At 43.8% G+C, this 72,089-nt stretch overlaps 2 protein-coding genes across 2 annotated transcripts; both read right to left on the reverse strand.

The window, feature by feature from the left end:
* Positions 1–20,255: 20,255 nt before the first annotated feature.
* On the reverse strand, positions 20,256–42,812 carry skap2 (src kinase associated phosphoprotein 2). Its single transcript, XM_079504516.1, has 13 exons — positions 42,585–42,812; positions 41,997–42,102; positions 41,825–41,850; positions 40,871–40,972; positions 36,351–36,431; positions 36,043–36,126; positions 35,485–35,609; positions 33,585–33,648; positions 31,910–32,020; positions 31,532–31,633; positions 28,169–28,284; positions 20,877–20,993; positions 20,256–20,456 (listed from the first exon to the last, which is right to left on the reverse strand). The coding sequence occupies exons 1-12, from the start codon at positions 42,631–42,633 to the stop codon at positions 20,901–20,903; spliced, it is 1,059 nt and encodes a 352-aa protein (XP_079360642.1). The 5' UTR covers positions 42,634–42,812; the 3' UTR covers positions 20,256–20,456; positions 20,877–20,900.
* A 9,461-nt stretch (positions 42,813–52,273) lies between these two features.
* On the reverse strand, positions 52,274–54,316 carry hoxa2b (homeobox A2b; the record flags this gene model as incomplete). Its single annotated transcript, XM_079502989.1, has 2 exons — positions 52,274–53,303; positions 53,854–54,316. 2 exons carry the CDS (start codon positions 54,314–54,316, stop codon positions 52,480–52,482), a joined length of 1,287 nt encoding a protein of 428 aa, XP_079359115.1. The 3' UTR covers positions 52,274–52,479.
* Positions 54,317–72,089: the final 17,773 nt, after the last annotated feature.

Here is a 72,089-nt window from a genome sequence, read left to right on the forward strand (position 1 = left end):
AGAGGGGGACGACTGTAGGCTATAGCAGTGGTTCTCAACCTTTTCAGGCTGGGATCCCCCAAAATAATCACATTTGAACTGGGCACCCCGACCCTGAGAAGCACTTGGAATTGTAAGTTCAGTTGAGATATTACAATTAGTGTATTCAAATATTGTGAAAACAGCAGATCTACAAGCTCACAACTTTTTGTTCACTTTTTTCCCCCCTCTTTCTTATATTTTTTGACAATTTGACCAATGTTTCACCAGTTTTTATAGGCTAGTATATAGTTTGTTGATTACTTTTGATGCAGTAATGGTTTTTGTCTTTTCTTTCTTTCTTTGAGGTATTAAAAAGGTTTTGAAAGTCCTTAATAAATGGTCACTTCACTGTCGCCTGGGGGTCCCGGCCCACAGGTTGAGAACCCCTGGGCTATAGGGTGCTGCGTTGCTGCTTGCCTAGGGGGTTCCCAGAGGGGTTCCCAAAGTGGGGTCCGGGGACCCCCAGGGGTCCTTGAGAGCTAAATGATAGTTTGGAACCAAATGGACCCTATATGGGTCTGTAACTCTGAGAGTGTACAAATGGAACCAAATCCATTTGGTCAACATTAACATTTATTTTACAATATAAATTGGGGGTCTCAGAGATAGAAATGCCATTAAATGGGGGTCTGTAGACTAACATGCATGTCAAACCGGGGGTCCTTGAAATTAAACGAGTTGAGAATCACTGCTAGAGCCGTAAAAATCTTCTCTTAGGGGGGGTCCCTGGCATATCTTTTTAAAATGGGGGTCCGCGGGCTAATGAGTGTCAATTTGGGGGTCCTTGACATGAAAAAGTTTGGGGACCACTGCTTTAGCCGACTGGTAATGTATATGCGCCTTTTGGATACATATAGGTCACGGGTTCGCCTCCCGGCCGAGGCTACACAAATACCTCAAAATTGTATGTACAGTACTTAAAGGTTTCATGACATTAATTTTCATTTATTTTTATTTTAGGTTTTATGACCTCAATTACATCCAAAAAACCTGAACTTTGAACATTCAGTGGATTTTCTGTGGTCTGGAGCTTTCTCTGGGGTTTGGAAGTCTTTCTGAGCTGCAATGAAAACAGGCAAAACAGTGACATCTGCTGGCAAATCCCATTGACATATATGGGATTTTCTGTCTCTTACATCACAAACAGAAGGAAACTCAGAGCACTTGTTTGAGCCAGAAAACCCCACATCACAGAAAACCTACTGAATGTTAAAAGTTCAGTTTTTTGGGTGCAATTGAGCTCAGAAAACCTACAAATAATTAATGTCACATTTTAATGTCACAATCCCTTTAAGTATAGTTACTTTTGACTACTGAATAGCAGACCAACCAATACAAACTGGCATTGTCGCGGATGCATGCGATGCGTGAGTTTGCAGGTCTGCTGTTCTCAGCCGGCCGTTCTCTGCATGCACGACAACATTAAGGCATAAATCAGGCGTTGAGGTTCTTCTGAGATGAAATGTGAGAGCTTGGAGACGCCGCGTCATCCGTGACCGCTTCTGAATCAGTGGCGTTCCCAACGTGGCGATCTTGTTCTTCCTCATCTTGTCTTTAAATGGATTCGTGGCCTGCGGCGTGCAACATGGAGGGACGGGGCGGTCCCCGAGCGAGAGAGTGTCACCACAGCATGTGTGAATAATGACCGCACGCACACGCACACGCGCGCACACACACACACACACACACACACACACACACACACACACACACACACACACACACACACACACACACACACACACACACACACACACACACACACACACACACACACACACACACACACACACACCAGCCTAACGTCTTGTTAGAGATGAGGAACGGCCTCGAGCTGGCCGGGTAGATCCAGTTCAGAAAGAGAGAGAGAGAGAGAGAGAGAGGGGTACAGTGACAGTATGAGGTGAGAAGAGACGGATAGAGGGATGTCAGGAGAGAATGAGAGAGAGAGAGAGAAGGATGAGGGAATGTGAGGAAAGAGAGAGAGAGAGAGAGAGAGAGAGAGAGAGAGAGAGAGAGAGAGAGAGAGAGGAGCATGGCGATGGTATGGGGTGAGAAGAGAAGGATGGAGGGATGTCAGGAGAAAGAAAGATGAGAGAGAGAGAGAGAGAGAGAGAGAGAGGGATGTCAGGTGATAGAGAAGTACAGTGCAAGATGAAGGTAGAGGGCCGGAAACAGAAGGATAGAGAGAGAGGTGTCATGAAGAGAGAAAGAGAGATGGGAAGAGAGACAGAGAGACATACAGAGAGATATGGGCAGAGAGAGGGAAAGAGATGGGGAGAGAGACAGAGAGAGACGGAGAGAGAGAGAGACAGCGGGAGCGAAACAGAAGGGTAGAGGGCACCGTCTCCCGAGGCCTCCGCGCTCCGCTGCCAGTGTGTGTAAATCAGCAGGCAGCTCACGGCTGCAATGAGGTAGAAAATAAAAAAAGCATAAAAGTGTCGGAGTGAAATAAGAGGCAGGGAGGAATCTTTTATGACGAGCCTAAATTCTCCTTACTCCGCAGTAGATCCACTGGCCGGGCTCGGCTTGTCTCCCCGCCGCAGCCGTCCATCATCTCGCCATGCCCCCCGCCCCTCCCCCGAACACCCAGCCACAAATTACTCAAATTACCCCACCTGCTATTCATGTAATACATATGTAATGAGTATCCTAAATTCACATGATTATCATTCATGGTATGTTAATAGGCCGGCGGGCACGCCAAATTTATTAAGATGCCAGCCGAAGAAATGTTCAGTCGACGCATGGTCTGGCAAAGAGAAAGAGGAATATCAACAAAGTGCAGACAAGTTGAAATGCATACAAAGGCCTGGAGAAGTTTGTTTGGGATCTGTTCTGCGTTGCTAGGCAGCATCTTGTTGAAAACCCCACGTGTTAATGCTTTTACGGTTTTGCACCTGCTATAGAGCGTCGCAGTCCGGCCCCCTTTCATGACGACGCCAGGCCCAGGAAATAATTCCCAATGCATTTTCCCCATAGACATTTCAAAAAGTATTTATTTAAAGACCTTTTAAGCGTTGTACAAAGCCAACTGGAGTTGTGACAAATCATGACAATAAACACAATATTTTGGACCAAACAAATAATTACAAAGAAGAAAAACAAGAAAAAAAGTGTTACCTGTAACCTGCCGTTTTCTTCTTCTTTCTAATTATTTGTTCGGCCCGAAAAATTGTGTTTGTTGTCATGATTTCTCTCAACACTCAAAGTTGGCCATTCATTGTCAATGGCATTCACTGTTTGCGTTTACACAAACCCTCAAAGCTGGAGTGGAATGAATTACCACAGGTAGTTCTTCTGACCAAGCAATTGGCTGAAATAGGCTCTCCAGGCATGCTGAAATGAGCATGACAGCACACCTAGCCGTTAATAATAGAAGATTTGAGAACGGATTAATCACATTAAAAATACCATCAGTATTTTTTTGTAGGATTTATAGGATGTTTTGGCTAGGGTAAACTTTTAGCCGCTATACTATACTGTAACTACAAACAACCCTCGTATCCTTGACTTTCTTGTCTCAGTGGAACATTGTATTGCAGCAGTCTCCTACACACCACGAATTGCCAAACTTTTCATGTCAAGGATCCCTAAAAAGCAAGCCTTTGCACACCTACAGTACAAGCGACAGGTACGTAGGAGAAGGGCAACCAAGTGCCCGACGTCATGCAAAAGAAGAAACTCCCGCTCACTGTCTTCAAATGCAGTGAAAATGTTTAATAGGGAACCAGCTATCTTTATGTATCTATCATAAAGTTAGCCTGATGAAGGCCGTATAGGCCAAAACGTTGCTGGCCTGGTTCCCTATTAAAACATTTTCACTGCCTTTGAAGACAGTGTGTGGGTGTTTCTTATTGTGCATGCCAAGGACCCCCAAATAGTAGGGGTGCACGATTATGAAATTATGACCGATATCCGATCTCCGATTATTTGCAGGGTCATATCTGCTGATACCGATTCTGACCGATTCCGATATTATACAGAGGACCACAATGAAAACAATCCTAGGCCGTAGGGGCTTGGCCTGTTAATAAAGTATTCAATCAATAAATAGCCTATACTCTTTTCCAGCTGAATGAGATGAAATTAAATGTAGAAAAATGTAAAGTTTATTTTTGCTTAAGATTTTACATCATATTTGAATTGGCTTTTGTTCTAGTAGGCCTACTAGACACTTTTGATTTATATTAAACTCATTGATGATTTTTTTTACATTTTTCATTTAAAAAAACAATTTGCGGGCCTGGGCCATGGCTCAGTGGTCCAGGCACCTTGGCTGGTAATCCAGTCTGGCAGTGTGCCGCGGGTTCGACTCCCGATCCCGACAGCCTTTACTGCATGTATTCCCCCCCATCTCTCTCCCCATTTCCTGTCAGCCTACTGTCTGTCCCTCCATAAAAAATAAATAAATAAAGGCGAAAGCCACAAAAAAAACATTAAAAAAAAAAAAACAATTTGCTGGTGAAAACCGATTAAATAATCTGTATTATTTTGAGACCGATCCGATACCGATATGGCATTTTAATGGCCGATCTGGCCGATTCCGCTACCGATTAATCGTGCATGCCTACCAAATAGCCATAGCCTTTGGCTGCAGCCCCCCTATAGAGGGTATGCACATGAGTGGCAAAGAGAGTTTAATGTCATCGTTTAAAGCAATCAGACAGGACTTTTCTGTTTGGATGTATGGGCTGTCAAGGCCAGAAAGTAGTTTTTTTGCCACTCCGCAGGCGTTCCCACATAACTTCCCGGGTATGATGATGATCACTCACGTGCATATTCAAAATGACAAACAAAAGAAAAGGAAAATGGGAAAAATAGCCAATCAACAAGCTCACGATGAGTCGCATCGTGACAATTTTAGAGAAATTGGGAAATAATTGATACGCCCACAATAGGGGGCATAGACAGAAAAAAAAAGAATATTATAAATAATTTCCTTTCAAATGTGTCCCCTTGGCACCCCAATAGAGCGTCGCAGTTCTCCGTTCATTTTCCTCATAGACATTTCAAAAAGTATTTATTTAAAGACGTTTACGCCGCGGACAAAGCCAACTCGAGTCGTGACAAATCATGACAACAAACCGAACAAATAATTAGAAAGAAGAAAAAAACGGAAGGTTACAACACATTTTTTGTTGTTTTTCTTCTTTGTAATTATTTGTTTGGTCCAAAATATTGTGTTTGTTGTTATAAGTTGTCACGACTCGAGTTGGCTTTGTCCGCGGCGTAACCGTCTTTAAATACTTTTTGAAATGTCTATGGGAAAAATGCATTGGGAATCATTTCCTGGGCCTGGCGTCGTCATGAAAGAGGGCGGGACTGCGACGCTCTATAGCGGCCACCGGCCACCCATGGGGTCCACGGCCCCACACTTTGAACACCACTGTCTTTCACAAATAGACAGTAGTGGAAAAGGTACTCAAATGTTTTACTTAAGTAAAAGTATAAATACTGCAATGTACATGTACAAAAGTACAAAAGTATCGGCATCAAAATGTACTTAAAGTACTAAAAGTAAAAGTACTCATACTGCAGAATGTCCCATTTCACAAGTTCAAGATGTGTACAAAATATTTTGAAAATAGCCGATCTAGAAGCTCACAATGCGTCGCATTTTGTGAGCTTGTAGACCGGCTATTTTCAAATAGCCAACAATAGGTTTGAAGTGGTTAATGTATGTTTTCTAAAATCTCCAAAGTAACTATAGTAACTAAAGTTTACAAATCATTGTAGTGGAGTAAAAGTACAAATTTAGGCTCTGAGATGTAGTGGAGTAGGCCTATATAGTAAAAGTATTGGAAATTAGAAATACTCAAGTAAAGTACAAATACCTCAAGATTGTACTTATAAGTACAAGATAAGTATAATATTACAATCAAGTATACGGTAAGATTGTACTTATTAATTACAGTACTTGAGTAAATGTACTTAGTAATAGTTACTTTACACCACTGCAAATGGAGTGAGTATACTGTGGTGGTGTCAGTGTTCTCATTAGTGTGCTGTGCCACCCACACTGACCTCTGACCCCTACGCTAACCCCTCCCCCGTCTGTCTCCCCCAACCATGTTAATGTATAGCATCTCTGTTCGGGAAGAAACCTTGTATGTAAAAAAAAAAAAAAAGCATTATACTTTTCAGAAAATGGAGAAAAGAACCTGTGTTCCAAATGGATCCCCAACGTGGTTATTATTTTAGTGACAGCTCTAGATAGTTAATAATACTTTGGTTCAATAATTATAAACCTCTCGATCACAATTAATTCACTCACAACGCTGACAGCTACAAGCTCACAGCGCGTTGCATTGCGACATGTATATACGTTTAGCGAGCCTTGCATACTTAGGCGTATATGCAAAGGCTAAACTTATGAAATGTATCCAGTCGCTCTGGATTAAGAGCATATTAAATGCCTACATTTTTTATTGGAAATTGTGCCAAAACCAGTTTTACTTTCCCGATTCCGATACCCGAGTACTGATCCGATACCAGTGTGTCATTTAATCTAGGACGGTGGTTCTGGAAGTGGGGTCCAGGCAGGGACGTGCAGAGAGTGTCAGAGAGGCGGGGGCTGAAGTCCCTTAAGAGGGCACTTTTGGACTAAAATAGCGGAAATAGCAGATCTACAAGCTCACAACGCGTCGCAGCGCGACGCGTTGAGAGCTTGTAGATCAGCTATTTTCGGAGCACAACCCAGCACTCTTTAGCTAGTGGAGATGGGGTGTACGACATGGATTTCTTAAAAAAAGATTGTTCAACGCAAAATGCTGTGTTCAAGTTCAGGAGACTTCGGGGGGAAAAAAAGCAATTCTCCAGAATGCTGCCTTCCGGTATGGCATGGAATGGAGTGGCATTTCTTTCACCACAGTAAATGCTGCATTCGTGGTATGGAAAAGGCAGTTGTTTTACAGACGGGTAAAAGGGCAGGGGCTGAAGCCCCCTTTGATGTCTATGTGTGCACGTCCCTGGGTCCAGGGACCCTCCGTGTTCTTTGAGGGGGTTCCACGTGGACCTTTACAGGACCCTCCGTGTTCTTTGAGGGGGTTCCACGAGGACCTTTACAGGACCCTCCGTGTTCTTTGAGGGGGTTCCACGTGGACCTTTACAGGACCCTCCGTGTTCTTTGAGGGGGTTCCACGAGGACCTTTACAGGACCCTCCCATTGCTGACAATAGTTTCCAAATGGAGGGGGCTTTGCAATAGGCTAGGGGCCATGGCGTTAAGACAAACACATTTGGAATGGGAAATAGAGGGGGGGAATGGAATTGGAAGGGTTTTCTTGTAGGATATATAACTTTGTAATGCTATAGGCTACTGACATGCAACACTGAAGATAAAAGTATTTCTTTGTGGGTTTGAGCTGACAACCCTAACCCGTTTTGATGTCAATCAATTAAGTCAACTTACATAATTAAAGTGGCAGATGCCAAAAAAATATATATATATTTATTTTTATATTTTTAAATGATATATTATTAGGGGAATGTCATGTGGTCTACCTGCACAGCCTTTGTGATCACACCCCTGCTCATGGACGTGCAGAGAGGGGCTGAAGTCTCATAAGAGGGCACTTTTGAACAAAAATAGCGAAAATAGCTATCTTCAGGGCGCAACACAGCACTCTTTATCTACTGGAGATGCGGTGCACGACATGGATTTCTAAACAAATTTGCTCAACGCAAAATGGTGCTTTGCAAGTTCAGGAGACATCGGAGAAAAAAGCTATTCTCCTGAATGCTGCCTTCCGGCATGGCATGGAAGGGAGTGGCATTTGCATTTCTTCCAGCGTAGTAAATGCTGCATTCGTGGTGTGGTCTTTTTACAGACGGGTACATTTTATTCAGTATCGGCAGCTTTTGCGACACTGGTATCTCTAGTGACATGGGGTGAGCTTGTAGATCTGCTATTTCCGCAACGCGTACAACAAAGCAGCGCATTCGTTTACAAAAAACATAGCAGATACGAGGTTTCTGCCCCGACAAGCGGCAGCAACGATCAGGTCACTGCAGACAGTGGTGGAAAAAGTACTCAATTGTTTTACTTAAGTAAAAGTACCAATACTGCAATAAAGAACTACTTCGTTGCAAGTAAAAGTACGGAATTGAAAATGTACTTGAGTAAAAGTACAAAAGTATCGGCATCAAAATGTACTTAAAGTACTAAAAGTAAAAGTACTCATTGCGCAGAATGTCCAACTTCACAAGTTCAAAATGTGTACAAAGTCTATTGTGAGCTTGTAGATCGGCTATTTTCAAATGGCCAAAATGTATAGGGTTGAAGTGGTTAATGTACGTTTTCTAATCAAAATCGCCAAAGTAACTAGTAACTAAAGTTTTCAAATTAATGTAGTGAAGTACAAGTACAAATCTTGGCTCCGAGATGTAGTGGAGTATAAGTAAAAGTACAGGAAATTATAAATACTCCAGTAAAGTACAAATACCTCAAAATTGTACTTAAGTAAAAGTACTTTCCACCACTGGGTGCAGACTGACGAGCACGCGCCCACATGGACCCGCACGCGCCTTAGGCCTCACTCAGACCTTTACTGCATTGCTGTATGCTTGTTGGATGAATGTTGTGTAGTGTCATGGCCGCCCCAATGCATTTCCAATGGAAGTCACATGGTTTGTAGTCCACATTTTGGACTACAAGCTGTTGTATGGCTTTCGGCTGTGTTTCGACTGCGCCCCTCCCCCTCATACAACACAAATGTTGTGTCAAACCATGTGACTCCCATTGGAAATGCATTGGGGCAAGCTGTGTCAAACCCTTTGTATACAACAAGCATACAGCAAGCTGTTGCGACCAGGTGAGTGCACCCTAAGGCTGAGCTCACACCTTTCATGCAATTCTCTGTGCTCGTTGGGTGTTGTGTCATGGCCGCCCAGCGGCCCAATGCATTTCCAATGGAGGTCACATGGTTTGACCCAACATTGTGTTGTGTGAGGGGGAGGGGCGGACGACTGCGCCCCTCCCCCTCACACAACACAATGTTGGGTCAAACCATGTGACCTCCATTGGAAATACATTGGGCGGCCATGACACAGCACAACATGCATCCAACGAGCATCCAACGAGCACGAGAATTGCATGAAAGGTGTGAGCTCAGCCTAAGGCTGAGCTCACACGGTTAATGCAATGTTCTGTGCTCGTTGGATGAATGCTGTGTAGTATCATGGCCGCCCAATGCATTTCCAATGGAGGTCACATGGTTTGACACAACATTGTGTTGTATGAGGGGGAGGGGCACAGTCGAAACACAGCTGAAAGCCATACAACAGACCCCTCCCCCTATGTTGTGTCAAACCATGTGACCTCCATTGGAAATGCATTGGGCGGCCATGACACAACACAGCATTGATCCAACGAGCACGAGAATTGCATTAAAGGTGTGAGCTCAGCCTAAATCAGCGTATAGGCATCTCTGACAGACGGGGGGTGTACTTGGAGACGCGCCACACAGCCAACACACAGTGACTACAGGGCTGAACGGGAGCGATGCATGGATGGCCGCAGGCTGGCTGTCCAGCGGCTTAACAGCCTCCTCGTAACCCGAGCCCTCATTCCTCCACTTCCAGTAGTCATGAGACGACGGGCTCTGGATTACCTATACAGCTGGCGCTCAGTGGTGGAACGGAAACCAAGTACTGCTACTTAAATAATATTTTGAGGTGCTTTTTTACTTACTGGAGTATTTCCAATTTCCAACACTTTTTACTATCTACTTCCACTATACATCTCGGATCCAAATATTGTACTTTTACTACACTGCATTTATTTGAAAACTTTAGTTACTAGTTACTTTGTAGATTTTTTTTTCATTACAAAACCTCCATCCATTTGCAACCGCTTATCCGTAGTCGGGTCGCGGGGGCAACAGTTCGCTCTCCAGAGTAACATTCGTATAACTTAATTCATCCTGGGGGATCCCGAGGCATTCCCGGCAGATATTGGAGAAATAAACCCTCCAACTCATCCTTGGTCTGCCCCGCGGGGTCTCCCCCCAGCGGGACATGCATCGAGGAACTCCCGGAGAGACGCCCGAGAGACATCCAAACCAAAACATACATACATAACAAAACATAAATTAACCAGTTCATTTCGGCTATTTGAAAACTTTAAATGGGACATTCTGCACAATGAGTACTTTTACGGTTGGTACTTTAAATACATTATGATGCCTAAGGGGCGACTCACACCTTTAAAACATTGATGCACGCTTGTTGTATGAATGTTGTAAGTGTCATGGCCGCCCCAATGTATTTCCAATGGAAGTCACATGGTTTGATACAACATTTTGGACTACAAGCTAGTGTATGGCTTTCGGCTGTGTTTCGACTGCGCCCCTCCCTCTCATACAACACAAATGTTATGTCAAACCATGTGACTCCCATTGGAAATGCATTGGGGCAAGATGTATAACACCCTTTGTATACAACAAGCATACATCAGTCTGTTGCGAAGGTGTGAGTGAGGCCTTACAGTACAGCCTGCGAGCCTAAATTGTTACTTGTAACAGAGTATTTCCATATTATACAGTATCAATACTTTTGCTTAAGTAAAGAAATTGAGTGCTTTTTTCCCCTCACCACCACCACCACCACCACCGCTGACAGCTGCTATATGAGGACCTGACATTGAGCTGTACATCCTTCCTCTGTCATTCAGCCCGCCTGCAGGCCAGAACCACTCCATGGGGGGTGTGAAACATAGGGTGTGAAAGCAGGGAGAGAGAGAGGGAGAGAGAGAGGCCTGATCAGCTTGCCAAGAGGTGGGTGAAGCGGAGCACAGCAGCAGCTGTTGCGAGGTGTTCACAGTACAGTGCGCAGAAGGCTCCGGTTGCACACGGAGCATCTTATACATCCCTGACCTCCCGTTGAATAACACCCAACGACCAAACCTCACAGCTCCAGGCCATCACTCACCTCCCTAACCCACTGAGACCGGGGCAAAGCATATCCTTGAGCCGAAAAAGCAGTATTTTACACTTTTGGCTATTCCAAAAAAATATCAGATCTACAAGCTCATAGCGCGGCACGAATTTCGGGGGTCCTTGACATCTCAATGGTTTGAGCACCACTGACATAGAATCATACGATTTTCAGAAAAGTGTTAATAAAAATAAGAGAATATATAGAAGACATTTTCTACAAAATGGGCCTCTGCAGGTCTCTAATGGGCTAATCTAGTGGAGCGGAGCGGCGTGGAGACGGTTTGCCCTGACCTGATATTAGAGCCTATATACCGTCCCGGGCCGGGGGCGGTCGAGGGTAGAGTAAACGGGGGCCAGAGAAAGTAACCCGGGGCCTAGTAAATAATCACAGGACGGACTGACGACCCGGGAGCAAAGGCGTAGGAGATGTTTATAGCGAGTGGACAAACAGCTGTCACGCTGATGAGCCTGATTTATCCCGCGAGACGTGTCAGCACATAGTTCTCATCCTCCTCCTCCTCCTCCAGGCCTGACAGGCTGTGGGCAGTGGGCCCTGTGCCTCCCCCCCCCCCCCCCCCCCCGCACAGTAAGGCAGGAGACCTGCTTGTTGGAACGGGCAGTGGTGGAAGAAGCAGGCGTATTTACAATAAGGCGAGGGCAGGCATCCGCCTGTCCAAATCCATTTCTGGCCTGGCCAAAATCCATACAATGAGACAAAAACAAGACCTGAGAACTATTAGTGGACAGCTGATTGGCCGTTGCGGTAGAGCGCGACCCTCAATCACCCATTGGAATGTAAATGCATGCCTTTCAGCCTTTGTATCCTATACTGTCTGGCAGGTATATCTCTTTGAAAACCTTTAGTGCTACGATTGTGCGCAGGGAGACGACAATTAACACATGATCTTGCCTGCCCAAAATGTAATTCCTGGATACGCCACTGGGAAGAAGCACTTATTTGTCTTTCTTGACGAGACGCAGTGATACACTTTGACGCTTTTTGACTTTTTCCACCGGTTGGTTGGTTGGTTACCAATGGGAACCGGTTCAGTTCCTTTTGGTTCTTAATAGTCAATGAGCCAGCGCTCCAGAATGGGAACGTCAATTATGAATTGATTGTGCAAAACGTTACCTATATTAGATTGTTTAAAGGATCAAGTAAATTAATATACCGGTACGATAACCCTTCCACAGTAGTAGCTTTTTGCATATTTTCCTATATAATGCCTCATTTGCATATTTAAAACATTTAAATTTACAACACAATAAATCATTGTCTTTGTGTAAGTATTCAACTGGGGAAGTGTCATGGTGATAACAATCTAATATACTGTAGGTATAGTATTGGCTCAATTCATAATTAACGTTCCAATTTTGGAGCTCTGGCTCATGGACTAAGAACTGAACCGGTTCCCATTGGGAACCAACCGGTGGAAAAGGGGTCTGATTGACTGTATATAGACACCTAATTTGTTTACCCTTGTGTGCTCTGTATTATTATTATTGTTTCTTGATGCATCTTGTCTTTCCTTTTTGCCTCATTTCTACTGTATAGTACAGTACTTTTTTCTTATACTTGCATGTAAGTTATAACTTTAACTGCTGTGCTGCCTCTGGGCGACTGATTTCCCCCCCCATGGGATAATAAAGGTATCCAAGTATCAATACCACTATGTGGAAATACTCCATCACGCGTAAAAGTCTGGTGTTCAGAATTTACTTTTGGTAAAAGTACAAAAGTATCGACATCAAAACTTTGAGTTGAGTACCAAAAGAAAAAGTAGGCTACACTTATTATGTCCCATTTCAAAATGTATAAAGGATCTTTTGAAAATCAGCTTGTAGATGGCCTATTTTCAAATGGGCAAAATATAAAGAGTTTACAGTAAGTGGTTGGTAATGTATGTTTAGTAATACAAATATAAAAAGTAACTAAAGTTTTCAAATAATGTATTGTAGTGGAGTAAAAGTACAGTCCTTTCCTCAGAGATGTTGTGGAGTAGAAGTAAAAGTATTGAAAAATGGAAACACTACACTTAAAACCCATTTTGGGCGGGAACCCCTTTTGGTGTTAGCATTATGTTATGCTTTAGCTATTGAATAATAGCAGATCTACAAGCTCATAGCGCGCCACCGAGTGGCATGCTATGAACTTGTAGGTCTGCTGTTTTTGAAAAATCGTGAAAATGTGCCTCAAATCTTTTGAGCTCCACTGATACAGAAAAATAAGGACATTTTTTAAATTTCGACATCAGGCCTAAATGGGTTAAGTAAAGGTACCGTACAGTCAGTACTTTAAGTCACTGGTAACGGAATGATGCATACAGTAAGGAACAGCTTCCGTTACAGGTTTATGTCAGCCGGGGCGGGACGGCTCAGCGGTCAGGAAGATCATTCCAAAAAACTGAAAGGTCACAGGGGTCACAACAACCAGAGTGTCCTGTCAAAAGCTTCCCTCGAGCCAGCCGCTGAAAAAGACATAACACCCGCTCGGCGCTCGCTCACACTGCCCTGCTCTCCGAGACTGTAAAATGTAGCGTGTAAAAACAGCAAACATATGGTGGAACATTTTGTGAGAATACATTAAGGTTTTTTGCGGCAAACAGAACACAAATTAACGTCGCGATGAATCAAAACGGGAGCCCCCTGTAGAATAGCTGCGGTTGGTGGTTCGTACACGTCTCTTCCTAAGACAGAGGCGCCACTCGAGTCTCCCGTCCCGTTCCTCCTAGGAGATTGGTCCCCAGGCGCCGATGCAGCCTCCTGCTCCCAGGAGCCAATTAACAGGCGGTATGATTGACCAGCCTCCCGATAGCGCGGCGGGCGGTGGGTGTGGTGCTCTTAACAAATGACCCGTCTATCCCGCCGAGATGCACTGTCCAAAAGGGTGGAGGAGGGGGGTAAGATGTGCTAATTTACTGTCCTGCCATCACTGCCACCAAACCTGGGCCCGTGTGAGCTCGTAAAAAGAAAATCACACCCGTGTGAACTGAGTGGTGCAACTCCCCCCCTTACCTCTCTCTCTCTCTCTCTCTCTCTCTCTCTCTCTCTCTCTCTCATTAGCAGGCAACAGTGCAACACTATCTCTCTCTCTCTCTCTCTGTTTTTGGCACGACACCGCCCCTACTGGTACTCATGAGTCACACATGAGTCACACACATTAACACGAGTCACATAGGTGAACACGGACATTGCTGTTCCTGGGTATTCACAAAAAACACAGAATCTATGTAAGTGATTTCACAAATAACGTACAGGGTTTTTTTGCGTGGTCCGTGTCTGGGTGACACCAGGAATTCGATCTTCCGGAGTCAGCGTGTCAACCGAGTAGAAATATGACATAAGCATTGGCAGTATTCCATCAGCATGCCAGCAAGGTTTGGGTGATGACGAAACACTCATGCTAATGGCGTCCGTAATGACCTCCCAACCACCCCCCGGAGAAAAGAGGGAAAAAAAACTCCTGTCATCACAATTAGCCCGCATTGTAAATAAACGCCGTCTTCCTCTTCTTGGCGGCGGTGTCATAAAGCCAAGTTGAGGAACTCTCACTTTTGGCGGACGCGTTGAGTTGCATCTACGGGACGGCTGACCTCAATTAAAAGCGACTTCCATTTAAAAGGAAGCTTTCTTTCCCAGATTTAAAGGTTCAGACCTGTGAAAGGTGCTTTTAATGGAACGCTGACAGAGGGCCGGTTGGAGAGGTAATACATTTCCCCCTCAGAATGCCCGAGGATCCCACATAAATAAGGCCCGTGTTATTCACCCACAGAAACTATGATGCCGGGGCAGCAGCCGTGATCTACAGCTGAATAACTAAGAAGGCAGCAGCGCAGCAGAGCTGACAGCTTGATCAAGACTCTAAACCCTCGCTCTAAAGTGGCGTAGATTAAATCCTCTATGGGCTCTACCACCTATATTGAAGAGATGGAGGGATGAGAGGATGGGGTGGTGGTCCATACCATACCATAGAACCACCTTTTTGTTGTTTTATGAGACAGAGAGGGCATGACGTGCAACATCTACCGTACAGTTGGAGCTGGATTTCACCCCATAGAAACTGCACTTAGGTTTATAATGTCTCTGCTGTCGGGGAAGAAACCACCTAACTCCAAAATGTACGTTTTTCAGGAAATTATTAAGAAAACCTTACATTTTGAAAACGAAGCAATACTGCCTCATCAAAGTTGGTGTTGTGAGTTTATATATTGTATACGTGGAGTTAGTTGCTTTAGTTTGACAGTGTGAGGGTCCAATGGAGTTAAGAGGTTTTGTCCAAAGCGTTTTTTTTTGCTACTTTCCATTTTCTAAACAACACACAGACGTAAAGAGTGTTCAATAGCACTGATTTATATATATTTTTTAAAAGAAATCTAAAATGGAGTTAGGAGGTTTCCTCCCGACAGCAACGATATGCTCCTGTGTGTTTTACGCACTCGCTGAGACAAAAGGGTGAGCAGACGAGTACAGCAAATGTTCCGAGCAGTTGGCAAATTTGTGTACTGATATTGCCCCCTGGGCTACTACACCGCAGAGCCTCGCACTTGTCCAAAGTTGCACAAAGTACTGGGGACCATGCCAGCAGCATTATACAGCCCGATATATACTTCATACGACAGTGGCACGCAACAAAAAAATAGCCCATCTACAAGCTCGCAATGCATCGCGACGTGTCGTGAGCTTGTAGATCTGCTATTTTCATGCCTGAAAAATCAACCCCCCACCAAAACGTTAACAGCCTGCGAGGAAATAAGTTTCACACTTTTCATCATCAACACTTTTCTCCATTTATTAATACTCAGCAGCTCAATCTATATATCTGGCCTGGGTAAAAAAAAAAGTGTATCTTTATGGTTGCGAGTATTAACCCATTCTGGGCGGGAAGCCGGGAACCCCATTTGGTGTTTTAACTAAGCATTATGTTATACGTTAGCTATTGAAACATAGCAGATCTACAAGCTCATAGCGCGCCACCGAGTGGCGCGCTACGAGCTTGTAGGTCTGCTATTTTTGAAAAATCTTAAAAATGCGGCATAAATCTTTGAATGTAATATATAATATTTCAGAGCGAACATTTTTTATATTTCGACGTCAGGTCTAAAAGGGTTAATTAGTGATATTCCGGTATCATTAGTGAAATTTAGTGCCGGGTAGATTAATGGCACCCTGGCATTTATCTATGAAACATTATATCTTGATGTTAAATTGCAATAAAAAGGACCTGTATATTCTGGGGCGATACGGCCCGCCCAAAGCTGAGAGAGGGGTGGGTGGGGTGCTGCTGGGTGCAGTTGACTTCCATTAAGCCATTTTGGGCGGGAACCCCTTTGTGTTTTAACATTGTTATAATTTAGCTATTGAAAAATAGCAGGTCTACAAGCACACTCGGTGGCGCGCTACGAGCTTGTAGGTCTGCTATTTTATATATATTTCAGAGCGAACATTTTTAACTAAAGTATTTGCTTCTGGGGGGTCCCTGGAACTACATATTCTGAGATGGGGGTCCGTGGCCCAATGGAGATAATTCTGGGGGTCCTTGACATGAAAAAGATTGAGCACCACTGACATAGAAACATGGGTTTTTCAGAAAAATGTTAAGATTTAGAAGCATTTTTTTTTAAATCAGTCCAAAATGGGTTAAGGAAATCTTTTATTGGCAACATAAAAGTGAGAGGCAATATTTAGCCTAACTTGCCTTTGGCAACCTAACCCGTAGCCCAACATTACGAGGAGGTCTCGGAAAGGGGAGAAATGGCAAACTTTGCCACGGGTCTGGTAATATTTGTCCCACAACAAAAGGCTTGCGGGCACAATATACTGTACTGTTAACAGAGCATGACCTACAGTACCTAAATTATGGATTAATCCACAATCTCACGCTGTAAGCATATTTCTTGGGAGAGGGAGAACGGGCCGGGAAGGTTGTTTTACAATCTTCTCCGGGCTGCAGATCACATTCTGCCATTCCTTCCATTGACGAGTGTTACAGTCCCCCCGAAAAGCAAAGAAAAAAACCCTTTCCTCTAGTCTGTATGCAATGTGATATATTCAATAACTAATTATGGTAATTCATTACATATCCAATTAGCAGAGAGGCTTTATCGCCGCGCTATACCATAAAGAACGGGATTTATGTTGGCTTTGAATGTCACCCAGAGGACAGGCGAGCGGGGCGGCATCATTCAGGAGAACAAAACAGAAGGAGAGAAGAGGAATGAAGAGAGACAAAGGCATGCCAGAGGAGAGGAGACAGAGTGGATGAAGCCGTTCTCGGGGTTGACCCGGCGCGTTTGACCTTTCTGTTGTCTCTCACAACCTTGAGAAGGCCTTGACAGAGAGAAGGCACGTCTAACATGTGGTCCTAATCTATGTGAAAATGTGGCTTCACGTGTTCATTCATACTGTATGCTTAATTTTAGCGGTGCACGATATAATCGGTATAGCATATCGAAACCGGCCATAAAAATGCCATATCGGTATCGGATCGGTCTCAAAATAATACAGATTATTATCACAGATATTGATGACGCAATAATAATGTGACTTTTGTTTTGTGTATTTCTAATGTTTGAAGGCAGCATAATCCGTATAATATCGGAATCGGTCCGGAATCGGTATCATCTATATTGACCCTGCAAATAATCGGGAGATGGGATATCGTTCATAATGTCATAATCGTGCACCCCTACTAAATGTATAATACCATACGCTCATGCACGCTGAGAATAGCTGATCTACAAACGCGATGCGACCTTGTAGGCGTGGTATTTTCGTTAACGCAACACCATAAGGCTATCGGCATATATATATATATAGTATATTTCAGTGAGGGTCCCACAGATATGTGTGTCTACGAGACCGTATACATTGTACTGCATATCCTCCCAGCAACAACATGGCTGGTGAGAGGCAAACGGCCCCTCTGAGGCCGATAAGCCGCGCTGCTGGCCGCGTGGGTGGCTGCCTTATTAGGAAGGACCCTGTAGCATTTCAGTCAGGCACACGGCGGAGCCAGCCATCTGCCACGCAGCCTCCCCTCTCTCTCTCTGCCCGGGCCCACTATGCTCTCCCAGGTGCCATAAAAAAAACTGCCTGCCTTTGAAGTCTGGACACAAAAATGCTGAGCAAATAACTACAAATCCCTCTTTTTTTTTTTTTCTTTTACGGAAACAGTGGTCACTCCCCATTTGCCAGGAAGGGTGGTGGAGGGGGGGTTGGAGGGGGGAGTACCGGAAGGCTATTTGCATGCATGTGTAGTACATGAGGTGTGCAATATTTACAGTACATCGACTTGAACTCCTCTTTTCCTAGCAAAGAGCTTGGCAGTAATAGTAGAAGAGAGATACTGGCTCTGGTGTGTTGTTGTGCTTGGCAGTGGAAGTGTGGTGGCTGCTTGTCCAAAACGTTGTTACAACCCGGCCTGCTCGGATCATTTAGGGCTCCCCTCCTGTGCCAGGTCAAGCCCGGGGGCTTTTATCAGTGGGTTTTCAACCTCTTTCATTTCAAGGCCCATTATTATTTTGGGGCATTTGAGCCACAGACCATTTGATGAGATTTAGCCTCTCAGACCCTAAACTAATGAAGGTCGTTGTCTTTGGATAAAATCTTGTCCACAATTCCATGCTGTATTGATGTTGCTATCACAGGAGAGACAACAGGCAAACGTTGATCAAAATAACAATTCTTCTACATTCTCTAATTGTAGACTTCTTGTAAATTAAGTAATGCGGATGTTTAACAATTTAACTCTTGAGAGCGTAAAATGAACCTGTAAGGGTCCATTTGGTTTCATTTTGCACCCTCAAGAGTTAGAGTTCTAATAAGGGTCCATTTGGTTACCAACTCTCCATCAGCTGGGGAACACCTGGAACCCCCTCAAGGACCACTCACTGGTGGTCCCTGGACCACTGGTTGAAAACCACTGCTTTTATGATGATATTATGTATGTTACAGAATACAGTATCTTCCGGCTTGGGTAATTTGGGATGCATTGCACAAAAGCAGCTTAAAACAAATGAATTCATTATTCAAGGAATATTGTAATGTGTGTAATATAACCTCCCCTCATTGCAGAGCACAGCGAAGCTGTTTTGTTGCACCTTGGTAGGGTCAAGGGTCAAAGGTCAAAGCCTCATACCTGTACTTTGCAGTGCGTCGCATTATGAGCTTGTAGATCAGTAGCAGTTATTTCCGTTGCATGACGGATCGATAGTAGCCAAATGAATGTGCAATAGCACAGCTTTCACATATTTCTATGCTTCAACTTCTTTCTCTACAACAGTCTTCAAACAATTGGGTTTCTTAACCAATTCTGGGCGGGAACCCTTTTTGGTGTTTTAAGCATTATGTTATACTTTAGCTATTGAAAATAGCAGATCTAGCTATTTTTGAAAAATCGTGAAAATGTGACGCAAACCTTGGAATATTCTTTCAGAGCGACCGATTTTAACTGAAATCTTTGCTTCTGTGGGTGCGCCTGGAACAACATATTTTGAGATGGGGGTCGGCCGCCAATTACATATACTTTTTGGAGTCCTTGGCATAAAATATTGAGTGATTTAGGCCTAGTAACATAGGTATTTCAGAAAACTGTCAGGATTTAGAAGACAGATCTAAATGGGTTAACAGTACCTTCATGATGCTCAGTGACATCATAGAAGGTAGGCTTGTTCCCCTGCCCACATCACTGTTAGACTGATAGAGAACTAGATCGACCGGGTTAACGGTGCCAGAGATTAGCCGGGTAACAGACGGACGGACGGACGCACACACACACACACGGACGGAGTGCAAAACATACTCTCTCCCCATGCCTTCGGCCTGGTGGAGACAAAAATGGGCTTTTTTGTTTTTCCTTCACTGGACCATTCTCACATGTCCCAGGCCAGGAATAGGTGGACCAAAGGAGAAGTTCCCACTTCCCAGCTCCATTCTGGTTTTTTTAGGAATACTTTTAAGATAATACGCACGTTTTTCACCAATTTCCCCCCCCGGCAATGATAGTTGCCGGGAAGTTTCCACATGTATTGCTGTACTTCAATATATTTTCATGAGAAATATTTTGTATGGAATATTTTACATTGGGTATAAATATACCTGTGTTTAGTGATGGTTTGACAAAGAGGATGTTTAGCGTTCTAGGCTTAGGATCAGTGGAATAGTAATTATTTGTAGGATCTGGGTTTTTTTCTGGGTTATTCCAATGAAAGGAAGTCTTCTATGACCTTTGCAGAGTCTCTACTGCCACCTTGTGGGCTGACCGCCATGCACATTTAATACTCACAGAACAGTTCAATATCATTTATCATTTATTCACTCACTTCCCTTTGGCCAAGAGCAACTCAACAGCACAATGAAAAAAAATATGTCTTTGGGAATAGGTCAACAAAGCCATATGGATTGAGAAAATAAATACACAAAAAGCAAATGCAAAGTTAAATTAGAGAAATGTGGAAAAAATGTCCTGATCAGTCTCGTACAGGAAATCTGGTTCTTCCTAAAAAAGAGAAAAGAAAGAGAAAAAAGAAAAGAAAAGAAAAAAAGATTCAAATTAATGATTTGAACAATACCAATACTGACAGGTAGTATATTAGTGGTTCTCAAACTTTTTCATTTCAAGGACCCCCAGATTGACACTTATTAGCCCACAGACCCCCATTTGAAAATAATATGCCAGGGACCCCCAGTTTGACATGCATAGGGCTACGGACCTTTCCATCTCTGGGACCCCAATTTATATTGTAAAAATAGTAGTCAATGTTAATTTAACTCTGAGAGTGTACAAATGGAACCAAACGGACCCTAACGCAGAGTTACAGACACAAAAGGGTCCATTTGGGTCCTATAGTATCATTCATCTGGAGATCCCCTGGAACTCCCTCAAGGACCCCTGGTAAAGTAAAGTAAGGTTACTTACAGTCATACAGTACACGAGATGCATTCAGGTAGCGTACAGCTCCATGAGGTAATCTTTGGGTACGATTCCAACGGCACCCTTCATCTCTCCGACCCACCAGCCAAAGTTCTGATACTCCTAATAGTGGAGAGAGACACACATAGTATGAACTGATACTCCTAATAGTGGAGAGAGACACATAGTATGAACTGATACTCCTAATAGTGGAGAGAGACACATAGTATGAACTGATACTCCTATAGTGGAGAGAGACACACATAGTATGAACTGATACTCCTATAGTGGAGAGAGATACACATAGTATGAACTGATACTCCTATAGTGGAGAGAGACACACATAGTATGAACTGATACTCCTATAGTGGAGAGAGACACACATAGTATGAACTGATACTCCTATAGTGGAGAGAGACACACATAGTATGAACTGATACTCCTATAGTGGAGAGAGACACACATAGTATGAACTGATACTCCTATAGTGGAGAGAGATACACATAGTATGAACTGATACTCCTATAGTGGAGAGAGACACACATAGTATGAACTGATACTCCTATAGTGGAGAGAGACACACATAGTATGAACTGATACTCCTATAGTGGAGAGAGATACACACAGTATGAACTGATACTCCTATAGTGGAGAGAGACACACATAGTATGAACTGATACTCCTATAGTGGAGAGAGACACACATAGTATGAACTGATACTCCTAATAGTGGACAGAGACACACATAGTATGAACTGATACTCCTAATAGTGGAGAGAGACACACATAGTATGAACTGATACTCCTAATAGTGGAGAGAGACACACATAGTATGAACTGATACTCCTAATAGTGGAGAGAGACACATAGTATGAACTGATACTCCTAATAGTGGAGAGAGACACACATAGTATGAACTGATACTCCTAATAGTGGAGAGAGACACACATAGTATGAACTGATACTCCTAATAGTGGAGAGAGACACACATAGTATGAACTGATACTCCTAATAGTGGAGAGAGACACACATAGTATGAACTGATACTCCTAATAGTGGAGAGAGACACACATAGTATGAACTGATACTCCTAATAGTGGAGAGACACACATAGTATGAACTGATACTCCTAATAGTGGAGAGACACACATAGTATGAACTGAATAACTGATACTCCTAATAGTGGACAGAGACACACATAGTATGAACTGCAGTGGCCTGGATGTCCATCAGGGCTAGTATAGTTAAATAAAACAAACAAACAAATACATACATATAATATTAAAATAGATACTTTGGTTAATGTCTCACAGGTTATTTCGTAGAATTATGTTCCTTTTGTTGATACAGTTAAAAGCAGGCCAACAGATAAGGGGAAACTGCAGAGTAAAAATTATACAATTATATGGAAAAACATTTACTTAAAATAAGTTTCCGGAATGGTGGCTTTACAGGTAGCAGAATGGAATTGAAGAACTGTGGCATCATTAGTGGAGAATGTTAGCTAGTTACACTGGTCCATACATGTACATTGTAAATGTTTTCTTGCATTCAAAACCAATCAACTATAGCTCCAGTTGCAATGCTCTGTATTGTAACCCCATCTACTGTTAACCCATTAAGACCTGAGGACGATCTAAATCCTGACAGTTTTCTGGAAAAACCCATGTTTCGTTCTCAAACATTTTCATGTCAAGGACCCTCAAAAATATATGTATTTGGTCGCCGACCCCCATCTGAAATTATGTTGTTCCAGGGACGCCCAGAAGCAAAGATTTGAGTTAAAAACGTTCGCTCTGAAAGAATATATATTCAAAGATTTGCGCCACATTTTCACGATTTATCAAAAATAGCTAAAGTATAACATAATGTTTAAAAGGGGTTCCCATCCTGAATGGATAAAATATGAAGTGTACAGTATATTGATGATATACGTGACAAGGCTGATTTTACTTGTAATTTGAAAGTCTTGCATTGCCCAACATTAACATTCTTGCTTTTCCTGTCGCCCTACTCTCCTGTACAAATACAGCAAAAAAAAGCATAAAAAGAAAAAAAGAAAGAAATAGTGGGCCACTAAAACGGTGATCTACAACGAGGGCTCAGCCCCTGTGACCTTGACGCTGGAACCCAAGGTCACAGGGAATAAAAAAGCTTAATGGACGCGCAAAAACAAGCATTGGCCCGAGACCTCTCATCACCCCATCCTCCCTCCTTATATCTTTAGCTCTCTGCCTCTCGGTCGATTCTCCCTCTTCTCTCTGCGCTCCCCCCAGAAAAAAAAACAAGCCCCAGCCGACGGCCGTCCCAGCGACAACTTTTACTACACGTCTCCCCTTCTCTCTCTCTCTCTCTTTTTTTTCCCTGCCTCCTGAACACGACGGACGGCCCCCACTCTGGAGGCCGCTGCCGCGCACCCCCCAAAAAGGCCTTCATTGTGCACAGAGAGAGCACCAACGTCATACATAAATCTGTCACGGCGCGCCGAGTAATAGCTCCAAATGGCTGTCAGCGTGCAGGAGATATAAGGAGGGGGTAAGCGCAGGGAGAGAGAGAGAGAGATCTGAGACAGACAGAGAATACCCCTGCCTGCTCTCCCTTTGGCCGAGAGCCTGACCTCACATCAAAGTCCTCCTGGGGACATGAATCACTAGAGCGGAGATCACATGATGCTACCAAGAGGCTGAGAGAGTAGGGCCCAGAGTGTGTGTGTGTGTGTGTGTGTGTGTGTGTGTGTGTGTGTGTGTGTGTGTGTGTGTGTGTGTGTTAGTTATTTGGGAAAGAGGTCCGCTAGATATAGGGATTTATTCAGGAGGTCGCACAAGACACACACACACACACACACACACACAATCACACACAGTAAAAGAACATAAACATGCATTTACACACAAAAGAAAAAAACATACAAGTGTTTTTGAACCGGAGCCAAAGCCACACAGGCGAGCTGGGAGGGAGACAAGCTGTGGATTTGTTCCACACGCTGGCCTGGAGGTTGGGAAGGAGGGGGAGGGGGGGGTACAGTAGAACACAAGGCGAGGGAGGGGGCTGTCCTGTCTTGTCCTGGTGGGTTCCAGCATTTTAGGGTGCATACCACCATGTAGAAACAGAACAGCCCCCCCCCCCCCCTCCTAGCTGTGATGTCATGGGTTCGTGTACTTGGCCCGTGACCCCCTGCATGGCGTCTGCGCCCCCCACTCCCTCCCCTCTCTCGAAAATAGCTGATCTACAAGCCCGAGCACGTAACATGTCGTACATGGGGCTACTTTCGGCATGAGGGGTGTACAATTATTATAGACGACTTGGATGGTGACATGGATTAAAGATCAGACTTAGATGAAGTAAGGCTTGGGGAGGGATTTTGCGGCAGATGTGAAAGAAGACGCTTGGCTTTTTCTGTACGCCACAACAACACTGCAATGTAACAAGAACACCGGACGTTATCAAATTACTACATCTAATTAATTAACAGCCAATTAAACAATGCACCATAAGTTACCCCCAAGACACAACCTGGTAAATATCAAGTCTTGTTTCAGCATCTTGTGACATGGTGGAAATGGTATTTTGCGCACAAGTCCCAACTAATCAACGCGAGCGTGTGCATGTTCGCGTATGTGCGACAGAGAGACTAATGCTGTGTGTATGTGTGTGCGTGTGACAGGGAGACTTATGTTGTGTGTATGTGTGCATTATGACTTCCTGCAACTAGCCTTTGAAAGCCGCAACACCTCATTGTGCAGCTCTGCCCTGCAGTGGCTGACAAATAAGTCATGCTTGAGTGGGTGTGCGACACACACACACACACACACACACACACACACACACACACACACACACACACACACACACACACACACACACACACACACACACACACACACACACACACACACACACACACACACACACACACACACACACACACACACACACACACACACACACACACACACACACACACACACACACACACACACACACACACACACACACACACACACACACACACACACAGGTGTGTGAGACCTAATGAGAGCCTGCGGACGGGGGTACGTACAGACCCCACACTGTGACACACTGTGACACACACACACACACACACAGTATGACTGCCCTGGTACCTCTGCGTTCACTTCCTAAAATCCATTTCCCCCCCCCCCCCCCCCCCCCCCCCCCCCCTCCAATATTTTTGTTTATAAACATTTGGGCCGATGATGAAGTGGCGTGCAGAAATACTAAAGCAACGATAGCAATGCAAAGAGCTCAAAGCCTATAGTATACGGGTTTGTGTGAGCTTGTGGATATTTCCGGGGCGCAACCAGGCACGCGACTAACCCGTATACCAACCAGCACACGCCATAAATCCAGCCTAACGGAGGAAGATACAGGTTTAGCCGTGAGGACGCAGGTAGGTAACACAGCTGCACATTGATTTCCCCCTAATGAAGCGGCCTCAGAGAGAAGCAGACATGTTTTGCCGTTGTGAGAGAGAGAGAATGAAGCTGAGAGAGAGAACAGAGTATTGGTGGTGGTGGTGGTGGTGGTGGTGGGTGTGACGATGGCTGGCAGCGCAGATCAGATAATGGACGGTGTTTACAACGTATCAATCCTTCTGGCCGCGTACTCAAGACACTACTTGGGTCTAGATTAGTTTTTATGTGCTGAGAGTTGCGGTTGGCTGGGGGGACGGGAGGACGGGGGGGGGGGGGGACTTGTTGGACATTCTGATATCACACAATCTCCGTTCTGCCCAGTCGACCGACCGACCGACACCCAAGTGGGGGGTCTCTCTCACAGCTCACAGGCGTGTAGTGTGTGTGTGCGTGCGTGTAAGGAAACTGTGGCTATTTCTGAGCTGTGGAATGGAGCGAGGGGGGAGGGAGCGAGGGAGAGGAGAGGAGAGGACTCCGGGGGAGTGGAGGGAGAATGGAGGGGAAGCTTGCAGCTGGTCCCCCCACGGTCCAGACAGGTTTTATGGTCATTGCCCTCCCCTCCCCCCTACAGGCCACAACCCCCAACACCAAGGTTTCAGCTAATGGCACTCAGTCGCCGTGAAAGGGCAACTTGATTCTTGGTTCTTTTCCACAGAAGTGTAGGAGGGAGGGAGGAGGAGGGGGGGAGAGAGAGGGGCAATAAAGAGGCCAGAGGGGGCTGTTTTTGGAGATCTGCTTCGGATCTCTTCTTCCCAGGCACTCCCAATTTGAAGAAAGAAAAAAAGATGCAAAATCATTACTTTGGTTGACATCATAACACCATGGTTTGTTACGGTACAAAATAAAACATTTCGTGGATAGGAACGTGGGAATAAAATGGGGTCGAAAATGCTCATCAAATCTTTTTTTTTTTTCTTCTCATATATCCCTTTTCAGCCACTAGATGGCAGACTTGAATTTGGAAAAAGCCTGAAGAAGGCTGGCAGGTTTCCACCACATGCAGGCAGAAAGCCAGAGTGACTCATGTGAGACATAACAAAACACGAGCCAATCTGCGCCGTGCATGTTTCATATAATTTGATATAAACCCCTGCAGTTGACAGAAAAATGAACCCCCCCCCCCCCCCCCCCCCCCCGCCCGCTCTCGGGGGTTATTTGCTTTGCCATGTTCGACAACAAGCTTGATAAATGTAGCGCGACAAGAAAAAGAAGGGGAAAAAAAGAGAGAAACTAGAAGCACACGGTGCGTGTAAATCACTACAGCACAAAGGGCCTCCTATTTAGTGGCATAATAAGGAGGGAAAAGGCACATGCATGCAAGGGCCCCCCCCCCGCCCCCCGCCTACAACACTCACACCTGGCGCCCGCACCCCGAGCCCCGACAAGCCTCGGAAATTGTTCCGTCCACTACACGTCCTCACCTGGTCTGAATAGAGTGGCCGACCGCGGCCACGGTTTCCTGAGAACACACATTCTTATTAAAGCCCCCGCCTGGAGAGGTGAGAGAGACGTCTGCGAGGTGTGTGTGTGGGCTGAACCTCCACCCCCACCCCCTCCAAATAGCGCCTGCCTGGCACACACACACACACACACAGCAGCCGTGGTGGCGGAGCGGAGCGCTCCAGATGAAGAGTGATGGAATGAATGGCGCTCCCCTCCCTCCTTGCCAGCCGGGACCACGCCGCGGCCAGCGGCCACTAAAGAACGGTTTCCGTTGTGACACAACTAATCCCCGTCACGGCGCCCGAGACCCATGGGCTCCGCGGCAAGCCTCGCCTCTACTCACCAGTCGGCCGGCCGGCCAGCCAGTATGGTAGGGGAAGTAACTAAAAGTAAATTTACTCATGTAAGTTTATTTATGTAAGTATAGCCTACTGTGCTTACAAAAATGCGTACGATTTTAAGGTGTTTGTATGTACTTTACTTGAGTATTTAAATACTCCTTTTACTTCCACTCCACTACATCTCAGATCCAAATATTGTACTTTTAGTCCACTACATTTATTTGACGTACTTGGTTATTTGTAGATTTGGATTAGGGAGCTTGTAGATCTGCCATTTTCAAAAGATTCGTATACATTTGAAAATGAGACATTCTGCATAAACAGTACTTTCTACCTTTGGTTTTTAAGTACATTTTGATACCAATACTTGTGTACTTTTACTCAAGTAAATTTTGAATTCCGAACTTTTACTTGTAACGGTGTATTTCTGATACTTTTACTCAAGTACAAAATGTTGAGTATTTTGTCCCCGCCACTGCCCATTCCTGCCCGCTGTACAGGCGGCTGCAAGCCAGACGCTGCCAGTAAGGACATGAACAGCCGGCTCCCTCGGAGCGCGAGGGGCCCAGAAATAACTCCTTGGTGGTCTCTGGTCTGGAGCTGGCACAGCCTCTCCAAATACCACAGTAAGTCTCACAACACTTGGCATAAGTGGGGCCAGCAGCAGCAGCAGCGCTAACACTGGAGCTATGCCTCATGTTAATGAAGACACTGCAGAATATTAGAGAGAAATGTGCCTTCCACCTCAGAGCAGGGGTGGGTGGGTGGGCAACGTTGACGATGGAGGGGGCCCACTATATTTCCACACTCACTCCAGAGGGGCCACATTGCATAGTTGCATACTGTATCACTAATACTGTCGTAGCAAAAACAGCCGATCTACAAGCTTGTAGATTAGGCGATCTACAAGCTTACAACACATTGCAGTGCGACGTGTTGTAAGCTTGTATAGATCGCCTAATTTTGGTGCAGGAGGACACACTTCTATAGAAGGCATGCTGACGTCTATCATGGAATCGAAATGACTGGAATCAGTCGTGCGGCGACTGAGAACGTGAATCCATGCCTTGGACTCTTACCTTGCTCAGGATGTAGATGGCATCTCCACGTCTGAAGGACAGCTCGTCTGCACGGTCCCCCGCGCAGTCCCACATCCCTTGGTAGTAGTTTGGGTAGTCGGTGCTCTTGTTAACAGCTGGACAAGACGGGCAGACAAGAAGATTGGTCAGACAGACACCTTTATGCTGTTCTTTGAGTGGTGCAACCACTCCAAGGAACAGCAATGTCCGTGTTCACCTACCTATGTGACTCGTGTTCACCTATGTGACTCGTGTTAATGTGTGTGACTCATGTGTGACTCATGAGTACCAGTAGGGGCGCTGTCGTGCCAGAAACAGAGAGAGAGAGATAGTGTTGCACTGTTGCCTGCTAATGAGAGAGAGAGGGGGGGGGTGTAAGGGGGGGAGGAGTTGCACCACTCAGTTCACACGGGTGTGATTTATTTTTGTTAATGGCACCAACATCAACATATCAGAGCAGTGGTTTTCAACCCTTTTTGAGTGGTGTAAACCACTCCTACAACTGGCTTTGTTAGTCTGTGCAGAAAAAATGAGCATGGTTGCTATGTTCACCCTGTTCACCCGGGTGTGATTTCATTACGTCAGACATGATTTCATTACGTCAGACAATGAAATCATTAATTTACACCACTCAGTTCACACGGGTGTGATTCTTTTTCATATCAAGGTCCAGAATTTATTCTGCATTTGAGCCACGGTCAGACCACCATTTGATGACATTTAGCCTCTCAGGGCCAAAACTAAAGAATGTGTTGTTTTCCTTGGATAAGATTCTGTCCACAACTACATGCTGTATTGATGTTGGTAACATTAGGAGAGATAACAGGCAAATGTTGATCAAAAATAACAATTCTTCTACATTCTCTACAATTGTCTAGACTTTTTTGTAAAACAAAGTAATGCAGCTGTTTAACAATTAATGTAACTCTTAGAGAATGCGTAAAATGAACAGGTCCATTTGGTTTCATTTTACGCTCTCAAGAGTTAAAGATCTAATAAGGGTCCATTTGGTTACCAACTCTGTCATTTAGCTGGGGACCCCCTGGAACCCCCTCAAGGACCACTGGTGGTCCCTGGACCACTGGTTTAAAAACCACTGTATTAGTAGGTCACATGTTACATGTACTGAAATGTCCTAGCACGGCCAACAGGAGGCAGTGGAGAGCCAACAAAAAAAGTGTGACTTTTCTCCATGAATGGAGTTGGTCCCCCATCCCATGATCACGAAGCTGCTCATTCATTTACTACAGACAGTGGTCCGGGGACCACCAGTGGTCCTTGAGGGGGTTCCACAGGTGGTCCCCAGCTAAATGATTGACTTGGCAACCAAATGGACCCTTAAATTATTGTTAACCCATTTTGGGCGGGAGCCCCTTTTGGTGTTTTAAACATTATGTTGTAATTTAGCTATTGAAAAATAGCAGGTCTACAAGCTCATAGCGCGCCACCGAGTGGCGCGCTACGAGCTTGTAGGTCTGCTATTTATTTCAGAAAACTGGAGGATTTAGAAGATTTTTTTTTAATTTCGACGTCAGGTCAAAATGGGTTAAATTAAACATCTGCATTAAGTAGTCCCCATAATTAGGGAATGTAGATTTTTTTTTTATTCTGATCAACTTTTGGAACTATAGGCAACATTTGATCCAAAACAATACTGAATAAATAATGGGCCATGGTATGGAAAAGGTTGAAAACCACTGATTTACTATAATACTGCAACGACCTCAGTTGCAATGATGGCCCGTCTTAGTTTTAGTCACCATAGTTTAGTTTTCATGTAGTTTCCATTTAGTTTTCGCCAGTGAAAAAAGGTAGTCGACGGACATTTTTCGTCATAGTATTAGTCGACGAAATCAACACTGGGTCGAGTATGTATTGTAAATACAAGATGACCAATCTGTGTGGTCGAGTATGTTAATACAATATAACCAACATATTCTACTGTACATCAACATGTACATCCTGTGGTCGGGGGTGTGGGTGGGGTGGGGGTGCGGCAGGACCACTACCACTTGTCGACAAGAGCGGTATTGCATGAAACTAAAAGGGAAAAGTCTCGCCTTCACAAACGCGTTCTCCGTTATCAGCTCAACTGTAGAAATGTGCACTGCTCATGCAGGGGGACCGTAAAGCAAAGCAAAGTTCTTTGTTTACCCAGGGAAGAGGACTAAGCTTGAGATGCTTGTTTACAGCCACACCCTGCTCATAGAACATTTCATGGTAGGGGTTCAATGCCTTGCTCAAGGGCACTTCAGCGGTGGTAATTTTAACGTGCCGGTCCAGGGATTCGAACTGGCGACCTTCCGGTATCAAGACCACTCCGCAAACCGTTCGGCCACCGCTGCCACAGTGGGTTCCAATCCTTGGTATAGGGCACGAAAAGTTACGGATTGCACCATTTAAAATACATTTTGAAATCGCAGTTGGTAATTAGAGTCACACGACGAAGGCTATAGGCCTTATCAGCTGAAAACACAGTATTGCATTAAACTCAAGTTGCGTTCTTAGTACCAAAGGAAAGAAGGAAGTGGCCAAGTGAAGGTTAGTTAAATCCAGCACTGCTCACTTTCAGCTTGCATTGCTCACATAGAATAGTTCCTCTCTCTGCAGGCATCACTTCCTCCATGTCATCCTCTGTAGTGGCAATCTCAAAAAGTACATTTACAGTAAACCCCACAACCTAGTTTCTACAGTCTACACAGTATATTCGTTGCCGTCGGGAGGAAACCTCATAACTCCATTTTTGAGGTTTTTGTTTTTTTGGCATAAATCTGTGCTATTGAACACCCTTTACGTCTGTGTGTTGTTTCGAAAATATTGAACCAATGGAAAAAAGTGCTTTGGACAAAAACTCCATTGGACCCTCAAAATGTCTGCTAAAGCAACTAACTCCACCACCTCTCCCCCTCTCATGTCAGTAATTTACAATATATAAAGTTACACCAACTTTGATGAGGCTGTATTGCTTTGTTTTAAAAAATATAAGGTTTTCTGAAATTAAACTGGTTGAGAATCACTGATAGAGATAGAGAAATCTTCTCTTATGGGGGTCCCTGGCATATCTTTTAACATGGGGGGTCCACGGGCTAATACGTGTCAATTGGAGGTCCTGGACACGAAAAGGTTTGAGAACCACCCCGTTAAAAGGGAGTACAGTACCATGGCCTGGGCCGGCTTAGTGGTCCGGGCACCGTGGCTGGTAATCCAGCATGACAGTGTGTTGCGGGTTCGAGTCCCGATCCCGACGAACTTTGCTGTGTGTCTTCCACCCCGATCTCTCTCCCCTTTCCTGTCTACCTACTGTGATCTATCAATAAAAAATAGATAAAATAGGAATAAAAAATAGAATAAAAAAGGGAGTACCTGGCGCAGGAGGAAGAGGAGGAACGGGCTTGGTGCATACGTCCACCTTGGGGGGACATGGTGGTGGTGGCGGTGGCGGCATGTCGTCCTCCTCCTCCTCATCTGGAAAGACAGACGGACAATATCCACACATGAGTCAACAATTTACAGTACTGCTTCTCAAGGTAGGGTCCAGGGACCCAGTGCTGTAGCCTAGCTTTTTTTCCCCCAGACGGTATACCATAATTATTCCCTGCACGATATGCGCACATAGGCTATACGCCCGTGCGGGGTTACTGGGTCAATGAATTAAATGATTAGCAAACGGTATGCGCTTTTTCCCCCCTCCAAACAGACGGCACACTGTGTATATAAGCGGTTGATCCTGAAAGAGATCACCTGGCAGTTCTTCATAGATGTCATCATCGAGGGGCTGAGTGACCACGTCGTCGTAGAGCTCCTCCGGATCAAACTCGTCGTCTTCCTCCTCGGGAATGATGCCCGTCATGTCTGCAAAGAACCAAGCTCTAACGTTTATCGTGGGAATGATGATGCCCGTCATTTATGCCAACACCAAACTCTAATGTTTATCGTCTCGGTCGGGCAGAAACCTTGTATCTCCATATTTCAACGTATGTTTTTTTCAGAAATGAATCCCCTACTTTGTTGTACGACAGTATGGAAAGTAGCCGATCTACAAGTTCACAACTCCTTACATCGCAAGCTTGCGCGATATGGAAAAATGTAATATCACGATTGTTTATTTTCAAGCAGTATCATGATACACGATATTATCACAATATTTTTTCATGCTGTTTTATGGTTATTTTTCAAGTTACTTAACAGTACAACCACCTAAGAGATGACACAAACTAAGAGAAAAAGGAGTTAAGAGACCATTTAAGACCTAAATACGAAATACCAAAATATGAAACCGTATAAATTAAAGTATAAATTAAGGTATAGAACTGCAAATCATAGAATGTGCATTCACTGTATCACAATATATATGATATCTCTGAAACGGTATATTGTGGAGACATTGTATCGTCTCGATGATATCTAGCACGACATCGCCCACCCCTACTGTACTAGTGTACATCTCCCATTTTCGGGAAAACAAAAATCACGTGAAAGTGGTTACGTCTGCCTGTGGGCTTCATAAATATTTAACCAATGAAAGTCCATTTGGTTTCATTTTATGCTCTCAAGAGTTAACTTATTGTTAAACATCTGCATCACTTTATTTACAAGAAGTCTACAATTAGAGAATGTAGACGAATTGTTATTTTAACCCATTTTGGTGTTAGCATTATGATATGCTTTAGCTATTGAAAAATAGCAGATCTACAAGCTCATAGCGCGCCACCGAGTGGCGTGCTATGAACTTGTAGGTCTGCTATTTTTGAAAAATCGAAGAACGACTGACATAGAAACATAGCTTTTTCAGAAAACTGTCAGGATGTAGAAGACATTTTTAGAATCTGATCTCAGGTCAAAATGGGTTAATCAATGTTTGCCAAAAGCATGGAATTGTAGACAAAAGTCTTATCCAACGACAACAAAATATTCTTTAGTCTTCTAATCTCATCAGAAGCTGGTCCGTGGCTCAAATACCAAATAAATAATGGGCCTTGAAATGAAACGGGTTGAAAACCTACTGGACTATAAATCATAACTCTGGTGGATCCATTGGAACACAGGTTCTTTTTCCCCCCGCATTTCAAAAGTAACAGTTTTAAACATGCAAGGTTTAAAGCAGACAGCCACGATATGGAAAACAAAATGGCACTCGTGCACGAAGCGAGCGGTGAAAATATTTCGAGCGGCGGTTCTCAACCGGTTGCGGCCGGGACTCAAAATATGACCCCTCTCTGTGACTTGTCATTGAGTGACCTTCTGCGATGGGTCTCATGGCGACGACGACGCACTTTTGGGTCCGTCGAGAACCGCAATTTGAAGAAGCCCCATTTAGAGTGTTGTTGTCGTCCACATTTGGATTAGCATTCGTACGGAAGCAAAAATACGTCGGGGTTAATATTCATACATGGCACGTTGTGACGGCTTCACCAACCTTTCAGGACAAAGTCGATCTGTTTCACCCATTCCTCGGCCTCTTTGGGAGATGACGCACAAAACTGCACGAAGGAGACGAGACATGAAAACGGCACTCAGTCCGACATACAGTTATACATATATTAATTAACATAAGCAAATAACACTGCATTTATGCATAGTAAAATGTTCCTACGCCAACGTGTTAGAAACGCTCATTTAAAAAACCCTTTTAGACGTGCATGTCAGATTTGGCCCTTTGAGAGAGGCCCGGGAGGGAGGGGGGGGGGGGGGGGGGGGGGGGTGCAGAAAGACATGAATGTTGTTTTATTAATAACGATTTAATGAAGTGTTAATGCAAATATGACTTTTTAAATGGCGTGTAAGTCGAGGCCATGCTTGGCGTTCGTGGACAGAAAGGCTACATTTAAGACAGCGATGAGTGGGTCTGCTCAGGCGTATCCATTAGGAGCCATGTCATGCCTGTAACATTTAAGTCATGCATATTGTACATTACTGCCAACCTAGTAGTTATACAGTATTTTCGGAATAACTATCGTATTATTTACAACATATAAACCCATATTCCAATTCTCTTGCTTCTCCAAACATCCAGCATCGGCCCAGATACTCTAATCTTAATCATCCCATTCAGAGCAGATGAGGCCTACTAGCAGCCCTCATCACGGTATCCGGAGAACTCGCCAGTTTTCCGACTCGCCGCGGTTTAGTGCATTTTAGTTTTGCTTCGCTGGCGAGTTCTCCGGTATGCCTCATCGTCACACCCTGTTTCTCCTTCAATGCTATACTCTTTTTTACATAAATGGTGAGATAATGCTACGGCTGAAACGTTAACCAATGGGATGGAAATTATCCGTATTAAATATTATACCGTCATTTATCATAATACGGTGGGACAGAGGGTCAATCTTTTTTTTCCCGTCACTTGGTGAGGGGAAATATTTCTGTTGATTGATTGAATATGTTCTGAAATTAATGTAAACCAATGGCTTCCTATAAAGTTATAAAACATTTTTTGGGAAAATCGATTATATGCTTTGGAAAGTGGTTGGCAGTAGAGTGAAGTATGATTGACTAGTAGTCAATCAACCTGGCATCATGCCAAGTGTCAGAAAAACATGTGAATAGTTTAAGTCAAGATTTACAGTCGACATCTGTAGCCAATGTGTCGTCAGATTTCTGCATTTAAAATACACTGGGATTGTTCTTTAACCACATTTAAAAACTACTTCCCAATGTTGCACATGTCATTATAGAGCGTCGCAGTCCCGCCCCCTACCATGGACCAGGAAATGATTCTCCGTTCATTTTCCTCATAGACATTTCAGAAAGTATTTATTTAAAGACGTTTACGCCGCGGACAAAGCCAACTCGAGTCGTGACAAATCATGACAACAAAACACAATTTTTTGGGCCGAACAAATAATTAGAAAGAAGAAAAAAACGGCAGGTTACAACACTTTTTTGTTGTTTTTCTTCTTTGTAATTATTTGTTTGGTCCAAAATATTGTTTGTGTTGTCATGAGTTGTCACGACTCGAGTTGGCTTTGTCCGCGGCGTAACCGTCTTTAAATAAATACTTTTTGAAATGTCTATGGGAAAAATGCATTGGGATTCATTTCCTGGTCCATGGTAGGGGGCGGGACTGCGACGCTCTATAGGGTGAACAATTTCTAACAATTAACAAAGCAAATTAGCAAAGTAGATTTTATAAGGCTTAAGTGGTTAAGATGCTCCACTCCAGTCAGAGCTGCAGCACATGGTGGTTTCGGTTCAAGAGCATTCCTCCTGTTCCACTCCCTGTCAGCCCTGTTCCTACTACCTGTATCAATAAAGGAAACTTTAGAAAGGGGGGATTGGAAAGCCCCTTCTCAGATATTGTCAAAGGACCACTGTACCTGATACACTCGCTTGCCGGGGGCTGAAATCTCAAAGCAGGAGTCTTTCTTGGAATCCTTTCGGAGAGTGCTGTTCATTTTGACGGTATATCCATCAACCCCAAACTCACCTTTCTGCTGCTTGTCTGTCAAAAAGATACGTTAATTGACCAAAGATGGTGGGGTCCTTAAAACTCCACATGACTTGACACACCACATGTGCTCCTTTCATAGCTGCCCAAACAATAATGCATACATTTATGCCATCTCCCTATTTGCTTATACTTTGTCTCAGAGAGAGAGAGACACACATACTGTATATTGTTTTCCTATTGTCCTAGAAATATATACTACAGTAATATATAAATGTAACCCCTTTCTTTGTAAACAAAGTTCGCTAAGATTAGCAGTAACAGCATTAAATGGACTAGTGTACCTTCAACTATCTACAGAATGAAATGAAAAGGCGCATCGCCCTGCTCCCTCCTATATCAATTCCAATAATAACCTGGGACATAGCGCATGCTCTATGCATCTTCAACATGTTCTCTGAATCTAAAAGAAGAAAAACGCCTGTACCTTTTTCACTGCTGTAGTAGTAGAACGTATGGCTGCTTATAACGCACCATCTATTCTGCCATCCGGTGCCAAAGAAGCTGTGATCTACAAAAGGAAGAATGTTAATAATCTTAACTACTCGAAAACCTTCCACCCTTATTCTGGGCATGTCATAATAGAACGAGCATGACTATCTGTCAAAAACAGCTGATCTACAAGCCCTTGTAGATCTTTTATTTTATTTATTTTTTGTCCGTTCTGTTCTGTTCAATCTTCATCGACATTCCTGGTGTGGATCTGACGGAATTACGGACATAGATGGAACCCACCTTTTCTGCGTTTCTCCAAGTACCCTTTTTTTAATACAGAGGTCAGATCCTGGGCTGCCACAGGTGGGGACTGTTGAGCACCTGCAGAGGACGTGAAATGGAGAACATGTTTAGAACTCAAGAACACTACAGATAATCCCCCTGTAGTGACTGACTAGTGGTGACTAGCACATCAAAAAGATGTCATCACAAAATCGCTGAAAAAGGGCCAGCAAAATATGTATTCAGGCTTTCTCTTGGGTGTGAGTGAGTGAGGCTACAGCTTGTTTGCTACCATCAACAGGTTATCAACCCCTCCTGTGTCATCATTAGCCTCTGAACTTGCATCCACCAGAGCCTGCAATGAATTAACATTAGACATGCAGTAAGTACACCCAATTAGGGTAGAGGATATGTGCGTCTGTCTACTTAAAACGAATTAGTAGCATCCCAGTAGCAGCCATGACACCATTTGATCTGACCGTGAATGGTTGGAGGACATCATTCATACAACATTTGAAATCCTCCTCCCGTTGCCTTGATATTCTGCCAGCAGGCCTCAGACCGTCTACAAATTGTCAACACATCTTTTCTCTCAGGTTACTTCCCACAGGCCCTGAAAACTGCAGTCATCAAGCAGTCATCAAGACACACAGAATAATCTATATACACTTCATTAATGAACAATTAGGCCCATCAAAAACCCATATTTTAACCCATTTGAGCCTGACCTCGAAATTTAAAAAAAATCTTCTAAATCCTCCAGTTTTCTGAAATAAATATTTTCACGATTTTTCAAAAATAGCAGACCTACAAGCTCCTAGCGCGCCACTCGGTGGCGCGCTATGAGCTTGTACATCTGCAATTTTTCAATAGCTAAATTATAACATGTTTAAAACACCAAAAGGAGTTCCCGCCCAGTAAAATAATTGAAAAGGTCTGTCCTTAAACAACTGAACGACTTCTTAGCACTAGACAACGGCTTTGATATACAGTATATTCCAGTCAGGATTTTGACCTCACCACAGCACTGAGACTACTCTCGTTAAGGTCTTCCAGCTCAGTGGCCTTGTGGTTAGAGTGCCCGCCCTGAAACCGGGAGGTCGGGGGTTCGATCCCCAGCCGGGTCATACCAAAGACTGTAAAAATGGGACCCAATGCCTCCCTGCTTGGCATTGATTGGGGGGGGTTAGATAAACTACAAATGATTCCCGAGCGTGGCATGGCTGCGGCTCACCGCTCCAAGCAGAGAACAAATCTCGCATGCAGCGATGCATGTGAGAAATAGTAGGACTTTAACCTTTAAATGACATCCACTTAAATAGTCTTAGTATTACATTAATGGATCCCAGTACTGCATTCGACATGGTCAACCACAACATATTACTGGACTGACTGCAAATCTGGGTGGGACTTTCTGGCGCACCACCACTAAACTGGTTTGCGTCATACTTTAAGGACAGGGACTGTGTCAATAGGTAATTACACGTCTGAATAGACAAATATTACATCCGGAATTCTGGCAAGGCTCCATTGGGACCCGTTCTGTTCAAAATCAGAAATCAGACTGGCTTCGATTATGGAAAACAAGAAAATATGGTAATGCAGATGACATACCATTTCACATAACCATATCAGGGGACTAATGGTGCAAACTGCAATGCAAACGCTGGGTGAATGCATTGAACAAATCAATGATTGGATGTGCCAGAATTTTCTTCAATTAGACAAAGACAAAACTGAAGTAATTGTTCCTGGAGCCAAGGAAGAACAATTAAAAAAGTCAGAGCTCAGCTTCAGTCTGCAATGTTAAAAACCACAAACCAAGTCATCAGACATCTTGGTGTAGTCATGGACTGAGGCCCAGACGTTGAGCCAGAACTATTGATCCATTCATCTCAACCCAATTCACTAATACTAATACATTTACAATTAATGGTTTGACAGACTGCTCTCAACAGACACGATTTAATAATTAAAACTAAGGGATAAAGTATGTGTGCTAAAAAAATAAATCGCTAATGCACACAAAACGTGCTTTTAAAAAGTAAATACTTTTACAAAGTAAAACAATAATGGTTATCAGCAAATTCAGTTCATAATCAAATAAAATTACCTCAAAGTTGAACATTTTATCTAAACGTCTTATTTCCGTCACTTGGCTCAGGTAATTGCATTGTCATACTGTACACAAAATTCCGTCCTCAAACTGGGGTCCGGGGACCCCCAGGGGTCCTTGAAGATCTAGGAGACTTACATTGCGATCCCAGAGGAATCTATGTCAAACAGGGGTCCGTGGCGTGGACTGATGAATCCCAAAGTGGGGGGGGGGGGTCAAGGTTACAAGGTTTGTTATTTGTCATAATGTAAAGCAGCGGTCCCCAAACTTTATTGGCCATGCACCCAGTTACCTCCTGACCTAGCTGACGCACCCCTCAGTGCCAAGTCTCGTCGTATTTGGCCAAAAATTATATATTTTTTAATACGACTATCACAGAATGTCACTGCACTGAGAGACATGCAGCTGCTGTATACTCCCACAGCTGCTCTATACATCTCCTTACAACAGTGGTTCACCGGATTTTGCCGCTTGGGCTAAATAACACCATAAAACCGCCATTACCCTTTTCATGTCACGCACCCACTAGAGGGCGTTCGCGCAACACAAGGGGTGCACGCACCACAGTTTGGGAACCCCTGATGTAAAGTATAATGGTTAATATCTATAAGATTTGATTAGAAAAGACTATCTTTTTTTAGGGGGGGGGTCGACATAATCCATATACGTATCCGATTCCATCCTTTGTTATAATGTACTAAATAGGTTGATGAAAGTTCAAATGAATAGTCAAGGTTTGTTCATCCACTCGGCTGTGTTTTGGCTGTGTTTGAGTCGCCCTGTCCCGAGTGCAACTTCAATGCAAATGCTCAAATGCTGTGTCAAAGTTGCTTTGTGTGAAAGGGCGGCTATAAAAGTGGCAGCTGCTTAAGACCCAATAAAACCCAGACCCTTTCTCTAACACTACAATCACAGGAGGCTTTCCCTGATACTCCATCTAAACAAGTCAACTGGGCCATGGCTCAGTGGTCCAGGCACCTTGGCTGGTAATCCAGTCTGGCAGTGTGCCGCAGGTTCGACTCCCGATCCCGACGGCCTTTACTGCATGTCTTCCCCCCCCCCCCATTTCCTGTCAGCCTACTGTCTGTCCCTCCATAAAATAAAGACGAAAGCCACAAAAAAAAAATATTTTAACAAGTCAAGTATAAGAAATAAGAATCTCATATGACCATCTACTAGGTATAGGCATGGCTACTGTACATTGAGCAATGTGTTTACTCTAAACTGCAGGCCTGGTGGTAACTGGTAATAGGCCAGGCCAGACCATAGACTGTGACCAGGGCTAATAAACCATGTTCTTGCTGTCAGGGGTGAGGGGTTGGGGGGGGGGGGGGGGGGGGGGGGTTCTGTCTGGTGGAAGTAGTTATACCCTCAGATTGCTTCCCCAAAGTATGTTGCCAAGCTACAGCTGGAATGTCTGCCTCACTCTCGCCTGCTCAGAGTCACTTTCTCCCACACACGTCACTCTGTGGTTTGTATGTTCATTCCAGACAGAATGGAGACCCTATTTTTGCCCTTGGGGAGGAGGAGCGATTTTCACTAAAGGTTTGCATAAACACGCATCTAAAAGTGCAAAACAGTGAAGGCATTCGAACGGCATATACTGAAAAGGAGGTGAGCCAAGTTAAGAGAGTCTCCCGAGAAAGCCTCAGCCAAAAACACTCAAGGGTGAGTAGCCGCAATTTGCAACTCTAGATTTTTTTACAATGGGATGAATCTAGAGTTGCAATACCCTCCATTGACTCCCCACTCATCCATTTTGGTTTGTGATCTGCTTGTCTTAAACAACGTTAAACTCACCAACATTGCAGCAACTGCCGAGCTTGTTTTTCATAAAAATCCCCCGTAGACATGTTATGAGCTACTTTCTGTCAAGAAATTCTGTGCAGGTGATTCTTTTTCTAAGTGCTGGAGTTTGGAAGCACTCGTCATAAGTCACTGAACGGCCCTGCGTACCACCTGTTTCGATTTTGCACATAATGCAGGAGGCAGCAGCGCGACACGTTAACAAAAAAAGAGTGCTTCCAAACTGCAACACTTAGAAAAAGAATCACCTGCAGAGGATGTCTTGACAGAAAGTCAAATCTAGAGTTGCAAATTGCAGCTAAAGGGTGAGGTGAGGTGTTGTATAACACAGTGTGGTTCTCAAAGTGGGGTCCGGGGACCCAACTTGAGAAGGGTTCCAGGGGGTCCCCAGTTAAACGATGGATTAGGAATCCCAAATGGATCCTTACAGGTCCATAATAACTCAAGTACAAATGGAACAAAAACTGGACCCTCGCAGGTCTGTAACTCAGAGAGTGTGTACACACACACACACTCTTGAGTTATAGGGGTCTGTGGCCCAATGCATACCAAACTGTGGGTGAAAATGTGAGAACCACTGTCTGGTATAATAACAAATATCCAAGTGGACACGTACGTGCGTACGCGTCTTCGTCTTCTCGGTCTGTGCGCTCCGAATGCAGTGAGCCTCCATCCACGTTGCTGTCGACCTCTTCCTCATCATCGGAATCCTCCACACCTGACAGAAATTGACAGAAACAAAGTGCTACAGTAGGTAATCATGTCACGTGTTTAACCATCATACAGAAAGAGCTATATGACGTGAATCTGAAATTAAGAGCTACTAACAACATGGACCACAGTGTCCCTATATTCTTGAGCGAACATTCGTCAAAAATAGCAGCTCTACAAGCTCACCACGTGTGACAAAGAGGCACATTGTGAGCTTGTAGATACTAAACTAGGCTCTTTTTGCCGAAGAGATTTGGTAAATGGTAAATGGTGCATTTATATAGCGCCTTTATCCAAGGCGCTTTACATAGATTGTGCATTACATTCACCCATTCATACACCGATTGCGGCGGAAGCCATGCAAGGTACCAACCAGCACATCGGGAGCAATTTGGGGTTCAGTGTCTTGCCCAAGGACACTTCGACATGTAGACAGGAGGAGCCGGGATTCGAACTGCCGACCCATGGATCATTGGACGACCTGCTCTACCTCCTGAGCCAGTCGCCCGAGGGCCCTAGCCTCGGTCCCAGGCTTACTCATCTTCGAAGAGAAAAGCCTGGTCACTCACAATATAAGGCAGAGAGTGCATAGCCGGAAGTGTCAGTCCGAAACATGATCCGTCAGATATTGTTTTTGACCAATCACAACACTCGTTTCATTCACGGAGAATGTAAACAGACTGGGTAACCCAGTCAATGAAGTGTAGGGTTTAAGTGAGACTAAACCATATGTTATGTCTCTACTCTGTGCCATCTTTACATACCACTGCTGACTGTACACGGCATTAAATACAATTAAATTATGTATAACAACATACACCTGCAAGCTGTTCATTGTTATAATAAAATAAAATCTCACTTTTGTCCTTGAAATCATGTGGGAACCTGTGTGGGGATACAGTAAACAGAGAACAGTTATCACATTTTATACTGGATAGGCTACTAGCCTACACAAAAAGGAATATAATGTATGGAGAAGACAGAAAAACATAATGTATTGAGAGAAGAGACTGTACTGTACATACACATACCCCAATTTAACCTCTCTGATTCGTTTAATAAAGGCCTCTCTCTTCTCCTTTGCCTTCTTACTCAAAGCTTCTCCTTTCAAGCCATCAGAAAGGAAAGTTTCTAGATCTAATTAGAGGAAAAGTTTTAAAAGGAAATGAAGATATTAATAATGAAACAAGTTAAGGTCATCACAGTAAACTCTGTTGTCACTTCAGGCTAGATTCATTCCACCATTGCTCAATTTGAGTTCATGTCATTAAATTAACAAGCAACTACAACAATGATGGGGTACTCTGTCGTACGGCGGTGTCGCTCGCTGAAAATAGCCGATGTACAAGCTCACAACGCCTCGCCTTGCAACGCGTTGTGAGCTTATACATCGGCTCGGTTTTTTTTCCCTCAGGCGAGCGACACCGTCGTACGACGAAGCATGGAGTGCACTCACTCACTCACTTGACTGAAGCTTCCTCTTTCACAAAACGGTCACTTTACTGTTTACTTTAAAGGATTTAATCTCTTGGGCTGGGCTTTCCTTTTCATCAAAAAACGTCAAAGCGACACAAGGACAACAAACATGTTATATAAGTTATTGTGTGTGTAAAGCATACCCGAAATAAGTGTCGTTAACTCCTCTGGAACAGCACGCATACTTAACATGAATTATTCACAACAAGCCCACCGTGGCAACAATGTAGCGTCCGAGTGGAACTGTCTCTGTCTCTGCCTGCTGTGGCTGAACACACGGAAGGAAGCGAAAGTGCATCAGAGACACGGAAGTTTCAATGTATTATGATCTCTCTGACCACCAGTGTGTTCAGCTGCAGGCAGACAAACCTGTTAAAGCTGCAATCCGAAGGTTTTCATCATCATCAATCAATCAATCATCATCATCATCGTGTCCTTGGGGTCTGGCATTTGAAGTTCGTATTTAGAAAATGCAAACGTAGCAATAGCATAACTATATTGCTTGTCTACTACTTTTTCAAATTTATATTGACAAAAAATACGTAACCTATAAACAAAAACGGGTTAAAGCTGCAATCCGTTATAGTTTCATTGTCCTACAGACCTACAAGGATGTCAGAATTATAAAGCTTGTTCTCCGATGAGGAGATAAAATTTCTTGCCCTTTCAAGCATGAATCCCCGCTTGTCCCTGTAGCCCTACTAGCCGCCTAATACTAGTGGCACCGTCCAGGTGCCCACATGTCCCTAGCGGCTAGCTCCCAGTTATCCAGGTGCCCACTCGCCCAGGTGCCAAGTTATCTCCACCTCTTAGGTGCCCACTCGTCCAGGTGCCCACATCATGTATGTCCCGGATGGGTTTGGTGCCCAGTTGTCCAGGTGCCCCGTTACTCCACCCCTAGGTGCCCAGTTGTCCAGGTGCCCGGTTATCTCCACCCCTAGGTGCCAAGTTGTCCAGGTGCCCGGTTATCTCCACCCCTAGGTGCCCAGTTGTCCAGGTGCCCGGTTATCTCCACCCCTAGGTTCCCAGTTGTCCAGGTGCCCGGTTATCTCCACCCCTGGGTGCCCAGTTGTCCAGGTGCCCGGTTATCTCCACCCCTAGGTGCCCAGTTGTCCAGGTGCCCGGTTATCTCCACCCCTAGGTACCCAGTTGTCTAGGTGCCCGGTTATCTCCACCCCTAGGTGCCCAATTGTCCAGGTGCCCGGTTATCTCCACCCCCAGGTGCCCAGTTGTCCAGGTGCCCGGTTATCTCCACCCCTAGGTGCCCAGTTGTCCAGGTGCCCGGTTATCTCCACCCCTAGGTGCCCAGATGTCCAGGTGCCCGGTTATCTCCACCCCTAGGTGCCAAGTTGTCCAGGTGCCCGGTTATCTCCACCCCTGGGTTCCCAGTTGTCCAGGTGCCCACATGTCCCTAGTGCCCGCCTGCCCGCCGTGCCCGGATGGTTTTGGTGCCCAGTTGTCCCTAGTTGCCAGATGGTTTTGGTGCCCACTTGACCAATACAGTTATAAAGTTTTACCGTCGGAGGAAAGCCTGGTCTGTGTTCCAAAATCGCTGTGTGAACCGGTCTGGAGTGGATGGTTATTTTACGTCATGTTGTAGTCATCAATCAGGCAGGAAACCACAAGGCGGAATAAGAATTCCGCCATATCATAGTACTGATTCTGTCTTGTGCTTTCCTGCCAGATGACTACAAATCATTGACTACAACATGACGAAAGTTACCGTCCGCTCCCGACCGGATCATAAACCTGAAATGGAATGCTGCCCAGGCTAACCGTTGGCAAGCCCTTCTGGGGGCTTGACCTGACCCTGCTATATCATACCTGACACGATGGCTTCAGGGATAGCCTATACTAGGATACCACCTCCAATCACAGCAGATTGCTTAAAACAACCCTTTGTTTATTAGAATAAGGCCCGGATTGTAGCTTTAACTGAGACTTTTGACTTTAATACACATGAAAAATTAATGAACTGACTGAGGGGTTTTTACTGTTTGTCGCCCACGTGGTTCATCTCACTTCCCTGTTCATAGAGTTTTATATGCTTCCAGCGGTCTGGTAAAAGACAGGGGATAGAGCCCTAATGGACCCGCTGATCGGTCTGGTAAAAGACAGGGGATAGAGCCCTAATGGATCCGCTGATCTTTACAGACTTGTAAAGTCAATAATCCAGGCGTCGCATATTGTGATGATATTTTGCGATTGATTCCAGATAGCGTTTCTCTGCTGCATATAGAGCCTATAGTCCCACGCATTCAACCATGAAGATGAATCATCTCGCTATTCAACACACCTAGCTTACTTTTAATAATTACTATGACATTTTGATTGAATGGACATTGGTGGCAACAATGTAAATCAAATGAAGATGTAATGTTGCTGTGTGTGCGGGTAAGACGCTGATTTACTAATAAAGTCAATTTCCCACGGTGTGATAAATTGATAATAGGCTATTTTTTTTATTGATGCTCTCTGCCAGATAAGGTGGGATCAATACACCAAAAAAGAAAAGGATAGTTAGGCTACTCTGTGCAATTCCAAGGAACAAACATAGTTTAAGAAATATCTGTATTGCGTAATGTCATGCGTGTGTGTGTGTGTGTGTGTGTGTGTGTGTGTGTGTGTGTGTGTGTGTGTGTGTGTGTGTGTGTGTGTGTGTGTGTGTGTGTGTGTGTGCGTGCGTGCGTGCGTGCGTGCGTGCATGCGTGCGTGCGTGTATGGTTGTGTGTGTGTGTGTGTGTGTGTATGGTTGTGTGGGTGTATGGTGTGGGTGAGTATCTTTCTATGACTCATGTGAGCTTTTGTCTGTGAGCTTTATAGCCTAATCATTCTCCATTGCTCCATATTTCATATGTCATATCAGTCCTGGAGTGAGTTGAGGGGATCTCCCCTTCCAGCGAGGAATTACTTTCAGATGCAACAGTGCATAACCAGGAACACTGTTGGCTGCAGGCCAACAGACTGTGTTGCGCAACTATCTTGCGTTGTGTTCACTGAAGGATTACAGTGTGAATCCGCAGTTTGTCACATTGTTTATAGAGGTGTCAGTCATTCATTAGTCACCTTCTGACAAACAGCATCACCCAATACAGGTTAAAAGACTCAAGCCTTTTGAACTGCAGAGATGATTGCCGTTCAAGAATACCTTGAAGCGAAGCAGAAAATGTCACTCCAGCTGTAGAGAGAGAGAGGGGGCTGAGTGGGGGATTCTTTCGTGGGCCTTGCAGGTGGTGGTGGAGATGGGGGTGGGCGTCTGACCCCCCCCCCCCCCCCCCACACACACACACACACACACACACACACACACACAAACACACAACTCAGCCAGACTGTTTGTTTCTTGTCTAGTTCTTTCTTGTCTTAGACAGGACAGTCTGGAGAGACACGATATTGAGTGGGGAGAAATGATCCACCACTGGATTTCCTTACGGCTTTTTATGCTTTATTTAGACAGTACATACATTGCAGAGTTGCTCCTTTCAACAAATGCTACACATGATGTCCTTGAGATCCTTAGTTCAGCATTCATGCATGTACTTTTACTTCTTCGAATAGGAGAGTACAAGTTGTTTGATAGAAGATTATGACATATGCCTTGCTTGATGGATTTTACATTAGATTACAATTGATACACGTGAGATCTGAATCCAATCTGCATGTATACCAGCTATGTCGTCGTATGGGCCTCATTCTGGGCCCCATGATAACACCTACTGTATTGAATATGCACTTCAGTATTCCCCGACCATTTTATTTCTAACAGCAGAAGAAAGTATTATGTTCTCATTATGTTTGATAGAACAGTAAGAAAAGTTACACTCACATAGGTATAATCTGAGAAGTAATGTACCCCAGGTTTTTGTGCACATAGCTAAACAAATATAGAAGGAAGGAAAAAGGTGATGAAGGTACAAATGTATAATTTAGCGTGCAGTTCATAATGGCATTGGTTAAATAAAATGTAAGGGTGTGTGTGTGTGTGTGTGTGTGTGTGTGTGCGTGCGTGCGTGCGTGCGTGCGTGCGTGCGTGCGTGCGTGCGTGCGTGCGTGCGTGTGTCCACAAGCTGAAAGGGCAAGCCACTCTCCTTCGGACGCCCAGAACTGAAAATATTTCAATTTTGGGGCCCCAGATAAAAATGCTAGACGTGAACGCAGAGCGCAGAATAGATGCCCAGCTCCATCGTCATGCTACAGGTGTTTCCCCAAACATACACCTTGGTGGACACAGCCCTATATGATTCTATGGGCTAAATGGAGAAAGCTGCAAATCATAACTTTGAAGAAATTGTTATTTTAACCAATCTGTATGGTAGAATATGTTAAATATAATTACACACAACATCGGTGCTTGTATAGTTGGTTTACCTGCTCTTCCATATATATGATGTTTTTGCATAGTAGTGTATTTGTAATATATGTCATTTAATGTTCTGATGAATTAAATATGAAGGACCCCAATGGAAACAAGCCATAGGCTTTCTTTTAAATCCTCTTAGCAGACCTTGCATTGAACTGTACATTCCTGTGCTTTTCCCCCCCTGCAAACTGTTAATAAAGTATTCAATCAATCAATCAATCAAATGTATTATCCTTTGGTCGGGTAGGACCACTACTGGTTGACAAGCTGAAAGTACAGGTTATTCACTGTACAAACAGGCTCCGGTCTTTCTGTATTAGCTCAGCAGTAGAAAAGTTGCACCGGGGACCTGGGTTCGAATCCCAGGTAGGATATGAAAGTTAAGCTTTATAGTTGCTGCTTTAATATCAACACAGCATGGCAGTCGAAATGAGCACTATTACGTTTCCAGCCTGAAGTTATACCTTTCACCATTCAAGACTTCTATTCATCAGTTGGCAGTAGACTCGTGATCATTTATGCTCTGATTTATACTTATTGCGTGTTGTGTGCCGAACAGCAGATCTACAAGCTCACTCAGCATCGTGTCACAACGCATTGTGAGCTTATAGATCGGCTATAGTTTTGCTTGTGACACTATAGCACTCAAATAAGTATAATAAGGTTAACGGCACGGTCACACATGCCTGATTGAACCTGTCACATGCCATTCACTTCCGTTCTAATGAATGGGGTACTATTGGCGAAATTAAAGTAGCCTATACATAAAAGAATGCAAGCACATTGAAGGTGGTGAAAGGAGTCTTAAGGCTCATTCATTGTCTGGATTTTCGGTGGTGAGCTGACCACCGGAGCTGAAATAACGTTGAGCGGTGGTGAGTAAAAACAGAGAGAAGGGCTGGAGCGGTGGCGGTGGTTTGCTCTTCACCGCGGCTCGTGACGTCATGTTGTAGTTCGGTGGTCACCCCACCACCGAAAATCCAGACTATGTATGAGCCTTAAGTTGGTGCCAGAGCACAGATCAATGTCACGCGAGGGGCGTGGAGGCACGCTGACCGCCGTTTGTGTGCATAGAACTGGTAAATGCAAAGCCAGTGATGACGTATGAGGACCAGAAAGCACAGTGGGGAACAGCAGTTTCGCCTACGTCACGGTCTTGTGTCTATGACTTGGCGATCTGAACCGGTGGACATTTTTGTGCGCTTCTGCCCGTCTCAAATGTATATATAGACGAATCCAGAAACGGGTCTCATGGTCGCAGCTTACGTATTTCCTGTAGGCGGACTCGACATAGCTGCGGGTTTAAACCCTCACCAGGCGCACCTCTTCTACTACAGTGAACGGTAGAGTGACTGATGTTAGTCTGCCTCAAACGTTACTCTTTTACCTACTTTTTACTAACACTAACATTACAAAGATGCCCAGAACATCGAGATGAACCTGTTTAGTTTATGGCTGCTCCAACAGTAGTGGCAACATTCCCAAAAAAAACGGAATGTCAAAATATCCACCGCGGGGTCTGAGACCAGAGCCATTGAGTAATGGTTGAGACGAAGCAGTGAAAGGTCCTGAAAGATACATAACGTCAGTCTTACCCAATAACCAATCTTTCTGTTTTATGAACACATGGCTGCTGTACTTTATACCTCATACTAAGCATTTAAAGTATGAGGTATAAAGTACAGCAGCCTTGTCACACACAATTAGACGTTACGTATTTCTACAGGAAATACGTAAGCTGCGACATGAGACCCGTTTCTGAATTTGTCTATAGATGCGTGAAATTTGGAAACAACCCATTCTGTCCACCACAGGTTTCCAACTCAAGACATCAACATGTCAGCCCCATGGTTGTCAAGTGATGTGAAAATCACAGTAATGGAGGCATTGTTTACTATAAATGTGCTGGTGCGCTTACTCTTAGTGAGCTTATAGTCTTTGGAGACAGACTGTTGGCTCACACTTTTCAAATGGCTCTGAGTGCCGCATAAATAGATCCTACTGTAACTGTTTTAAAGCTATTTTATAAAATATATTTTCACAGAAATAACAGATGACTATAGCATTTGAAGATTGTGTAATAGTTGTAATAGTTGCTTGAGAGACTAGTAGGCCTATAAGCTTCCAAGTTGATCTTAAAACAATGCCAGCAATGTGGTTTCAATTAACTCCTGGAGGGTGAAAATGGACCAATATAAACAAGGCAAGTGTTACATTAACAATCTGAATAAGTAGCATTGCTAGTTGCTACTGTATATGCTAAAACAATCAACACCTAATTATGCTCTCTGGTGTCATAGGCTGTTGTTGGGTTCGGTGCAATCTGAGCAGCCAATAAATACTTCCCTCTCCTGGTCATCCAAAACCTGACCCCTCCCTGACCCGGCAGCAGTTCCACCCCCCGGCCTGTTGAGGGAGATGAGAGGCAGCCCGACCCTTGACCTGTGTGTGTGTGTGTGTGTGTGTGTGTGTGTGTGTGTGTGTGTGTGTGTGTGTGTGTGTGTGTGTGTGTGTGTGTGTGTGTGTGTGTGTGTGTGTGTGTGTGTGAGAGAGAGAAACAGAGAGAGTGAGATGGAGGGCTCAGAATGGAAGGGTGGGGGCGTGGTGTTGTGCTGTATACAATTTCCCCACAAAGCACTGCCGAAGCTAGTTTCGTCCAGCTTCCTGTTCACTCACAAATGTCTCTCTCTGATTGGCTGCCTGTCTCACTGTCTCCCACCATTTTTTCCCTCCTACAGGTTTCAGGTCGAGACCCAAAAGAGAGACTCTAGATGTTTGCCCGCGACCCAAATAGTGAAAACAGCAGATCTATCCGCTATTTTCACTATACTTAAACTTTTTTTTTTTAATTAATTGGAAAAAAAGCATTTTTGCTTTTTTGGGAAGGTTTTTTGACAATGTTTTGAAATAACAATAATTAAAAACAAAATGTAGGAAACAAAAAAAGAAAGGTACCGTTTAGGAAACAGTGGGGTCAGTAGTTACACTCTCAAAGTAATGGCGTAATAAGACCCTATAAACCAGTGCGGTTCTCAAACTGTTTACCCCTATTACTCTGACTGCTGTACAAAATGTGGAGATATGGAAAATAAATGTGTACACTCAGAGTTACAGAACTACAAGGATCCACATGAAACACCCTCAAAGACCCCTGAGGGTCCCTGTTACAGAACTACAAGGATCCACATGAAACACCCTCAAAGACCCCTGAGGGTCCCTGAAACACCCTCAAAGACCCCTGAGGGTCCCTGCAGGCCCCATTTTGAGAACCACGTTGCCCTGCGTGCCTAAACTAAACCATTCTTGTGCACACATTCAAATCAGTGAGAAACGCTTCTTGTGCAAAAAGGAAGGCTATTGGTTAAGAAGTGGAGGGGTTGGGGGAGCGGCACTGTCATACATTGGCCACTCATATTTATTTGATTGGGAAAAAAATCACACGCGTGTGAAGTGAGGGGCGTTCTAATCATCGTACATCGTCATCAAGAATGGTGGTCCCTTATTGGCCAAGGGTTCCCACCGACATACATATGCCGATTTGCTCAGACACATGTGACGTAAATTCTCCATTCATTGTCAATGGCTTGTTTGTGTTAAGACAGAATCTACAGCTATAGATTCTACACTATAGCTGTTTAGGAGGGCTAGCGCCCCTCAATAAGTATAGATAACATTTTAAGATTTGTATAAGCACAAATAAAGTGATCCTATATAATCAATATAACATGGTTGGGGTTAATCACCTAATATCACTTAATCACAAGCTCACAACAATTGTTCACTATTTTAGAAAATAAATGTGTGTGTGTGTGTGTGTGTGTGGGGGGGGGGGGGTTGATTTATTGTTTATGTATTTATTATGTTTAAGAAATGTTCACCTGATGCCCGACGCCATGTTGAAAGTCGTTATTAATATGCAGATATATTTCGCCTCAGACAATTCAATGTCAATCTAGATCTTGTGTTGTTATGTTGGGATGTGAGAGACATCACACATAGCTAAGCTATCCCTGGCCTATAGATCATTGCACTAGCCCTTTGGTTATAGTGATAATCCTAATCATCATGGGACAGGCTTAAGCCGCTAAAGTCTATATGTTATTGTGATGGGCAATGCATATTCATTCACCAATGCCAAATATAGGTCTAACTGTGTTGAGATATCGATATGTTTATGTCAAACTCGGACACGAACAGACTTGGTTGGATAGGCTATATGTCTCGTATCGTATACACACACACACACACACACATTGATGCTATAATGCTATATATATATTAATGACGGAATGGTGGAAATAGCCTATTCATCAAGAATCGCCTAACAATGAGCAAAGAAAGATTGAGGCCTGTGTTTTGTGGCAAATGGCTACTAATTTAATTATAGAGTAGACTCCAATAAAAAGCACGCTGGCTTCAGAAGATATATTCATCTTATTATCGTGTTAATAAATTACATAGATATAGGTTATAATAATAATGCTATATATGCGCAGACTGCGTCACCGCCAAAGCACATGAGAGCTCCGTGGATGACGGATTCATTTTTTGGTATTTTTAGTCTATAGCTAAACTATTACAACAACTTAACTCAGAATTAAAATCCACACTAAGCCAATTGATATACTTATTATACGTTTAAATTAATTTGACTGAAATGTTTGGGTTTTTGAAAAGATTAGTGCACATTGGTGACTGTATACTGCCTAAGGCGCGATCTTTAATTCAAGGAGATTGAATTACGCCGTGAGGGCCAAGCTATAAACAAGCACCCTCGGTGCTGCGAGTTTTATAAGGCTATAAATTTTAATTGTAGAACGCCAACAAAGTCACAGCTTTTTGGCCTGCAACTCCGAGGCATGCATGGCAGGCAGAGCCGCGATACAGGCTCGTGCATGCAGCGTTTACCGAGACTATAGCCTATTTATCTCCGAGATTACCTCTTCAATCGATTATTCTGATGACGACGGGCTGCAAAAACACCACATGGACCCCTCTCAATGTGTACAACTTTCTTTACTATTCCAGTAACTATTTGAGTACATTTTTTAGTACAGAATGCGCGTTCTATCTCCCTATTTGCATTTTAATTGATGTGTGTATATGTGTGCATGCGCGTTTGTGCTAATTGTTGCTTGTAATTAGTCCTATAAAAATCCCATCAAAATCATGAGCATTTTATTATAATACAAACAAACAAACATGTTTGAGAGGAATTGTATATTAATTGGTGGGGAATACTAGCCTATTGATATTTGTTCTGATCACTAAAATAAACAATGATAGCCACACTGTGCACATTCTATCCCTCGACTAGTGTTATAGGCCTGTTGGCCAATATAAAATGCCAAACATTTCTGATAATAAAATACGAGAATGGTGCAACTTAAAAAAACAACTCCAAATTAAGTTTTTATTTATAGGAAAATATTCTGTTCAACTGTACCCGAAATTTATACAAAAATATACGGCGTAATATTCTTGTATATAGCCTTACTAGAATAAACATTATTCGATATAGGCTATATTTTCGCCTTAAACTTACCTTATTTGCGTGACCTATATATTTATGCACTCCACAAATACTAAAACTGCCTATAGGCTATATTTAAAGCAAAAGTCTCTGAATAATTATAATAATAATAATCGAAGGGTGTCTTTTCTATAGCACTTTTTTTTTAATAGCTCAAGTTTTGCAGGTCGATTGTTGTGAGCGTCTCCGAGAAAAAGTCAAAGGTCTCCGTGGACAGAGTCATGCACGTCGTCGGACTATCCATGGAATCCGACAGGCTGGGAGAGAACGAGGAGGGCGAGGAGGAGGAGAACACGTTAAAATCCTGCAGGGCAGCGTCCAGGGAGCCTTCTGGAGGAGGAGGAGGGGAGTTGTGGTGGTGGTGGTGGTCAGCCGGCCCGCCGCCAGATGCTGCCCCGTCCGGGCCTATTGTTGCCAGGCACACAGGAGGAGGAGGACAGGGTGACGGGCCGGGGAAATGTTTCGCATTTTTGTCATTGCTGCTGTTTAGCGGCGCTACAACGACAACAACGGCCGAGCTCTGATGGGTATCTCCATTGTTGTGTCCATTATTGTGCGGCTGCTGCTGTAAGGTTAAGGTATTCTGGTGGAAATACCGCTCTCTGGTCTCCAGGAGCGCCCCGGATACACTGCTGTTGCTGCTGCTGATGGCGGGCGGCTCGAACTCGTCCTCCTCGGCACAATCTTCGTGCATCATCAGGTACTTCCCCGCCTCGCTGCTGCTGCAGTCCTGGTTCTCCTTGCAGTGGGTCTGCCTCTTGTGCTTCATCCTCCGGTTCTGGAACCACACCTTCACCTGCCGCTCGGTTAGATCCAGCAGCGCGGCGATCTCCACCCGGCGCGGCCTGCACAGGTACTTGTTGAAGTGGAACTCCTTCTCCAGCTCCAGCAGCTGGGTGTTGGTGTACGCCGTCCGAAGTCTCCTGGATGATCCGCCGCCGCCACCGCTCTCTGCTAGCTCCGGTGAACCTTAAATAAAAACATGAAACATTGGGCTAAAATGGCAAGAAAAAACCCCAGTCAAAAAAGAAAGGAAAATACATAGTCACAAGGGTTAAGAGGGAAAACAGAGCCTGCATGGGCAGAAAGTCATTTCTGGAGAACAAGCAACAAGCACTGTGCAGATTTATGGGCCCCGGGCAGAATATGATGGCTCTGCGTGCGGACAGCCCCAAAAGATTAATGGACATGCCAGCTGTCGGGTCGTGTAGGAATAATCTATCAGTCTCCATTACTGTCAGGCATTAACATTGTTACACTGCATCACAAGTCAGCACGCTATTTGATGAGATTACAAGAATGCTTAAATCAAAACACCCCGGCTATAACGTTTTAAAAAAAATAATGTACGCCCACACTGTACAACCCATAGGGGCCTATAAGTTACTATTCCAAAACCAAAACAGAGAGAGTGTGAGAGAGAGAAAGGGGAATTTGTGCGTGGGGGGCTGGCTATATAGCCTGCATCCTCAGACAATTATGGAAAGTTAGATTGAGGTTATTAATCATTATGTCTTGCCTTGGGGGGAGAAATAGAGGGGCGACGAGTCGCTGGTGGTAGCCGACGCGGCCGTCTGGCTTTTCTTGACGGGTTTTTTCTCTTTCATCCACGGGTACTCCGGGGGCGAGGAGGAGGAGGAGAATGCAGCAGCGGGCAGCGGACTGCAGCCATTCACTGCAGGCTGCCCATGCTGCTCATGCTTTGAGCGGCCGTGAGGAGGATGGCGTGCGGGGTGCACTAGGCTGCTGCCCGCCGCCGGTGCATGGAGGAGGAGGAGGCTCGGAATGGAGTGCTCGAAGCAGGGAGGAGGAATCAGTGCTGTCGACGACGCCGAAAGCGTCGAGCTAGTAGTAGTAGTAGTAGTCTTGATTGATGAACTTTGAAATGCACCGCCGACAGCCTGGGTAAGAGATGTCAGGCACTCAGCAAGCGACGGCCGACTGTTGATGAAGCCACTTTCTCGCTCGAATTCGTAATTCATCTCCCTCTCTTCTATATCGCTGCTTCATGTGTTGAAAATGCCTATATATACTTAATATAGGGTAATAGAGGAAACGGGAAATGACTGAAAAATAAATAAAAATAAAAAATAAAATAAATGTCAGATTATAATATTTTCATAAACTAATCTAAAGTGCATATAGTCGTATATGGAGAACCACTATGCCATAAACCATTGCCTTCATGAGGACATGGCTGGAATGAGACCGTGCTGCCTGTCACATGATTACATCTGCCCAATGACAATTTGGGGTTTTATCAAAAGACGCCACTGTCCTCTGTGATTGATCGAGAAAGTCGGAGGGGGAACGCCTCATTCCGGAGGTAGGGGCTGCTTTTATTTACACTTTTTTTTTTGGGGGGGGGGTGCAGTTTGTTCGGCTACTGCCCCCAAAAATGCAGACGCCCCGCGTGTGCATTCAATAGAGCTCGCGGTGCGTGTTTGTGTCTGGCCTATATATGTGTGTGTGTATTTGTCACGTGCACGCAGGCGTGTCTGCGTGCGTGCGATCGCAGGCCAATTGGGTGCATGCGCTGTGCTCGGCGTGTTTATTCCATCCGGGACAGACAGGCCACAAATCATTTCAGCACCCTGCATTTAAGCTCTGTCTTCTAATGTAACGACGCCCGCAGTCGTTATCAGAGCAACTCGTTAATCTCCAGACTTCTTGAAAGACTTTACAGCGCGTTGGCAGTGGGGCGCGCGCGCACGCGCACGCGCACACGCACACACACACACACACACACACACACACACACACACACACACACACACACACACACACACACACACACACACACACACACACACACACACACACACACACGTCCGACATCCAACACGAGTTCTATATCCACACTCCCAGGGTCAGACTCCATGCACCCCTCCCCCAAAACACAGACACACAGGTATATATGATATGACATGAGACATAAATATGATTTAGAGATAGATAGATAGATAGATAGATAGATAGATAGATAGATAGATAGATAGATAGATAGATAGATAGATAGATAGATAGATAGATAGATAGATAGATAGATAGATAGGATACATCATATATGCATTTATATGCAAATTATGGCCTATAAAGCAATAATTTCGGTCCACTATGAGTCGATATCTGTTTGCTTCCGATTTCTTTGCACATTTCAAAACGATTATAAAACGTTATGGGCACATGCAAGATGCAACCAACCTTTAGCCACCTTGATTCAATTAAATTGTAATATCAAAATCTCACACCTTCAGCAGCAGCCATAATATCTGGAGTTTTCAGTTCAGATTAGGCTAAAGTATAAACATTGCAGCCTGACGCGGATGCTTACAGTCTCGGACATGAGTAAACGCACAGGGAAGCTCTAAGGCAGTTTATTGCTTGGACTCTCTCTAAACAAAGAGCCTAGCTGGAACTGGAAGACTGCGTGTGATCAATCTTATGCTCGCCAAAAGGTCTGACAGCTCGGTGCCCTGAAACTCACTTAAACCCTCTAACACTCTCCCCTTAGATCATATATGGCCAGGAAGAGGGGAACCACACGGTACTTATATGGGGGAGAATCTTCTGCTTAAGACATTTTTTTTTCCTTCTTCAATTTATGCCATATATCTGAGAGAAGAAGACTGCCGTATTCCGTTTGGCTCTGCAGTATAAGGTTATTGCTTTGCTTCGTTCTATAGGTGAGGAACTGCTGTTTAGAAGACAAATGTATTATACAACAAGCCTTTTCGTTTGCCAAAGGACAATATTGTGGCAAGCAAATATACCCCCAGAAGAGAAGAGATGGAATGGAATTGACTTGGTTTTACATGTATGGGATGAATTGTTTTGCAGAGGTGAGTGGGTGTCGGCATCCAGCGAAGGAACCCATTCACTCCCACACCTTCTTATCGGTACGGACACACATGTCGTTTTGAGCATATCATATTTATATTTAAAAGAAATGACTTGAAGTATACATTTAAGTAGGCTATGCCCTATAGGTTAATTGTGAATAATATTCTAAGTTAACTTTAAGATATAGGCACCCTGAAAGCCTTATAATATATAGCCTATATATAGGCTATATATATCTATAGGCATTATATGGCAGTATAATGAAAACGAAATGTGCAAACTGTTCACTTTTACAATAAATAATAAATGGGCTATAACGCGTATTGGGGCGTATATATACAATACATGCAGTATTATTGTGAAAAATCTGCAGAAAATGTATAGGGTTATCATCACTTATCCATTGACTTGCATATTTATTGTATATTTTTGTCAAGTGTACACGTATATGTATATGTTTTTGTCTATAAGATACAGGTGTGGAAGCCATTTGCTACAAAGGGAACAAAGAACCTTCTCTGAACAGAACAGACTCCATATATAGACCTAAAACTAATAGAAGCTAAAATAAATATCACTTCATTATTTTTTATAGTAGGCTATTCGCACCGACACGGCTTTAATTAGTTTCAGCCGTATAGACTTGATGTTTAGCAGCCTGTCCGTGAGAGAGAGAGAGAGAAACATTTCATTGACAGAAAAGTGTGTGTTGTTTGTGTTTGGCTGAACCTGTAAGTTCGTTCTCCGTCTGTTACCTCATCAAGCGCAGACATCTGGAAAGCATGGCCATGTAGAACCAGTGACTGTCTGTGTTCTCCCCCCCCCCCCCACGGCCCTGATATTAATCATTCATTCATATAGCATATACATGTTACATTGTCTGTTTTTTTTTAGTTGTTTGTTTTAAGAACCTTGAGAAACATCAAACAACACATTTTTTTATAAATAATCCATCCCCGTCTACGGATAAATAAAGGGTGGCATCTTTCTTAAAATACTCAGTAATTGGCCTAATTATTATGTTATTAAGAAGACGATATGTCTATGCTTCTATAATTGCATTTATTTAGAATCATAATTAGTTGTTTGAGGCGTGCAGGCCTGTGTTTGGCACATTATTGCTCAGATACATTAACTATACGGCGATCTATCCATCGCCATTAATACGACTATAGACATGGGAAAATAATAATGGTTGTCGCACGCACACGCACGTAAGACACACACACACACACACACACACACACACACACACACACACACACACACACACACACACACACACACACACACACACACACACACACACACACACACACACACACACACACACACACACAGAGCTCCGGGCTATATAAACAATAGGCCTATACATGCATTGCATAATCATATTTTTGCGTTATAGGCCCTATACCATTTACCGAAATGATTATTGTAATGTTAGTGTTAGCTTAGCTGTGGCCTATATTAGACTAATTTGGTGAGGTCTCACAACATATCAAAAGATGTGGACGGTCGGTCACGTTTGTGCATAACAGTAAATTATTTCCATTAATGACTCCATTGGGAGAGTACTACTGCTCAGGTGTCAGTGCGCACATTGTTCTCCAAATAAAACATTTGTTTCCTTCTCCAGTCCATAACTCTATAGTTCAGTGGACTAATAGTTAGGTTAGCAGGCAGGCAGGCAGGCAGGCAGGCAGGCAGGCAGGCAGGCAGACAGACAGACAGACAGACAGACAGACAGACAGACAGACAGACAGACAGACAGACAGACAGACAGACAGACAGGCAGGCAGGCAGGCAGGCAGGCAGGCAGGCAGACAGACAGACAGACAGACAGACAGACAGACAGACGGACGTGTGGGGGATGGATGGGTGCAGCGCTTCAAAGTCTCTGATATTAATTCGGCATTCAGAATTAGGATTAAGCAAATTGTGTCCAAAATTAGAAAATACAGGCTATTATGTGAGAGAGGTATAAATTTGCCCAATACAAAGCATTACAATTGTATGCAATAAAGACTCCCATCAAATTAATTTAACGAATAAAAAATAATCTGGAAATGCAGAGACAAGAACCTTCATACTAGCCTATACATGAATTACCACTTTAACCTTATTCTGGGCATCCATGCATGCCATTATTGGCATTATTTTAATTGCACACACACACACAAAGTTCAACTTATATAGAACTTTCAGAAACTGCTATTTCTAAACAATGTTTATATATAGGGCTTCATGGTTAAACCCTTGTGGAGGAAGATCTTTGGAAGATTTGAGCAATTGGTCAGGTGCATATGGGATAACAATACAATATGCCCACGGTTGTGTTCATTCTAGGGACAGAACCCCAAGTACAAGACATATTATCAAGTGGTACATTTTCTGTAATTATGGGAGGCTTCACTAGACAGCTGTCAGGATAATAGGTGTTGGCAAATATCCAACCGTAGGCTATACAGAAACAGAAAGAGTGAGCCAATAAATATACAAGACATCTACTCGATATTAAAATAAAGAAAATTAATACACCAATGGTGATATTATTCCTGCATGACCAAACTATTATGTATGTACTATTATGTTAGATTATATGCTTTGTTGTATATATGTACACAGAGGAATATATCATATATTTTGAGAAAGAACTGGAATCTAAAATAAAGAAATGCATTAAAAAATAAGCGTTGTCATCTCTTTTGTTAGCTGTATTATGATTTTAAATTTAAACGGGGGTTTTTTCACCCAAACCTATAGCAGACTATATATCATCTTTTAACATCCTCAACTAAAAATAAATATACCGTTACCGTATAAGAAACAAACATGTCAGGCTTTTCCTTAAACTCTAATATTTTTTGCTAAACAGCAGAACAAGCAGCCCAATTATGCTTAGAGATTTATTTCAGAAAGATCTGACATTCAGTGTAACAATGTTTTTAGCATCAGGCATAATTGACTGCAGGATAATCTATTCACCATTGCACTCACTATACTTTCTTGTTGTTTTTATAGCATGCACAGTCTGCACAGCACCATGACTCCAGTTAAGCACTTAAACCACTGGTTTTCAACCAGTGGTCCTTGAGGGGGTTCCAGGTGGTCCCCAACTATAAATGATGGAGAGTTGGTAACCAAATGGACCCTTATTAGATCTTTAACTCTTGAGAGCGTAAAATGAAACCAAATGGACCAGTTGTTTCATTTTACGCTCTCCAGAGTTAAATTATTGTTAAGCATCTGCATGACTTCATTTACAAGGTGTATACAATTAAGAATGTAGAAGAATTGTTATTTTGATCAATGCCTGTTATCTCTATGGTACCAACATCAATACAGCATGGAATTGTTGGACAAAATCCTAAAACAAGAAATTCTTCAAAGCCTTGGGTCTGACAGGCTAAATGTCATCAAATGGTGGTCCGTGGCTCAAATGGCGAGCAAATAATGGGCCTTGATACGAAAAGGGTTGAAAAACACTGGCTTAAATGTTTGTTGACCATGGGTCCCCCAGGGGACTCTCCTTCTTCCCCTCATACACTAAATCCTTTTGGTGAAAATAGCAGGTCTACATCTCCCATCAGTGCATCATATTCTGCTATTATTCTGCTATTTTCACTAACAATTCACCTATCATGACATGCACAGGGACTCTAGGGATATAGCTTATATTCATTGTAATTTTACAATATACACAACTCTGCAGTGTTTTTCCAAAAAAAAAAAAGACATTATAATCTGTATTATTTCATTGTGAAAACTGTATACACGCTCACGACAAAATGTTACTCGGCACATTGTGAGCCATTGTTTTTTTTTTATATATTTTTATTTATTTATTTTCAGATTTTATTATTATTATTTTTTTACATATTTGGAAAAAAATTACATACACAATATAAAAAAGGAATACAAAAATGGGTCTCAAGTTCCATTAACTCATTGTGTGGGGAAACGTCGGTGTTACGTATATATGTGTGCTGACGGTAACGTTAATTGTGTTCAAGCAGACTTTTATTGAACTTAACTGAACGCTCTCATGGATAAACAACATGGCGGCCAGGTGTTGTTCCGGGCATGCTGCAGGCAGCCAGGACAGGACTGCTCTCCTCCAGAGTTCAACAGAGGATCTGTTGTTGTGCGTGCAGTGCCGAGGCGGTGTCAACGGTGGGTGATGTATGGGGGTCACAGCGGGCCACGCCGCCAACAACATCCAAGGCACTCACTCTAAGCAGTGTTTGAGCAGCAAACGTCTGAGCAAAGTGACAACGTTCACGACCACTCTCAAAACCAGAGGCGGAATCCCGTTCAACAACAACACACATTAGCACGTGATCGTGTTTCATATGAGCAAACACCAACAACATGTCTTATGTTGTGTCAAAGTCGCTTTGTTCAAAAGGCGCTCCGATGGAAGTGAGATCTTAAGTAAATAACAGCCTTTTTGTTACTTTCATATTTATATCCTATATAAATCCCTGGTCCGAATCCCTCCCCCACCCTTCTTCCCATATATATATATATAGCACTGAAATTCGGAGTCCCCAGGCGTCTATATTAGGCGGCCTCCTCCCTTTTTTCCCTCTACACCAAAGCTCTTTGAAGAAAATAGCCAATCGTGAGCATGTAGATCAGCTATTTTCACTGAATGTTGCCCCAGAATAGGGACGCCATGGTTCGTGTTGGGTGGTTGGTGGTGCTCCCCCTCCATTGCCATGTGGTGGCCTGGGATTGAGTCCCATGGATGGACGGTGTCCTTTCTGTCAGCTCCCGCATCTCAGCACGCAGCCTGCCCACTCTTCTTTCAAATAAAACACCCACGTAAGAATTCCAGCCGGCATGTTGAAGGAAATAGGATCGGGGGGTGGATTATCGAGTGTGGGCAGCTATGTGTGTCCTTAACATATACCTTCATTGACCAGAGTTCCCCTTGGGTCTTCTATACATGGCTCCCCTCCTTTCTTCGTCACCAAATCTCTTCAAGATTGGCTATTCTTTTGCTATGTTCGCCTGCAAGATTATAGGGAGGCACTAGCTCTGGTCCATAGCTCTAATGCCGTTTCATTTTAGAGCTATGTTACCGATGACGTGTGGTGGCCCCCCACCACTATAAAAAGGCCAAAAAGTACCTTTTATACGTGTGGTGGGGGGCTCAGAGTGCTTCCACTAAGGAAAGTAGGCGTTCTAATGACACAACCCGCCTTTGTATTGGTGAGTAGCAAAAACGTTCTTTTTATTTACGCTAAAGACGAGAGGCTGGTCTGCAAACTCTGCATTTATGCGAGCACCGGAAGTCATCGGTAACATAGCTCTAAATGCATCGGCATTAGAGCTATGGACCAGAGCTAGGGAGGCACGTGTTCACGTGCAAGAGTATATACATTCCTGTCCTGCATGGGATTGTGTCTTACCTATATACGGTCGGTCTCAATTTACAACTTTTTGTTTCCATTTTCCTGCCAATTTAGTCATTATTTATGCAGTCCTTGTCACTGCCACGTGATTATGAATTCCACCACAGCTCTAGGATATATAGACCCATCTGATTGGCTCCCGGGGCAGGCACACTGAGGTTAGGTTTAAGGTTAGGTTTAAGCATAGTTTTACTGAGGTTATATATGTTTAGGCATAGTTGCAAAAATGAGAACCGTCAATGGCAGCGACTACCAGGTCAATCACAGCGGGGTTTGCCTATAGAGCTGGGATCCATTAACCGTTTCCGTCCGTAGGACGTGGCCACACAGGGAATCCAATCGAGGGATGCATTGGACGTGTGTACATGTCCTAGCGCATCCTCAATGATATCAGGCGAGAGAAGAATATTCTGAATTTTTCTCTTTTTTTTCTTTTTCAGTCCGACTCTCGGCCACCGTCCTTCACGCTCCTTGGCCATATTAGCTTCCCGTTGACTTAGCTGTTAGCACGGCAGAAAGAATGCCTCGTATCTGCTAATCTAGGGCGCTCTCCGTGGTTTTGATCTGATGGATATACTAGCGCTTCATTTCTGCTCCTCATCCGCCTCTCGTTCAAAATATGGACGCTTTTTGGATTATATATCGTATATATTAAAACGATAGTGATGTAAGCTAGCAAAGTACGTTTTTTCCCGGATTGTTTCTGGGTTTCAGAGTAAAAGCGGCCATGTCTTTCCGGCACCCCAGAGCTCCTATTTTGAAGGAATCCCGGCGCTGATTGTTGAGTGGTGTAAACCACTCCTACGACTGGCTTTGTTAGTCTGTCTGTGCTCAAAAAATGAGCATGGTTGCTACGGTCACCCAGTTCACCCGGGTGTGATTTCATTACGTCAGACATTACGTCAGACCACAGCTGATCAGGCTATACACCACCTTACACCACTCAGTTCACACGGGTGTGATTTTGTTAATAACGCGTCACTGCCAACCCTTGTGTTAACTTCTCCGATATAACACATACACATCAGCTTCTTTTACACCTAATTTACACCCGAGTTTCACCAGGAAAGAGCGTAACGTGTGCGAAAGTTCATGCCAGGAATTGAACCCACGTTTCCGCAGTGGGGGTGCAAGTGTGTGTACCATTAATGTTACTTTGTTGTCCGGAGTCCCTATACACGATTCCCCTCTTTTCCCTGTACACCAGATATCTTAACCGAAAATAGCCGCTCTACAAGCTCATAATGCATAGCGTTGTTTTTTATTAATTTTATATTTAATAATGTGATCATCTATTCTACATGAAAGAGCAATGTGTAATCCCTGCCCACAATTCACACATGTATTCATACATCCATACCCCCAGCATATAATAATTGTATCACATTTTATTAATTATGCAGACTCATGCACTACATAGCAAAATCCTTCACGTTACTTTGACCCTGAGTGTGTAAATATGGACCTATATAGGACCACTAAAGTTTCTTACACCCTCAGAGTTAAATGAGAATTTTGCTGCCTCCACTAAAATGGAGCAACATTCATTTAGTTCCTTTCACGTCCCTTTCACGTCCCCATCAATAATGTATTGATTCCATGTGGACGTGGCAATTATCATTAGCTGAAGGTTCCCCGGTGTCTAAGCAGTTAGTTTAATGATAGCTGCAATGTCCCTGGTTTGATTCCCACTCTGACATCTATTATACCTACTGTATATAATCCTCTCTGTCAATTGCAAAATGTGTACAGTAGGTCCAAAAACCCTTACTTTTCAGGAAATGTAGAGGGGAAAAGAATACATTGTGCCACACTGTGAGCTTGTAGATCTATACTTTTCCACAAAGAAAAATTCAACGATTGCAATATTTTTGCAACTTTAACAAATCTTGTATGCGGGTCCCTACTCCCTAGCTGGCACAAAATATTTTCAGAAGGGAGTCTGTGGCCAAATACATATTATTTTGGGGGTCCTTGACATAAAAAGATTGAGAACCACTGGTCTACGTTACGTATAGAACTGATGTTCATTTTGACATTTGGGATAACGACGAGAGCATGGGCCATTGGCTGTGACAAAGAATGAGGGGCGGTGCGTGGCGGGGGGGTGGGGGGGGGGCGGTGCAGGGGGGAATGGGAAGGAAAGAGGGAGGGCAGAAGGAGGAAGGAGGGACAGAGAAGAACAGTTTGGCGGAGTCTCACCGATGGGGTGACTCAAGTCTAAAAGCACAACGGTGGCCCAGTCAAACGTGTGTGTGTGAGTGTGTGTGTGTGTGTGTGTGTGTGTGTGTGTGTGTGTGTGTGTGTGTGTGTGTGTGTGTGTGTGTGTGTGTGTGTGTGTGTGTGTGTCACACTGTGCACTCCAAATATTCGAAGGGGCCCAGGTCAACATAAACACATGAGGGAAGCTGTCAGAATCTTCACTAAAACATCCGGGACAAAACTACACGCCTCCAACACATCCAAGACTCTTCTCTCATCTGCCTTCCAAACTGTGGAACAAACTGCAAACCGACTCACTTTTTCAGACTTCACCGTAGCATGTAGCGCTTAATTGACCTAGCCTTGTCAACCATGAGGTCTTATGCAAAGATTACAATGACATTTAGTTTTAGTGTGTGTGCAAACAAACTTTGTCCCACACGAATGTTCGTGTAAACACAAACATTGCGTAAAACAAACATTAAAGACAAAAGTGAGGACGCAACTTGTGATTGGCCGTTATGAGATAATGTATGATGATAAGAGCGCCCCTCACTTCACAGCACACAGGTGTGATTTTCATATATTATTTAGTTTTTAGACTGATGCTAGATTCTTGGATTACCTACAGTGGATTTCTGAGGCACGACACTGTCTCTGCATTTGACTTGCTTACTGTAAGTCGCTCCGGATAAGGAGCTAAATGCCTAAATTGTAAAATGTAAACATGTTGATACATGTGTATCAGTGCCGATAACACACACACAAGACTCGCACATCAAGGCCATTTGTCCATTAACCACGTGAAATCCATATAGCATCCCTAGTCTAGGGTGAACATTAGGAAAAATGAGCACATCTACAAGTAAAGGTCACAATGAAAGGGTTTTATGCAGCGTTAAAAAGGAGGATCCTATAGTATGGTCCCCTGGGGGACCCCGTTAAACAAAGTGTGTTGGGTGTAACTAACTGCAAGTGGTTAAACGAGGAACACAGCATCTTTCAAGTATGACACCCGACACCGTGTACCTGTATGATACAGTTGGAACGATTAACACATGACGAAATATTATGTTACACCTGAGAGACGTAATTATGAGACACGGTGTGTTTGTGTGTGTGTGTGTGTGTGTGTGTGTCACGTACATGCATGGCATGGGCATGCACACACCTGCATGTGTGTGAATGTGACTATTGTGCACGTGCGTGCGTGCGTGCGTGCGTGCGTGCGTGCGTGCGTGCGTGCGTGCGTGCGTGCGTGCGTGCGGGTTTAACATTCCCTAAGTGATCAACGTAGAATCTAGGAATTACAAGGGATTTCATTTCTCAAAAGAGCAAAGCTTTTAATTCACTATTACCTTTTGGACAGATACGGTAACACAGTTTAACTCTCTTGATACACTACTCCAAGCTTTTCTCAGCTCTGGCTGTAAAGAGTAAGAACCCCTGACTAAACAGAGTCCCTCTTTAATTAAGTAAAGGTCTTTAAAGGCTAATTTACTGTATAAATGGCCATAAAAGACACACAGAATATGTAGGAGTGATAGAAATTTTATGATGAAAAGGCAAGATTATCAGGGCACATCATTTTTTGATAGCACCACCACAACACCAGTGCCCAATGTCACTATAAAAAGGTACACCATTCATATTTAATGTTTTATAGGACACTGCCTCAACTTACTGCATTATCTATTGTTTCATGATAAATGTGTTCACTATTCTCCGCTGACTAGATCACATGCTCGTCTTGCCCCGTCTTTGAACCACTACAGTGCTTTTATAGCAATGTTGTTTAATACAGGCAATAACATGCATACAGTACCTGCTATACATGTAGGCCTATAGAGCGTCGCAGTCCCGCCCTCTACCATGGACCAGGAAATGATTCTCCGTTCATTTTCCTCATAGACATTTCAGAAAGTATTTATTTAAAGACGCTTACGCCGCGGACAAAGCCAACTCGAGTCGTGACAAATCATGACAACAAACACAATTTTTGGGGCCGAAAAAATAATTAGAAAGAAGAAAGAAACGGCAGTTTTTTTTGTTATTTTTCTTCTTTGTAATTATTTGTTTGGTCCAAAATATTGTTTGTGTTGTCATGAGTTGTCACGACTCGAGTTGGCTTTGTCCGCGGCGTAACAGTCTTTAAATAAATACTTTATGAAATGTCTATGAGAATAATGCATTGGGATTCATTTCCTGGTCCATGATAGGGGGCGGGACTGCGACGCTCTATACTGTCTTGTTGGCTCCTGCAACCACTGCCCGTCTACCGTTTTTCCTTAACGATGATGTATAAAGTTTCTGAAATTGTTGGACAACCACTTCAGAAACTTTATACATCCACGTATGATAACAGCATCCTAAGGTTAGCAAGGAATATCACCTCTAATACTAGCCATGTGTTGTATGGAGAATATAGGTTGCTACCTTCATGAAGGAGATATGGTGTCCCAGCAGGGTTTAGTGTGGCTGCGCCAGGCTATCCCAGCATACAATAAGGTCAGACTAAAGAGGTCCTTTGTCCACCAGTCGACTTTGAGGCTTAATCAGGAGTCGTAGTAGCCATGGGGTAATCTAGGCGGTATATTGCTCTTGTCTTCGTGTCTTTATGTAGCTATGTCAAATGTGTGTATATGTGTTCTGCATACATTGCTGCTGGGTCGCAAGACAAACGTCACTGTGAACCGACAATAAAGTACCATATCATCATGATTAGGTATTTCTGTTCTGATTACGTATTGTTTAGACCTGGGGTTTTCAACCAGGGACCACACCCTAACTACGGGCAGATCCGTTTGATTCAATCTGTTCCCGAATACGATTGCATGCCTGCATGGTCCCCGCTGGCCATGATTCACATTAGCCTTGATTCTTCCGCACCGAGTAGGCTACACTTCATTCAATGCTTTCACATCGCAGCGATCCGTATCCGAGTACACTTCAATCGGTCCCGAGACTACCTCCATGCGGTCCCGGGAACGGTTGGGTGATCCGCTCCGGGGAGCGGTAATAATAATAATGAATTACATTTTATAGCGCTTTTCCAAGTGCTCAAAGCGCTTTACAATGGTTCATTCATTCATACATTGGGAGGTGAAGCGGCGAACAGTCGACGCCAGCGTCCTCACTTCCCACATTCACACACCAATGGTGGAAAGCTCACACCGACCAACTCATTGGAGGCAATGTAGGGTCCAGTGTCTTGCCCAAGGACACTTCGACATGTGGACAGGAGGAGCCGGGATTCGAACCGCCGACCCAGGGATCATTGGACGACCTGCTCTACCTCCTGAGCCACAGCCGCCCCGCCCCGGTATGCAGCATTCACACTACCACAACATCTGCCAAGTGGTCCCGAGTACGCATCCGGGACCATAGTGTGAATCTATCCCAAGGGTGCGTTCGGATAGTCACACTGTCTGAGCGCACTGCCAATCTGCCAATACAAACGAATAGGCGAGTGCGCTCCCGGACAGTCCCGGTGAGCATTTCCAAACGCACCCTCAGAATCAGTGGCGGATAAAGTACTCGTAAGTAAAAGTACCAATACTGCAATCTAGATTTACTCTTGACATCAAAATGTACTTAAAAGTACAAACAGTCACTGATAAAAAGAAAAGAAAAGAAATGGTGCATTTATATAGTGCCTTTATCCAAGGCGCTTCACGGAGATTGTGCATTACATTCACCCAGTCACACGCCGATGGCGGCGGAAACCATGCAAGGCACCAACCTGCACATCAGGAGCAAGTAGGGGTTCAGAGTCTTGCTCAAGGACACTTTGGACACCAACTCCGGGGGAGCCCGGGTTCGAACTGCATGGGAACCTTGCGGTTTCCATCCGGTCACTCTACCCCTGAGCCACTGCCGCCACTCATAATGATGATACCGTCTTTAATATTCGCCTGACCTCAAATACAAAGCACAACCCCCCCCCCCCCCCCCCCCCCCCCTTCTGGCTCTGGAATGCACTTCCCACTACAATCAGAACTGCAGCCTCACTCCCAATCTTCCGCCGTAGCCTGAAAACCAACCTCTTCAGACTCCATCATGGCCCGTAGCACTTGCCTTATAGCCCTGACGACCTTACAGGGGTATGCAAAGGCCCACCTTTATGTAACTTAGATAGCATTTTTATGTAGACTTAGATAGCATTTTATGTAGACTTATAGCAGTTTATGTAGACATAGCACTATAAAGTATACATGCATAGTTTCATTATATAGATATTCCACTGTTATATGATAACTACTCTTTTTATGTATTGCCGTGCTTTTTGTTTGCTCTGGATTAAGAGCGTCTGCTAAATGCCTACATTGTAAATTGAAATTGTAACCTATCGTGTCAATAGAGCTGAGCCCAAGGGCAGGTGCTATATAGGGCAGTGGTTCATGCCAAGGACCCCCAAAATCATACTCATTAGCCTGCGGACCCCCACATTTGAAAATATATGCCAAAGACCCGCATAGGAGAAGATTTTTACGGCTCTAGCGTGTGATTCTCAACCATTTTCATGTCAAGGACCCCCAGTTTGACCTATATTAGGCTACAGTCCCCAATTTCCATCTCTGGGACCCCAATGTATATTGTAAAATCAAAGTGTAATGTAACTCTGAGAGTTAAATTAATTAATTAAATTAATGAATTAACTCTCTGAGTTACAGACCCATAAGGGTCCATTTGGTTCCATTTGTGCACTCTCTGAATTACAGACCCATACGGGTCCATTTGGTTCCTAACTATCATTTAGCTGGGGACCCCCTGGAACTCCCTCAAGGACCACTAGGGGTCCCCGGACCCCACTTTTGGAACCACTGCTATGGAGCGTCGCAGTCCCCCCCCCTCCCCCCTTTCATGACGACGACAGGCCCAAGGTAGATGGAATGGAGGTAAGGTCACCAACGTCATTTTCGCTATCACGCAATTCCAGACGGCAGATTCGTCGCACCATGGGAGCCAAACTACACCCGGAAGTTTGGTGGAATGCATTGGAGCCAGTGAGAGCTCAGTGACCAGATCATGAACAAACACTATTTCTGAATAACTGAGAGCTTTTGTAAAGAAATCGCTTCTGGAAAATAACAGAAGACATATAACACATTATTGTCTGGTGTGTCGATTTTCGATGTGTATACACTGTAATTTTAAGAGGTATCTAAGGAGCAAAAAGTACGTTTCTGAACGTGCCAACTATCACGAGACTGTCTGCCGTTTCCTGTCTGGCAGCCAAATCTCGCGAGACCGCAGAGACAGAAACTATACCTGCTGCTGTTTAGATCCTCAAATTATGTACTGTGCACTCGAAGAGCAAGTTATTAGAAAACAACCTGCGATATGTCTTCTTTTATATTCCTGGACCGATTATATGACAAAGGTCTCAATCGTTCATAAATAATGTTTGTTATGAGCTGGTCCAGCCGGCTCCATTCACTGCCATGTATTGGCTCCCATGAAAGTGTCCATGAAAGTGCCCAGTCACGTGACCATGACCTTTCCTTCTCTAAGCTTCTTTGGACAGGCCCAAGGAAGCTCTGAGAAGGAAGTGAAGTGGTCACGTGACTGGGCTGCGCCATGACACTTTCATGGACACTTTCATGGGAGCCAAACTACCCGGAAGTTTGGCAGAATGCACTGGAGTCAATGAGAGCTCAGTGACCAGCTCATGAACAAACATTATTTATGAACAATTGAGACCTTTTGTAAAGTAATCACTTCTGGAAAATAACAGAAGACATGATGTAACACATTATTGTCTGCTGTGTTGTTATTTGATGTGTACACTGTGTAATTTTTTATAGAGGTATGGTATCTAAAGAGCACAAAGTACCTTTCTGAACGCACCAAGTATCGCGAGACTTCCCACCGTTTCCTGTCTGGCAGCCAAATCTCGCGATAGAAACGATACCTGCTGCTGTTTAGATCCTCAGATACAATTATATACTGTGCACTCTGTGCACATCGAAAAGTAAGTGATTAGAAAACAACCTGTGATATGTCTTCTGTTATTTTCCAGAAGTGATTACTTTACAAAAGGTCTCAATTGTTCATGAATAATGTTTGTTATGAGCTGGTCCAGCCGGCTCCATTCACTGCCATGTATTCATTGCACTTCCGGTGTGAGTTTGGCTCCCATGAAAGTGTCCATGAAAGTGTCATGGCGCAGCCCAGTCACGTGACCACTTCCCTTCCTTCTCAGAGCTTCCTTGGACAGGCCCAGGAAATAATTCCCCATGCATTTTTCCCATACATTTCAAAAAGTATTTATTTAAAGATCTGTAAAGCCAGCTCGAACAAAGCCAACTCGGATCGTGACAAATCATGACATCAAACGAAGAAAAGCAAAAATAAAAAGTTTAGTTTTCTTCTTTCTAAAAAATTGTGTTTGTTGTCATGATTTGACACAATCCGAGTTGGCTTTGTTCGAGGCTTACAGATCTTTAAATACATATACTGTCTATAATGTCTATGGGGAAAATGCATGGGGAATTATTTCCTGGGCCTGTCGTCGTGAAGGCTTCAGGGCCTACTGGGTCGGTACTCCAAGTTAAACCATGCAGGGACGGATTAATCCCCACAAGGGCCCCTGGGCCGCTATTTTTGCAGGGCCCCCATAGCGCGTGTGCACGAGACATTTTCGTGTTTTTATCATATTTTTTACCTAAATTTAACTAAATCAATGGCCAATGAAGGGCCCCCAGGAGCCCTTTTCAGGGCGTCAAACCTAGTACCGCACGGTCCAATTCCCCAGAAGGGCCCATGGGCCATGGCCCCACTGGCCCAATGGCTAATTTGTCCCCGAGTTAAACATATACACAGCAAATAAACCAATCAAATCAAAAGCAAAAGCAAATAAAGTAATCACAGCAAACAAAATCCAAACCATGCACTATTAATGAATGGCCCAGGATATGCCTATAGTCCTCAACTAAACACCACTATGGCATATGGCCCAACAAACAAGCTGGTAAAACCCAGTCTCATATATGTAGCCTATATAGTTGTCCTCCTACAATAGATCACATAACACCACCTCTGGTTACCCCTCAATATACAAATTCATTACATTATACAAAATGTAGCAAAATGACTCAAATACAACAAACAGCTTGGGAGTGCAATTGCATTCCCCAAAGGAAGACACTCAGAGATGCCCCCACCCACCAAACTCCATTATTATTGTAGCCTATATATCCTTAATGTTTTTTTTCTTCTTCCCCCTAATACCAGTTTGTATTTGTTGGTTCCCCTTGCCCCCCATGAAAAGCGCCAATTTGGGTACTCAGAAAGCATTTGAGATTATTGTTTTCATCACGTACCTTTCTTGTGTGTCTCATGTTTTCATTATTCTGTTTGTTTGCAGGCTAGGCTATATTGTGTATTGTGTGCTTTGCTTTCTCCACGCCACGGGGGACAGTAAAGTAGCCTATAGTCTATCGCCTACATCTCGAAAATAATAGACTATATTATATACGTCGGCCCTACTCACGTTGTAATAAAAGAGCATAATAAAATCTAATCTAATGAAATAGATACCATTGATTCTGAGCACAATCATCATAAATAAATGACCCTGTCGAGCGTGAAAGCGAGCCCTGCACATGAAGTCACTTTGGTCCTCAAATTAGACACTGCCGCCCCCTAGTGGCTGACGGACAGTAGCAACACACACACACACACACACACACACACACACACACACACACACACACACACACACACACACACACACACACGACACACACACACACACACACACACACACACACACACACACACACACACACACACACACACACACCAAGAGGCCTATATATGACCTCTATGCATATGACCAACATTAAGGAGATAAACATTTACTTGTGTTAGTCTGGAATTAATGAATGAGACAAATCCGTCTTGTCTTGTTTTAAGAGACATCCTTTACCGTATTATACGACACCAAAATCACTGTATTAAAGGTCGATTTACACATTTGAAATGTTTGTGTAACACAAGATTCAAAATAAACATGTTCCCTTATATCCCATGCGCTCTCTCTATATGCCTATTAATAATCAGCAAATTCAATAGAATATAGGCTAATGTGTGTAAACAACAGAATGCATACCAGTGCGTGTCAAAGTGAATGCATTGCATGCTATCTTAAACGTTTCATTGCCCATATTTTAGGCCTAACTCACTCACTGTTAGTCAACCATCCTGTTGTCTATATAACAACTGTGTGACTCGCGAGCTGCAGGTTGCCATAGACAGACTGTCTGAGACTAGCAATGGTTTCATC

The sequence above is a fragment of the Electrona antarctica genome, assembly GCF_951216825.1.
Source record: "Electrona antarctica genome assembly, chromosome: 6".
Classification (NCBI taxonomy): Eukaryota; Metazoa; Chordata; class Actinopteri; order Myctophiformes; family Myctophidae; genus Electrona; species Electrona antarctica.

Bases quoted from the DNA above. Each gene is read 5' to 3' on its own strand.
- skap2 (XM_079504516.1), bottom strand. From the start codon at position 42,633: ATGTTAAGTATGCGTGCTGTTCCAGAGGAGTTAACGACACTTATTTCG. The intron at 42,103-42,584 runs GTATGCTTTACA...TCCTCTAATTAG, and splicing joins GTTAACGACACTTATTTCGG to ATCTAGAAACTTTCCTTTCT. The intron at 35,610-36,042 runs GTACAGGCGTTT...TCTTTTTGACAG, and splicing joins CTACTACAGCAGTGAAAAAG to ACAAGCAGCAGAAAGGTGAG.